The sequence below is a fragment of the Jaculus jaculus genome, chromosome 2, assembly GCF_020740685.1.
Source record: "Jaculus jaculus isolate mJacJac1 chromosome 2, mJacJac1.mat.Y.cur, whole genome shotgun sequence".
Lineage (NCBI taxonomy): Eukaryota > Metazoa > Chordata > Mammalia > Rodentia > Dipodidae > Jaculus > Jaculus jaculus.
Genome location: NC_059103.1, coordinates 191,965,462 through 192,037,550, shown reverse-complemented (window position 1 = coordinate 192,037,550; position 72,089 = coordinate 191,965,462). Strand labels below are relative to the sequence as shown.

Below are 72,089 nucleotides of genomic sequence, written 5' to 3'. Positions count from 1 at the left end.
TCACAGGCAAGCGCTTAACCGCTAAGCCATCTCTCCAGCCCAAGTGCATTTTTTTATTGTTACCAAATTTCAATTATTTTCTTCTTAAAACATACATTTTTATTGTTTAACTTTTATTTTATTTTTTCTAAAAACTAGAAGACTGATGACTTCTAACAGGGTCAGTCATTGTGGAGGTTTTGAGGTCACCAAAATTTCATCTGTAATAGTAAAATTAAAGTGACAGAGGTTGTTAAAAATATGTGGTTAGGGCTGGAGAGATGGTTCAGCAGTTAAAAGCACTTATTTGAGAAGCCTGTCAGCCCAGTTTCAGTTCTCCAGTACCCACATAAAGCCAGATGCACAAAATAGTGCATGCATCTGGAGTTCTTTTGCAGTGGCAAGAGACCCTGGCTTGCCCATTCCTTCTTCTCTTTCTCTACTTGCAAATAAATAAATAAAAATAGGATTGGAGAGATGGCTTAGTGGTTAAGCGCTTGCCTGTGAAGCCTCAGAACCCCGGTTCGAGGCTCGGTTCCCCAGGTCCCACGTTAGCCAGATGCACAAGGGGGCGCACGCGTCTGGAGTTCGTTTGCAGAGGCTGGAAGCCCTGGCACGCCCATTCTCTCTCTCTCCCTCTCTCTGTCTTTCTTTCTGTGTCTGTCACTCTCAAATAAATAAATAAATAAAATTAAAGAAAAAATTTAAAAAAAGAAAAAAAATATATTTTTGTTATAAATTCTCTCCCTTTCTTCATCTTTCATCTATCTATCATGTATCTATTTACATTCTGTATATATCAGAACCTATGTTATGTGTTAAAGATTAATCCAATTCTAGGACAGAAAACCAGGCCAGATTCTGTCTTTGCCATTAATGAACTCCATGTTCTTCATAGATAGGACACTCCTTCCTTCTTAAAGTTACAAGATTTTCAATAAATCCCACTCTTAAAGTAAAACACTGCTAATGACAGAACATTCTTTATGGAGATAACAGGAGATACTGAGGAGACTCAAAACTCGGGAAAACAGAAAATATGAGGCTGTCAAGAGCTCAACACTAAAAATGATTTCTAACATGCCCTCTAAGCCTCAGGGAACAATGCAGAAAGAGGGGCCAGAAAGAATGTAAGAGCCACAGGGTGGGAAGGCATACAGTGAGGCACCGTCCTCCCAACATAAACTCATTGGTACATTCATGACCCCATAGTGGTTGCTGACACCCCTCAGAAGACCAGCAGTCGTGAGCCTATAAATATCTCAGAGGACAAAAGGACTGAGGCAGTAAAACTAGAAAGGGTTACATTAACAGAGGAAGGTCTTCAGTGGAATGGGAGTGAGGGGTGAGGGGACGAAAGTGGATAAAGCAATTGACATCAGACCAAATTACAGTATGTTTATATATTAAAGTTCCTAATGTATTTGTCAGTAAGGCAGGCTACTAAGTACAGTATCTGGTCAGTCTCCGGTGTGACTGGTCTGACTCTTGTAGTGAGTGAGGAAAGGGAATTGTTGGTATTACATGACATAAATCCCAGCAGTTGCATGACTACAGCAGAAGAATTATTAATTTGATAGTCAGCTTGAGCTAGATAGTGAGACTATGTCTTAGAAAAACAAAGGCATTAGATCTCACTCAGTAGTAGATGCCTGGCCTCATACAGTCTGGTAAGACTAGAGACGTGCTCATACATCTAAGATATCAGTTCCTACAGAACAATTCTATATTATAAGGAGGAGTGAAAAACAATTATTTGGCTAAAATTCTTCCTGTGATTTAGGTAGACTTGGCGAATATTAATGTAGCAAATTCCATCCTTATTACTGTTAATAAATATTATTTTCCCAAATACCAAATTCTGCCATTTAACTAAATAAATTCTTAGAACTAGGATTTCTCTAATATAAAAAGGAACTGTATAGTGTCCCTTTGTATCTCTTAAGACACCTGATGCAAAGCCTTCAAATAATACATATTTAATCTACATTGACTAAATAAATTCATGAGTAAATTGGTGATTAGTTACCTCACATCTAATTAAATAACTGACCTAATGTACTGAGTTTGAATATAACCAGAAGAGCCAAACTGAATATATCTTACTTTCTTTCACAGGACAGCAATTGTTACAAATTAAATTTAAAAAAAAAATAATAAGCTTTGAAATACCAAACATTTGCTATAATCATTGTCAGTGTTCACTTGATCCTCCCAACCATCATCCTTTGTTTTTGTCATGTATGCTTGATGTGATGTGCACGGTATGCACATGTGTGCAGATACATGCACCTTATGCACTTGCTTGCAGAGGCCAGAGGAAAATGTTGGGTGCTCTCCTCTATGTGAGTCTCTCAATCAGCCTGGAGCTGCAGTTTTCTGTCAAGCTCTAATGATTCTCCTGCTCTGTCGACTACAGAGCTGGGGTTATAGATGTGCGTGGCTATGCTCAGCTTTTCAGTGAGTGCTGGAATCAGACTCAGGTAGTCTCAGGCCCTCTCATGCCTCCATGCTAGCTTAGCAAATACTCTTACCCACTGAACCATCTCCCCAAACCTATGTTACATTTAAAGATCTTGACCTCTTAATATGTTACAATACTAATTAAAGTTACAAGAGTTCTGAAGGGGACTTTAAAATGATAGCAAAATCAATGGCGAGTTTTATAAACTTTCAACATGGAATTCCTTATAATTTTGACAAGACCTGGGGAATATGATAGAGCGCATTTCTTCTGTTATATACTTACTGCTAGCACTGGTTCGACACTTTAAAAGGAATTTCTTTAGGAATTGAACATCACATCTACAGATCTCAAGTCTGTGAGACTTGACTGGCTTTTTACATCTTTGAATTCTGAGTACAATCTAAAAATATACAATACTGGGATTCCCAGTATTGGAATAGGAAGAAGAATAGGAGATATTAAACACCATCACAGTGATGGAGGGGCAAGATCACATTCTTTGGGAACCTTGTCTTCTTTCAACCCGTGAATGTTTTCAGCAGCGCCAATAATCATGGCTACTATTCATTTCACACTTACCAAAGCCTGACAAGGATTACTTTATTTCCTCTCTACAATAGGCTTCTAGATCTTATATTTCTATATCCATTTTAGATAGAGAAATTGAGGCTCAACCAGTTTGAGCGACTTTCCCAAGACCACACAGACAGTGAGCATAGCACCATGAAAAAGCGGGAAGCTGAAGTCTAGAGCCCTCATTGTCTGACACTTGCTATTGACTCCCAAGTGATAGTTATCGCTGGATTAGCATGCCAGCAGGTAACCTACTGATTGCATAAACCCCATGGAGTATATGACAAACTCAAGACTGCTAAGGAGAAAGCCTTTGGAACTCACAATAGCATTTAAAATTAAAAAAAAAAGGGGCATTGTTACTCCACTGATGCCCAGTGTTAACAGCAAACACTAATTACAAAGAGCTATGCATCAAAAGCACAACAGTATTTGAGAACTTAGTGCTTTTACCTCCAACACCACTGTAGACTAAGTTCTCAAGCATCGCAGTGCCCACGAATTACCAGGACCTGATACTGTGAATTCTGATGAATTAGTTAGATCTGAGGCTTGAACGCAACCTCTATATTTTAAAAGCAGCCAGACAATTGCAGTGGAGACCACCCTGTGACCACTTTGAAAAACACAGGTTTACATTTCGTTTTACCTTTGATTCTAAAAGCCAGCTGCCTTTTCAAAACACATCAGCTACTTCTTAAACTGCTTAGTTAGAAGTCTGACAAATTATGTGTGAATCAACAACAGGTGGTGTTGTAACAAATGAGCTAGGATCAAAAGTCCCCCCCCCCCACAAATACTGTTGTTTTTTCTTCAATATTATATATACATGTGTCCATGCTAAGGTCTTGGGACAATACTGATCTGGCTTGAACTTTGAATGTTAAAATGCTAGAACAGGGGCTGGAGAGATGGCTTAGCATTAAAGGCACTTGCTTGCAATGCCTGATAGCCAGGGTTCTATTTCCTATTACCCAGATGCACGAAGTGGCACATGCATCTGTAGTTTATTTGCAGTGGCAAGAGGTACTGGGGGTCCATTATCTCTCTTTCTTTCTGTCTTCCTCCCTCCCTCTCATTTTATGCTTGTAAATAAATTAATTAATTAAATATTTCAAAATAAATAAAGTAAAAAGCTAGAAATGACAATTACATGGAAGAGACTTTTTTTCTTTCTTTCTTTCTTTTCTTTTCTTTAATATTTTATTTATTTGCAAGGATAGAGCAAGAAAGAGAAAGAATGACCACTCCAGGGCCTCCTGCTACTGCAAACAAACTCCAGACGTATGTGCTACTTTGTGCATCTGGCTTTAAACGGGTACTGGGTAATCGAACCCGAGCAGTCAGGCTTTGCAAAGAAGAGCCTTTAACCACTTAACCACCTCTCCAGCCTGGATTCGACTTTCTATAGTTCAGGGGAATGTACTCTCTTTTTTAAGCATCATAGTGGCTTCACTTCATCAAACTATCCTGATGGTCAGGTGAAGGGTCGTCATGCGGGAGTCACACTCCTCAATGGCACCTGCAGCGGTGATTGCATCAATACAAACCCCTGCGGGCGGGCGTGTCATTGGGATGTAAATACATTAACTGGGGGTTGGAGCATTCTCTTCCCTTGCATAAAGGTAGAACTTCTCACTTTACTGAGTAGACTTAGACTTTTCTGTCCAAAATTTCAGCTTCCTGCCTTTACAGGTAGGTTGTTTTTTTTTTTTTTTCCTTAATATATTTTATTTATTTGAGAGAAAGTAAGAGGAGAATAGAGAGGGAAAATGGGCGCCACCTTGTGCATCAGGCTTACATTGGTCCTGGGGAACCAAACCTGGGTCCTTTGGCTTTGTAGGCCAGTGCCTTAACCTCTAAACCATCCCTTCAGCCCTGATCTTCATGTCCTCTGAAAGATATAAAATTTGCTGGTGTGGCACACCTTTAATCCCAGCTCCTTTGAGGAGGCAGAGGTAAACCTTGTTACAGAGTAGTCTGAGAGGAAAGGGCAGGCAGACAAGGATTTCTGGGTTCATGTGCCCAGGAACAAAGACTTGCACCAAGGACCCACTGCAAGGTAACTGAAATAGAGGCAGTTTATTAGGAAGTAGAAGGGCATTCCTGAGAACAGGAGTGGGCTGGTGAACTTGAAAAGGCATACTCATTCAAAACTCCTGGGTCATGAGTCTCAAAACCCTTTGTAGGTCATTTGCATAGAAGCACCTCTCTCTAATTTGTGTATTACAGGCCTTTCCTGTCCATACTCTGTTGTTACATTTATCCCAGGGAAGGAATGGTTCCCAGTCCTTCATCGAATGACTTCTTTCATGAACTGGTAATCTCAATACCTCTCTCTCCAAGTTCCTTTCCTCCTCCCACAGTGTCTTTAGATTTTTCTCCTACCTTCTTTTTGAAATACTTAAGTATACGTTGTGGTTTCTGAATAATTGGAGAGAATTAGTATTTCATGGTCTTCTAAAAACTGTACACTATTTTTCTTGGAAAGGGAAGTTTTTTTAATTTGTCTGAACAGGTTTAGAGGAAAACATGCTATGAGGCTGCTGAAATTACATGAAAATGTTTGACTACATACTGATTATGTTAGAAACACAGGTTTTTATGCAATTAATCATAATGATGTATTTGCCTAGGTAAGTATAACAAATATATTCTCCACTAAGAAATAAACTCATGTCCAGAATTTAAGCACAAGGTTAAGTTTATTATGAGTAAGAGATGAGATGGCAAATCATTTCTTTTTTGATAAAATATTTTATTTTATTTATGAGAGAAAGGAGAGGGGGGTGAAGGGAAAGAGAATGGGCGCCCTAGAGCCTCTAGCAATTGCAAATGAACTGCAGATGTAGGCGTTTCCTTGTGCATATGGTTTTACGTGGGTACTGGGTAATCAAACCCCAAGTCCTTAGGATTTGCAGGCAATCAGTTTAACTGCTGAGCCATCTCTCCAGCCCCAAGATGTTACATCTTTTCTAAAGTAGGTATTTCTTTCTTTTTAATTTAATCTTTGTATTACATACTGAAAGCCATGATTGCAAATATTTATAGGGTAAAAGTGTTGTTAAACTTATTTTGGTGTGTGTGTAGGTATGTGCAGTGCATGTGTTTGATACATGTGTGTGGTATATGCATGTGTGTGGTGAGATGCAGGCCCACGGCACGTGCACGTGGAGGCTGGAGGAAGAGGTTGGATGTCCCCCTCAGTAACTCTTCTGCTTTATTTCCCTGAGACAGAGTCTCTTACAGAAGCTGGAGCTCTCTGCTTTTCTATTAGGCTTCATGACCAGGGATTTCCAGTTAGTTATCCTCGTGTTCCTGCCCCTCTCAGTGCTGGGGTTCGAGGATGTATCATCATGTATGTTTTTTCTATTCTGGATGCCAGTTATTGAACTCAGTTCTTACGCTTTTGTGGCAGGCACTCTTACCTGCCAATACCTCGGCACTCTTTACTACCATGTTCCCAGGCCATATCAAGCCAGTTTTTGCTCCTTCAACCTCTGGTTTTCCAGGACAGCATCAAGGTCTCCCCTGTCAATGAAAACATCTTGTATTCAGCTCTTAGCAACAACAGGGAAGACTATTTATATATTGTGACACTTACCTGTTTCAACAATCAAATCTAGTTTGAGTACTTGTGAACATGCATGCACATTTCAAAATCTCCCCCTCAGTTATCACAATTAAGATCATTTAAAAAAGAATTATATTGCAAAGTCCCCTTCAGGAGGGCTATTTGCTTTGCATTATGTCTGGTACAAAATCTCATTGACTGAAGTTGTTGACAGATTGTTTTGTCCTTTTCTGTAGTCTGCATTTGAAAAGTAAATGAAAAAAAAGGTGTCATTTAGGCTATGTATGGTAACTTCTAATTTGAACACGCAAATCTGGAATTCTTAGCACTTAAATAGTCTATAATATAAAAATAAAGTCCACATCTATAATTACTCAGTAATTTTAGGTAACATAGCAACCTACAAGGGCTATTTTTTAAAAATATTTTACCTATTTATTTGAAAGAGAGAGGGAGGGAAAGAGAGAGATAGAAGGAGAGTGAGAGAGAGAGAGAGAGAAAGAGGCATATAGAAAGAGAATGGGCACATAAGAGCCTCCAGCCACTACATACAAACTTCAGACGCGTGTGCCACCTTGTGCATCTGGCTTATGTGGGAACTGGGGAATGACACTTGGTTCCTTAGGCTTCTCAAGTAACCGCCTTAGCCATTAAGCCACCTCTCCAGCCCCAAGTGTTACTTTTTATTTCCCAAATTTGGGGATTTTTGTTGTGAACAAAAATTGTAATCTTATCATTTATCTGCCTGATCTCTCCCTCTCTCTAACCCCCCTCCGTGTGTGTGTGTGTGTGTGTGTGTGTGTGTGTGTGTGTGTGTGTGTGTTGTGTGTTGGTGTTTTGAGTCAGAGTCTTACTGTAGCCTAGGCTGACCTGGAACTTGTGATTCCACTTGCCTTAGCCTCCTGGGATTCACAATCTTCAAGTCTCATCCACTTCAATGCTGAAATTGCAGATGTCTGCCACCATGCCCAGCATGAGTAACCTACATTTTAGGGTTTGGCCCAAGCCACATAATGCTGTAAAGCTAGTTTCTTCACCTGTGGAAAGGACTAATGAAATATGATTATTGTGTCTTTTGGATTTTCCCCTTTAGTTTCATTTTAAAAATCCCTTTTTTAGAAAAGCTCAAATAATATTCAGAATCTAATTTAAAATGCTCAAAAATTGGTAAATTATTACTCTGATACAGAAGAATCTTCCAAACTAATAAAAAATAATACCCTTCTTTACTACGTATATCCATCAACATGTATTTTGAAAATCTCTTCTAAATTGTTCTAATTACTTCTTTTCCTCCTCCTTCTTTTTCTTTTTGAGGGAGGGTATCATTCTAGCCCAGGCTGACTTCCAACTTTGTGGCCCAGGCTGGCCTCAAACTCACAGCAATCTACTTATTTCAGCTTCCTGAGTATTGGGATGAAATGTGTAAGCTACCAAAAAAAACCCAAAAAACAAACAAACAAACAAAAAAAACAAAAACCACCAACTCTGGATAAAGCACTACAAGCTACCATTTTCATTAAATTTTAACCCTCTTGTTTGTAGCTACTAAATATTCTGCTTGGAGTGGGGCATACACAGGAAGCACTTATGCTGTCATGAAATTATTAGCCATCAGGAGTCACTAGCTTTTTTTTGTGATTGGATTCTTGACTAAACTGCCCACTTTGCCCTTGGAAGGTAACTTACTTGAATGACCAACTAACAGACAAATTTTTAGTCAGGTTTGGGTATTTGGAAGATTTTCTTTTTCTTCTTTCGAGACAGTGTCTTACTGTATAGTCCAGACCGGCCTTGAACTGAAGATCCTGCCTTAGCCTCCCAAGTGCTGACCTTGCAGGTAGGACATAATGTATCCAGTTTTACTTTTCCTTTAGTTGCATCAAGCAAACTTGACGCTGCAATGAAGGAACTGAGAGGATCCGCTGCTAACAAAAATCCCAATTCCTAGAGAAAACACAATGTTTTTGCATAATTCTTTTTAAATATTTTATTTTTATTTATTTATTTTAAGGAGAGAAAGAGACAGAAAGAGAGGGAGGGAGGGAGGGAGGGAGAGAGAGAGGGAGAGAGAGGGAGGAAGAGGGAAAGAGAGAGAGAGAGAGAGAGGGAGGAAGAGGGAGAGAGAGAGAGAGGGAGGAAGAGGGAGAGAGAGAGAGAGGGAGGAAGAGGAAGAGAGAGAGAGAGAGAATGGGTGCACCAGGGCCTCCAGCCACTGCAAATGAACTCCAGATGCCTGTGCCCCCTTGTGCATCTGGCTTACATGGGTCCTGGGGAACTGAATCAAGGTCCTTTGGCTTTGTAGACAAGTGCTTTAACTGCTTAACCATCCCTCTAGCCCGAGAAAACACAAATTTTGAGAAATTTGTACTTACCATGATGGATATGACAGCTTCCAATATTTGAAGACTTAGTGAGTGAGATTGATGGTGATGTTACATTGATTTGATTTTTAATATTGAAAATAAAATGTATCAATAGACAGTATGAATAATAGCAAACTTTTTGTTGTTATTTACACATGATATAACAAACTTATGAATGGCTCCAGAAGATTTGTTTTTGAGTTGGGGGGGCTCTTGCCAAATTGCCCAAATTGGCTGGAATTCATGGTTATTCTGCCTCTGTCTCTCCATTGCTGGAATTATAGTCATGAAACAGGACCCACTAAAATACACATTTAAAACATGACATCAACAGAGAACCAAAAGTTCATTCATTGCTTTAGATTCAACAATGAAACTTTCCAACTGGTGATATAGTATCTAGGATGACTATCTACAAAGTTTATTAAAATATTAACCCATTTTCAATTGCATATCTGCATAAGAACAGAATTTTATTCATATCTGTCAATCTAAGCAACAATAGAATGGAATACAGTTATCTTCTATAAAGCTAAACAAGAGACTTGAAAACAATAGAAATTAAAGCTACTTTTCTGAGTTTTTTTTTTTTTTTTTTTTTCATTTGTCCTCTATAAAAGGAAGGACCAAAGAGGTGACATACTCTTCCAGGATTCCATGAAAACTAAACATCAAAGATGGGACTTAAATTTAATGACTGTCATTGTGGATGGATCCCTTTTGCCTAGAGAAACTTTATCCTCTGGTCTTCCATTGTGCTAGCCTTTTGCCCTCTTGCCTTAGTGGGGGACAGAAATACAGGTATGTATAATCAACTTTTCTACCTGCCCACAGCTGGAGGGCATGCTATTGTTTCTTTAGGAGTAAAGAATTACAAGGGAAGAAACAACAAATAGGTTTTTGGTTTTCTCTCTTTCTTTCTTTTAAAATTTTTATTTTTTAAAGTGGAGTCTCTAGCTCAGGATGACCTGGAATTCACTATGTAGTCTCAGGCTGGCATGGCACTCCTGGAGATTCTCCTACCTCTGCCTCCCTCGTGCTAGGATTAAAGGCATGTGGCACCAGGCTGGGCTTGTTTCCCTTTAATAAACAAACCCTGTTTTATTAGATGTTGTCATTTCTTGAACTATTAAGATAGGAGTTCACGTAGAGACAGGACCTGTCCCTCTGCAGGTCATAGTCATAGGGATTTGGCTCTGAATCTGTTTAATTTTCACACTAGATAGGTAGGTCATGGTAAAGAAGTTGGGTAATATATTTTTTAATGATGATTTATCATTCAAATACTATAGAAACCGAAAAAAATAAGGAAGCTCTAGTCTGATTAAGCAAGATGAAATTGTGAGCTGAAATTTAAGCTGGTCTCTCCCCAGTTGAACCACTTCAGTCAGAGTTCTAACACAAGCTGAATCCAAGGTCTACCCAAAGCAGTGTGAAGCCATCTGCTAAGGTAATGTTTCCCAGAGGTGAAACCGCTGTGTGGGTGTGTGTTGGGGGAAGGGGAGGTGGGGAAATGCGCGGTGATTTGCAGGTCTGGCCCTAGGGGATGGGTTGGCCAACTACCTGGTTATTGCAATAAAATTCTTAACCCCTGTTCACATTACCCAGCACCGCACTCCGCCTCACGCGCTGAAAGCATCATCCTCGCTTTATTTCACTTTCCTGTTTCCGTTTCGGTCTGACTTGACACTCTTGCTGCAATTTATATCCGGTCCTTATCATGAGCCAATAACACAGTAATCAAGATTTGGTCGAATTCGAACGAAATCACACCTCAGAAAACAGAGGAAAGAGAGGGTGACAGGGAGAGACAGAGGCAGTAAAAAAGGAGCGGAGAGAGGGAGAGAGGAAAAAGAGGAGGAAGGAGGGAGAGAGAGAGAAAAGAGTTTGTAACCATTACAATTCCAGTATTCTCCACACCAAGTTAATTCGTACTCATTCTCATTTTTTCCTAAACAGTGCCACCTACTGTCTATTTTAAGTCATTAGAAATTTTTTGTGTGTGTTTGAGGGGGCAGGGCGGGGGAGGTGGCGAACAAAACCCCAAAGAGAAAGAAAACGGGGCTAACAACGGGGGTGGGGGGTGGGGGACAAGGACTAGAGCTTTACCCAGCCCTGGAGGCATCGGGAGGAATATGAAAATAAAAATTATTTTAGATTCCTTATCTTCATAGAAGGCTCTCACGAAACAAGTCACCTACGTCGCCGGTCTTTGGAGATGGTGTGCTTTTGAGAGCGCGCTATCATATCCTGCAGGGTTGTATTATGTTAAGTTTCACTTTTTTTTTTTTTTAATGCGGGGCGATTGCGTGTTTTCACGTCTTGGGGTCATGATGAGCAAAAAGAAAAGACAATTGTTTTTTCTTTCTTTCTTTCTTTCTTCTTCTTTTTTTTTTTCCCCCAGCCCACCCACGGCGGAAAACTTCGGCCCTTCGAGAGTGACTTTGATGCTTGACGTCAGCCTAGGAAGTTTGGAGTTGGCGGAAAGAAAGGGTTAACAAGTGGCCGAGCAGCCGCCGACTTTCCAGAGTCCCGGGAGGTTTCCGAAGGCTCTGGGTGACACACACACACACGCACACGCGCGCACACACACACACACACACACACGCACGCACACGCACACGCACACTGACGGTCCCCATCCCGGCGCAGTGACTTCGCTCAAGGGCACCGTTAAACTATAAAACAAACGACTTGGACGCCGCGGGGAGCCCGTCGCGTCCTGGGCGTCCTTTAACTCTGGTGGGGTTTCGGCGATGCCTGCGAAGCGGGGCTCCTCGGAGGCCGGGGAGCCCGGAGGCGGCCCGCTGGTGCGCACCGCGTTTCTTTGCACACCTTAGCAATCAAAGTTAATTGAATTCATTGGAGTTTCGAGCGGGCCAGGAGCCCTGGGAGGACTTTGAATGGCCAATTTCTCCCTCTCCCTCCACTCCTCCCCGCCTCCCGCCCGCCCCGTCCCTCCCCTCCGGGTTCCCCCAGTCCACACCTCCCTCCTCCACTCCCCTCACCCCCACTCCCTCCTCCGCCCTATTAAAACACCCACCGGCTGGCTTGTTAAGACCCCCTTAAGTTGGAGGAGGCAGAAAGGCAGCAACAGCGCGGAAGGAGAAGTCTGGAAAGAATTACCTAGTCCTGGCTTCGAGCAGCCCATTGAACCGGGGACTTGAACCAGCTCTCGCCAAAGCCCCTCTCTCCACTCTGCGCTTCCTGGGTTCGACCGAGGCTTCACCGGGCTTTGTTGGTTGATGCGAGGGAGAGAAAGAGACATATCGGAGGGAGGGGGATCGGAGGAAATAGCAAAAAGAAAAAAAAAAAAAAGAACAAAAAGTTAATTTATTTTTTAAGCACAGGTTTTTTAAAAATAAAGAATTAGGAAACTGAAGCACAACAAAAATAATAAAAAGAATATTGGTTTTTTTTTTTTCTAAAAGAAGGGAGAACCCGGCATTAAAGTCTCCCCCATCCTTTTTTAAATGTTGTTTTTAAATTTCTTATTTTTTTTGGCCGGTCGTCTCAAATTCATCTGATCTCTTATTACCTCAATTTTGGAAACTGCCTTCTACCGACCCTCCGGGACCACACAGACAGGCTGAGGACGACTTTATGACCGAGAGCTGAACAAGGTATGTTACCCAGGCGCGTTTGCGTACACTATGAACGTCCTCAAGTAAGTGAGGGGCAGGAAGGAAATATCCACATAGATTTTTCTTGTTAAAAGCTCAGCTTCTATAGAAACGTTCGAGGGCTGAGATATTCTTTTTCCTCAGTCGGCTGAACATCAGAGACTATTTCCCTTTCCAAGCAACCTCTCCGCGCCCGGTCTTTTGTCACCTCTGCGCTCTCACCAGGGATCCTCTCTCTGGATGCACAGGTTACTTGCCTGGCTGGGGCAAGTCGTTTCCTCCCTGGATGTACTTTTCCATTCTGCATATTCCACCGCCTCAGAGGGGCTCAGAGTCAAGAAACAAGAATTTCCACTGTGCAAGGAAAATGCATTCCTCACTGCCCTCACCTTCCCACTCCTTCGCCTTTTATTTTTTTCATCCGCACACTCTGTGTGGGTAGGAAAGAACCCTGGCACAGTCCTGCGCGTTTTACTTTGAAGGAAGGAGTTGGCTTTTTGCTTGCAATGAAAGGGTTAAGCGATCCGGGCTCCAGCTCGGTGGATCTGAGACCCCAGAGAAGTAGGGTCCTGCGCCACCTCTCCCGCCGGCTACCGGCCGTGCCATTCGGCCACTCCCCCTGCCCCCTCCCCCTTGTTTCTGGGCCTCCCCTCCTTTGCACTTTCCAAACCCCACTAAAGTGTCAAGCTGGGTCTGTCGGAACTCGGAAGCCTTACAGAGGCGCGGGGTCCCGGTGGAGGCGCTCGCGGCGGGGCGCGCCAGCATCCCTGGGCCAGGCGTGCGCGGAGACCGCGCGCTGCGCTCCTGCAGCTGCGTCGTCCCGGGAGCCAAATCCGACGTGGCACCGAGCACGCTGGCGCTTGTTCCCTCCGCTGCAGCTGGGGGCACCGCCGGATGGGGGACTCCGGGACTCAGGCTTGAGCTCCCTGGCCCGGGTTAGGGTGAGGGGCCCGCGGGGAGCCTGGGTGGAGGTGGGAGGGGAGCCAGAGGCCGCGTCGGGATGGATAATCAACACCTTGGGCGGCATTCGTCACGCTGGTTCCCGCCCAGTGTGAGCCAGGGCTTGGAAATCGGTCCCTGGGACCCGGAGGGCGGGTCTGAAAGGAGGGTCTTGTGTACGGGCGAGAGCCGCGGGAGCCCGGGACGCTGCTTCCTCCCGTCCACGGGCAGGAGCCGTGAAAGCGTCATTACAGTTGTGAAGGGGCTGCGAGCCCAGAGGTGGAGTCTGGGGAGGAGGGCTTGGGAGACCCGGCCTGACAGCCGTGGGTGCCAGTTTCCGCCAGCCTCCCCCATGCCCTGACCGCCTGCACTGAGTACCTGGCCTCTCTAGTACCGCGTGCCGCTTCGGAGAAGCCGGCGGAGCCGGGCGGCGCGTCCCCGCCCAGGTCACCGCCCCCAGAGACCGCTAGCTGCCAAATGGGTCTCTAACGGCCGCACCGAACAGCTTTGCTCAACCCTCGTGGCTGGGCTGGGATTGCCTTTGACGTCACGCCCGGGAGGGGGGGTGTGATGCAATAGAGTCCGAGGTTCTGATTGGTCGTGAAGGGTTTCTCTCGAACTAGAGGGAGTATATAGACCCACTCAGGAGGGAGTTAGTAGACAGGCTTTGTAGAAAGCCCAAAGGAAGACAGCGTCTCAGCCCTTAGTAGGTTTCAAAAGCTTAGCCTGAGATCTCTCACTGCAACGAAGGCATATGACACCAAAATATGATTTCAGAATGAGGTTTTTAATAGCATGCACTGACCCTTGGGAAGTGAGGTTTGCAACTTAAAAACTTTAAAGTTAAAATATCAACAGTTATCATCTTAAATTTTACAAAATTGGGTTGAAAAAACTCTAAAAGTTTTGTTTCCAGTGTGTGCAAGTTGACCCACTGATAGTTTTTTCAAACTTTATTTATGTGTGTGTGTGTGTGTGTGTGTTTGCTGTTGCAAACAAAGGTCTGTCTGACTTTACACGGGTGGCTGGGAATTGAACCCAGGAAGGTAGACTTCCACAGTAAGTGCCTTTTACCACTGAGCCATCTCCCCAGCCCCCAAAGTTAGTTTTTATAACATGTTTTCTAGAGGGTTGATAAGATTTAAGTCATAGGTCTGGCTTTTGAACACTCACACTCTTCCTCCAGAGCTTTTCCTAATAGCCAACTCTGATATTTTCAATGAAAGTTTAATAGTATAAATACATATCGTGGCATGTTTGTGCATTCTTCGGCAATTCTGGGGTTAATAAATCTACATGCTTATTTCTGATTAAGCCTTGTGACTACAATATTAATCTTACTGTTCTGATTTCTTATATATTACTGGAATTAGATGAATAGGAAAAAAGAAGTGTTTTGAACGATGCATATTACCTGTGAACTGTACCTCCAATGGAATCCATATGTCACCAGAGAAAGATATGCAGCATATATAAATTCAATTTTAACTAATTGGTGACCAGAAGCAAATCTGAACATCACCCTTGGCAAAGTAGACATGGTCCATGCTCAGCGACTGTCCCAGAGAACAGGCCTGAGCAGCAAATGCATAAATGACCCAGCCTTACGGGAAAGAAAGTTGATGATGTTTTTTGCTAGTTCTATAGGAGGTCGTGTCACAAAGCTGAATTCCGTGTGGTGTCATTATCAATTAAGGTTTCTCCCTCCTCCCTGTTTCTTCCATTCTTTCTTTCAACAAATCCTGTGTAACCCAGCCCCCTCCTTCCATATGCTTATATAATGGGTGTACACCACCACACCTGGCTATAAGATTTCTTTAACGATTTTTTTCTTGAATTTTTTAGAAATTATTTTTGCATGTGCATGCACGTGGTGTGCATACGTTTATATGTGTGTGGGTACACATTGCTCAGGTGCATTTGCATGTGTGTGTGCACGCACATGTGTGGAGGACAGAGATTGGCATTGGGTGTCTTCCTTTGTTCTCTATCATAGGCACTGAGGCAGAGTCTCTCACTAGAATCCAGAACTCTGCTTTGGCTGGTCTAGTAAGCCAGCTTGCCCTGGAAATCCCCTCAAGTGATGGGATTACTTATGGGCTGTCACATCCCCCAGCATTTACATGGGTTCAAGAGATTCAAAAACTCCTGGTTGTTTCAGACTTGCTCAGTAAGCACCTTTCTCACTGTGCCATCTCCCTAGTCTATATTCTTGTATTTTTAGGCATGTGCCATGATGATTTTCTAAGTTTCATACTGTGGGAAAAGCCCTTGTCTAAAGGTTAAAGTGGAGATCCCCCTTGGCAAAGTTATATAATTACTCCACACTGTACCACTTCATCTTAAATCCTAGAACAAATAAAGAGGAGTTTTTTACCTATTCACTTCCTGGATCTTGCATGAGGTGCAATCCATCAATTAATGTGAGGAGAGACTAAAGCATAAACCTTTTCTTGAACTCTCCTTTTCACCCATGCGTACTCAAGCTGTGTTCCTTTAAGTGCCTTCAAGTACAGAGCTGCCAGCTTCAGCTGTGCCAGGGAAGTAGAGGTCAGCTCCTGGTACAGAAAACTCAGTTCCATGACCCGAGCTTGGCTTTAATCCACTCTCCTCAGACAGCAGTCTGTAAAGCCTCCTGCCACACATATCTTAGTTATTTAACAATAAGATTCCTGCCACACATATCTTAGTTATTTAGCAGTGAGATTTCACAGAGACTTGACATTTGTACTGCATTTAGCTACCTATGATTGTGACTTACAGAGATGAGTTTCCAAGATGCAAGTATAAGTGCACCCAGAAGGAAGATTTCATGTTAAGAAATTGTAATTCTCCACCCCTGCCACATGAATGTAGTGTAGGATAGTGAGGTCCAGGAACCACTAGCAGTTAGGAGGACTGACTGACATCCTTGAAGTACTTGATTGAAATTGATGGGGCAGAGAAAGAAATCTGAAACCTGAAGGTTTGGATAGAGCAACCCCCAGGGTGACAAAAGCTTTCAAAGGCTTAGATGCTAACCTTGCCAGCTTGGCTCCAGGGTCTTTGCTAGGATAACTACTTGGGTTTGGGGGAAAAAAAAAAAAGAAGGCAGATTTCAAGGAAGGAGGGAGAAATGGGAGAGGAGGAAGGGAGGGACTTAGAAAGAGAGAGAGAGAGAATGGGAAATCCCAGAGAAAGGGCAATCTTCATGCACTGTGTCCCAGAGATTCACATGCTCTAATATGAAGACTTGAGAAGTTTCAGTGGGGTACCTCTATCTCAGATGTCTAGTTTGGAACAGTAGCAGAGAGAATGTATATGAGGACTACATGCAGTATACATCTGTGCTAATGAGGGCATGAATTCTTTAACACAGTGGTGGTCAAACCTAATTTTGTTGCACATTAAAATCTTGTGATGGCCGGGTCACAACTTACATCAACTAACTTTGAATGTTGTTGGAGACCCATGCCAGTCACTTTTACATACTAGTAGGTAGGTTGGTTACACAGCAAAATTTTGGAACCATTATGTTTTAACTTGTTGATCACTATCCCAAATGACTATTAGCAGGAATAACTACCCCATAATTATCTCTTATTGTGAAGAAGCAAGTTTCCAGTCTCCTTTCTAGTGTCTAGTGCCTAGACCAGTATCACCAATGCTAGTGATTCTATAGTGGATTGAAGGTCTATGGGGGTAAATATAAACATTCATATTCATATCAGTGAAGAATGTGTTTTTTGTTCCAGAACCAGTTCTACTTAGTGATCTGAAATGATGCTTTTCATTAAGGAAAGGCCCTTAGATGTCTCTGTCATACTTCGTGCCTTAGTACAATTACTCCTTGGCTACAAGTTGAAGTCAGTGGATTTGAAAATATAACAAGGAGGAGAAAAAGCAGAAGTGTACTTCATAGCTTGTTGCTCTTCATTTGGATTAAAATATTGGCATCAACAGTGATCATGACTATAACAACCAACCATCAAATGCATACCATATTTCAAGTACTATGTCTTGTATATGCTATCTTTGGGGGAAATGGCATTGTTTACAAGTCATAGAAGAGAAAATGAAGTCTTAAGAGTGGATGGACACCAATAAAAATATTCTTTCTAGGGCTGGAGAGATGGCTTAGCGGTTAAGCGCTTGCCTGTGAAGCCTAAGGGCCCCGGTTCAAGGCTCAGTTCCCCAGGTCCCACGTTAGCCAGATGCACAAGGGGGCGCACGCGTCTGGAGTTCGTTTGCAGAGGCTGGAAGCCCTGGCACACCCATTCTCTCTCTCTCCCTCTATCTGTCTTTCTCTCTGTGTCTGTCACTCTCAAATAAATAAATAAAATTTTAAAAAAATATTCTTTCTACTCTCAGCAGATAAATAAGTGGGCCATGCCATGTAACCCATATTCATTCCTGATACTCAAATTAATGAATCTCAGCACTGCTGCTAAAAATTTAAAGTTTGAAGATAGTAAATGAATGGTCCAAGGTCACAAGACCTATTCATAGAAACTTGAAGTGTTTGTCTATAGTCAGATAGCTCCTCTGAGGTAGAGATCGGACCTAGTTCATTTGTTTCAATCCTAGTTGCCCTAAGCCTTTTATCATGCTACATTTATTACCTGTAAATTAAGAAATGACAGGATAAAGAGAAAAGGAGCCAAGGTGGTTGGGGTGTAATTGGAAGGAAACATCACAACATTCAAACATTGATTATATCTTTTTAGGTGTTTAAATGGGTTCCTCCTTTTAAATATTTTATTTATTTATTTATCTACTTATTTGAGTGAGAGATACAAATAGAGAATGGGTGGGATAGGGCCTCTAGCCACAGCAAATGAATCAGATGCATGCACCACCTTGTGCATCTGCAGTTGTGTGAATACTGGGGAATCTAACCTGAGTCCATTGTCTTTGCCTGAAGGCACCTTCACCACTAAGTCATCTATCTGGTCTGGGTTCCTTCTTTTAATCTCATAATCTGTTCTGTGAACCCATTTGTGAAACCCAGAATTCCAAATATTATGTACCAGATATCCAGATGATCTGACCACTGAAAGGAAGAATTGGGATCCTATCCCAACCCACTCTGGTTCCCCAGGTCAGATTCTCTAGAACACCAAAGGTGGGATTTGGACAGAGGTGTATCTGATTTCAAAACATTGGTTCATTTGGCTAATGCCACATATTTTCTCTAGTTGAAGAGAAAACACTCATGTCCACACAACCATAGGTTATTAGAACCAAAATATAAAACCATGTGCAGATTAATGGACAACACGAGACTGTGATGGATATATTTATGGTGCATAGAAGATGAATTTCTGGTAATCCATACCCCAAATTTTACCTCTTAATACATAAAATGGTTGGGATTGCAAGTGGCAATTGCTGTAAGGGCTCTTGGGGAGCATGTGCATTTTCTATCTTTATTATCCCAAGCTCCTCTAGAGCTAGTCAGGGACACTTCATAGCCATTCACTGTAGATATTGGGAGTCATCCGAGCTTATCTCAGGAGCTGCTCTCATATGCTTGTGAAACAAATCTACACTTCACCTTGCCCCAGATCAAAAGTGGAAGTCAGCAGGATAGGGTCTATGGGAACTCAGTTCTTATCATGGCATCGGGTGGTGAGAGCAGCTAATCTTCTCTTCATCCTACAGTTCACTATGTTGTAATATGAAAAGGTCGAGGAGGAGGAACAGGCTCAGATGCCCAGTGGCCCAGAGTCCCATGTGGGGTATATGAGTTAACAGCAAGGCTTTATGTCTGGCGCACAGGTGGAGGCAATAGAAACAGTAGGGCCTTTCTTATGGTGAGACAGAAGTCCAGCTGCTGGCGTTAGGAGGAGAATCGTGGTTGCATAGATGGGACCAGCAGCCTCTTTGGAAACAACCCCATTCTCTGTCCCTTTAGGCTGCACTCCTGTGGGAAAGTACACACACCCAGGAGTCTCTTAGCGTTGTTTGTCCTGGTGTCTGTCCTGTAGTGAGTGAGTATTCATTTTCTACTATTTTTTTTAACCAGGCATAAGTTTCAAAACTTCTTCCCATCTTTCCTCATACAACTTTATATTTTATTCAGAAGTAAAAAATGCTGCCTGTCTGGTCATGAGGATTCAAGTTTGTTCATCAAATATTTATTGGAAATTCTTAATCACCTGGCCCTAGGCCCCTGCACACGTTCCACTCCTAATTTATAATTTGAACTAGTTACTTTAATATTCATTATTTTCATTTTCTGGTCATGTGTATATGCTATGACATGAGATGAACAGTTTGTTTTACACATAGAGCCATTAAGATCAAATAAGATCATGCTACAAAATAAAAAAAAAAAAGAATCTACTGCCAAAAATCTAATATGTGGGTTGGAGAGATTGCTTAGTGGTTAAGGCTTTTGCCTACAAAGCCAAAGGACCCAGGTTCGATTGCCCAGGACCCACATTAGCCCAGATGCACAGGGGGACACACATGTCTGGAGCTCCTTTCCAGCAGCTGGAGGCCCTGGCATGCCCATTATCTCTCTCTCTCTTGCCCTCTTTCTCTGTCAAATAATAAATAAATAAATAAATAAATAAGTAAATTTAATAAGTGATGTACTGCCATCATAACAAGGATGGTGATGATATTTTTTTCATTCAACTTATAGTTATGAATTCCGGATATAAATGTGTTCTGTGTTCTTGAGAGACATTAATGAAAACAGACTGTATAAAGTGTTATCTGTATGTAACATCCACTGACTTGGTGGAGCTTACCATATTCAGCCATTCATTGACATTTTGTATCAGCTTAGAATTCTGTGGACACTAGAGCTATTGAAATAATTAGGATCAAGTCCACTAGCAATGTGAAAATCAAAAGGCCAAAATATGATGCTGGGCAAAATCTTTCCAAGCTGTATGTTTAAATATTTCTGCAATATAGATTTCTAAATCATTCCTCCTAGGATCTAGCATTGAACTAACCCTGATTCTCTAATTGAACATAAAACACACGGAGACCTATTCTTCTTTCAGTGGAAAATCTTGCTTATAAAACAGCATAAAAAATCATTTGAATTAGGGATTTTCTCAGAAAGTCTTACACATATGGTGCCCATATCTATGAAATTGCCTAGGGGATTTTTTAAAAGCACATCCTGTGTCTCATTCCCTGAGATCAATGTGTCTGTTCAGCAGAGCTGGCTCTAAAATGTGCCTGTTTTGCCCTTTGGCCTGCTCTGAGATGCTCTGTGTCTCACCAGGCAACACTGAGCTGTAGAAGAAATATAAAGGTTAAATTCTAGCCACGTCGTTACAGTTTGCTAGCAACTTTCCCAGGCTTCAAAAGGACATTCTGTAGACTCCTATGATGTAAGCGGGTGTTCCCACTTGAGCTGTGGCCAGCAGATGCTATGTGACCCCTTTCTCTGTCCACGTGTGCTGATAAAAGCAGGGAAAATGTGAATAACGGAACAGAATGGTGGGCTAGTCTGTTGCTGGTGATGGTGATCTTAAACACAAGCTAAACACACACTTAAGCTTCGCCCTGGCAAGTGGTTTAGTCCCTTTGAAATTTTTCACTCTTGTGAGAATGACTCATGTCTTGGAAATGACAAATGCCAAGTCTGGTGCTTGGAGCACCTTTAGGCATTGGTTAATGTACCCTCTGGGAATGTGCAGAATCCTGTCAGCTGTGCTAATTAACAAGATATGCTGTACTTGCTGGCCTTTCACTGAACAATCAGTGGCTTGCTCTTTTCCAGAAGAATCAACCGTGTGTCCTCTATATGTGCTAATAATGGGATGCAAATTTATATTTTATCTGTTTTTGAGCTTTCTTGCAAACTGATCATTGAAGCAACATTGTGCTTTTGGGTTTTATTTTATTTTATTTTTTGGAGTGTATAGATATGTGCACATGTATGTTTGAGTGGGTGTGAGTCTGAGAGTGCATGCATGCCTGTGTGTGTGTGTGTGTGTGTGTGTGTGTGTGTGTGTGTGCCTGTGGATGCCAGATGACAACCTCAGGTGTTGTTCCTTAGGAATGCTGTCACCAGGCCTGTATTTTTATGTGGATACTGGGTATCAAACCCAGGTCCTCATGCTTGCAAGGCAAGGACTTTACAAACCTAGTTATTTCCCCAACCCATGTCTCTGGCTTTGAGAAACACCTTGGCCAACTATTTCATTGTGTGACTCAGGACAGTACTCTGAAGTCATACCTGACTGGTATGACCACTTCCGTTTAACAAAGGAAAGTGATGTCTCCAAGCTAGGAAGCTAAGCATCTTGGCCTCTGGGTTACTGTGCATTACCTTAATTAGGCTAGTTAGGGGTAACAGAACCTTGAAATATATAGTGGTAAGTAAAAGTACAAACAAGAACCCAGAAATCATTTCTTGATGACATCAGACTCCCCATGTAGTTTTCTTGATTGGCGAGTGACTGCATTCCCTATGGCTATGCACTAACCAACCTCCTTCCTCATTTGGGAGCTCTTTGAACTCCTACAACCATGCTGACATGTGTTCCAAACTGGAGGATGGAGAAAGAAACTGGAGGAGTTTTGTATTTTGTTTTATTTATTAGAGAAAGTGAGAGAAAGAGGAGAGAGCGAGCGAGAGAGAGGGGGGGAGAGAGAGAGAGAGAGAGAATGAGAATAGGTGCACCAGGGCCTCCAGCCACTGCAAATGAACTCCAGATGCATGTGCCACCATGTGTGTTCTGGGGAATCAAACCTAGGCCCTTAGGCTTCACTGGCCAGCATCTTAGCCACTAAGCCACCTTTCCAGCCTGGTTTACCTTCTTTTAAAACCACCATCTCTCTTCTATTAGAAAAAGCACACCTTGAATTTCCAAATGTCAGCATTTCATAGCCCCGCCCTGTCTTCTGTGCTCAGGGAGATAACATGATTGTGCAAAAAGCACCACATTTCCCCAAAGTGCAGTGTGTACCCACACAGTACCACCTCAGTGTATGATTAAAGACAATGGAATATGAGTCCATCAGTGGTATTTTTCTAGATCTGTGCCAGGGGATGGCCATGCAGCTGTTAGTGGCTAAGATGATGTTGCATTCTATGGGGATTTTAAGTTTTGATGTGGAAACTACACACAAAGCATATTAAGGTAGAGTTTTGGTGAAGATAATTGCCTAGTCCAAGATTTCATTTAAAGTAAATTTATTGTTTTCAAAATTTAGTTATATTAAAGGAAAATAGAAAGTGTGATGATATGCAATAGGACAAATTCTCAATGTTTATGTGATGGACTGAAGATAGGGAACATTGCACTTATGCCCACATATCCCTTATTGTAGGTCACCCTTATGAAGAATAAAAATAAAACTTTAAGGGGAAAAACAAATACAAAATTACAAAACAATATTTAGATGCTAAGTATTGAAAATGCTTTAGGAAATACAAAAAAAAAGGCTCTTCTATCCTTAAGTTACTTAAAACTGTAACAGAATTTAGAGGTGAGTAAAAACTATTACTAAGAGCTGAAAGAGGTTTAAGATCTAATATACTCTGCTCTGTAATAGAATGGATATCTGCCTGTTGAAATTAAGCCTGATGTTACTTTTTTAATGTCTTCGTTATTGTACAAACATTTATTGTGTTCTAGGTTCCAGTACATTTCTTGATCCCCAGGATCTAATGGTCTGTTGGGGAAGGTTTACAGAAGAGACAGACAATAGGAGCATGATTTAGAACCACAGGGGCTTTGACAAATATTTATGCAGAATGTCTAGTGGGGATGATTTTTCAAAGTGAACAGGCATTGGATATAATCAAGTGTAAACTCCAGCATTTCACAGGTTTTATAAGACGAACTCATCTACAGACAAAACCACTGAGGCCCAGAGAGAGGTAAGGTGATCCACCCAAGGTCACAGACTTAGTTGATGAGTCAGTTATAGAATTCAGACATTCTAATCTCCAGTCTCAACCAGCTGTGTGGAAAGGCTCATCAGTATGAGGCTGAAGAAAGTGTTGGTATAGGAAGGAACATTGCTGTATGCTATAGGGAATTTTGGTTCCATGCCTGCCTGTAACACAGAAAGCAGTCTTAGATCGAGGACCTAATACACTGCAAATAGTGCAGCCAAGTAGTTGTTCAATATGCTGTGATATGCTCAAGCACGGCCCTCTCATGTGATTCCGGAAACAGGTTTGCGTATTGGGTACCCTCACTTTTCGATAAGCGAAGAGGTGTCAGTGCAGCAAATTAGCTGAGAAACTTACTGTTAATTCTTGAATGTTTAGTATATAAGTGCTCCTTCCCACCTATGAAACCATGTGTATAGCAAGCCTGAAACAAGAGTTGTTAACCAAGGACATTATTTGATTATATTTCAGATGCATTGTGAGAGGTTTCTATGCATCCTGAGAATAATTGGAACCACACTTTTTGGAGTCTCTCTCCTCCTTGGAATCACAGCTGCTTATATTGTTGGCTACCAGTTTATCCAAACGGATAATTACTATTTCTCTTTTGGACTGTACGGTGCCTTTTTAGCATCACACCTCATCATCCAAAGCCTGTTTGCCTTTTTGGAACACCGGAAAATGAAGAAATCCCTTGAAACCCCCATTAAATTGAACAAAACTGTGGCTCTTTGCATCGCTGCCTATCAGGAAGATCCAGACTACTTAAGGAAATGTTTGCAATCTGTGAAAAGGCTAACCTACCCGGGGATTAAAGTCGTCATGGTCATAGATGGGAACTCAGATGATGACCTCTATATGATGGACATCTTCAGTGAAGTCATGGGCAGGGACAAATCTGCCACTTACATCTGGAAGAACAACTTCCACGAAAAGGGGCCGGGAGAGACCGAGGAATCACATAAAGAAAGTTCCCAGCATGTGACCCAGTTGGTCTTGTCTAACAAAAGTATTTGCATCATGCAAAAGTGGGGTGGAAAAAGAGAAGTCATGTACACAGCCTTCAGAGCCCTGGGACGGAGTGTGGATTATGTACAGGTAGGTCTGCAGATGCCTGCCAGGGCAAACATACATTGAAATAAGGCCGCATTTGTAGCTCTCTAGTTTTATGCTATAGCCCATCCTTGTCCTTTCTCAACACAGTACTCCTTTCATTGCATCTGAAAACAGCGTGGCTGTTGAAAACACACTTTTCAAAAGACAGAAAAATAAATCTCATAAACTGTTCAGACTATATCTATGAAAATAATTAACTTATGTCATGCAGTTGGTGAAAAATCAAGATTATTTTGATAGGAGAACTTTCCATCCTTTTTCTCCTCCACCCTTACTTCTTCTCCATTCCCTTGGTTCTGCCAAGTTCAATTCAACTTCATTTTCCACACTCAAAAACATCTCTAGCTCAGTAAGAAAATAGTGTCTGCCCAAACAGAAGGGTCTTGAGAGTACAGGCTGAAGGGAAGACTATGAAATGGTTTGCACATAGACTAGCAAGCGGGGCGTGGAGTGTGAGAATGACGCTGTTTTAAAAGAGGAAGGAATTAGGGAATGAAAGTCAGAAAGAAAAGGAAAATGCAAAAAAAAAAAAAAATCTTAGAGCAAAACCAAAGTAATGTTTATTTCACTCCCCAAACAGCATTACCTCACCCATTGCAACTTGACCTTTGAAAGAGTTTGGGCTGATGTTTGTTTGCTTGCAGGAAAATTAGGCAGGCTGTGCTGTCCTTAATTCCCTGGTAGTTCACTACAGGGTCTCTCTTCTCCCAGGGCTCATCAGACTTTCATCTTTAGAATCTGAGTTTTCTCATTTGAATTTTCTGCAGATTCTTTAGTTAAATTTTGGTCACCATGATGTCAAGAAGGAAGAAATATACATGGTGTAAGAAAGGTACTGGAGGGGATGGAGAGATTATTCAGAGGTTAAAGCACTTGCCAGCAGAGCCTAATGGCCTCGGTTCAGTTCCCCAGTACTCATGTAAAGCCAGATGCACAAAGTGGCACATGTGTCTAGAGTTCATGCACAACAGTTGGAGGCTCTGAGGTGCCCGTTCTCTCTCTCACTTTCTGTCAGGAGTTGTGGTATATGTCTCCAGTCTCAGCACTTGGGAAGCCAAGGTAGGAGGGAGTTCAAGGCCAGCCTGAGAGTACATAGTGAATTTCAGGTCAGCCTGGGCTGTAGCGGAGCCCCTACCTCGAAAAAGAACAAAAACAAAATCAAAACAAAAAAAGCCTCTGGAGCACTTCTCCTCTCCTATTTGAAGTGAGATCCTAGTGTTTTCAGGATCCTTTATTGCTACAAAGTCATGTGCCCCAGGGCCAGGGTAATGAGATAGAAATGGTCAATAGCTCCACAGTCATTTAACAGTTCTCATCCCAGGCATCACTAGCTGCTGACAGAGCAAGTCAATCTCTCTGAATCTCAGTTTACCAGATAAAATAAACCAATTTCTCTCTCTCTAGAACTTTAAAATAATTATGTTTAATAATTCATTGTAAATGCTTAGCTAAAGTTGTTGATAGTATTGTCAATAAAATTAAAGAATTTTAGCCAGATATGGTGATACATGCCTGTAATCCCAGCACTGGGGAGGCAGAGGCAGGAGGATGGCTGTGAGCTCTAGGTCAGCCTGGGATTACAGAGTGAGTGCCAGGTTAGCTTGGCTAGAGTGATACCCTAACTCCAAACAACAAAAAAATCCCAAAATGAAAGATTTTATTATGAATATAATTTATGCCAGTAGACTCTAGTAAAAATACAGTGTCACTTGTACCTGCAGGGTCAGTTAATATCAGAGGCTTGTAAAGTGTTGTGTTGAGACCCATGTGCATATTAATCTCACTTCTGCAGATTTGGCAGCCCATTTCTCTCAAGTTTCTCTTAATTTTTTTATTGGCAGACCTTCCACAGTCAGGTGGGGTCTGCTTATTCAGGACTCTGTATTTACATGGTACAAATCTGGGCAGATGAGGAGACGGTAGGATGGGTATATTCAAAGGAAAGCCGGACAGAAAACTTCAGAGCACAAAGGATGGCATATTGTGCCTGAAATGAGAAGACATCTGTTTTGACAATTTTCTTTAGTTCTAGTTAAAACGCCAGCTACATTAGTCAGTTCTAATTAAGACTTCTTTGTGTGAGTTCTTTCTTTTTCTTGACTTATTCCTCCTCAACCCCTTTCTTCCATCATTCTTGTTTTGAATTTTGTTTGTATCCTTGACAACTTTATACTGTGCCTGCCCAGGAAAAAGTAATACACAATATGAAAGGTTAGAGAAGGCTTTTTGCTCAAGCCCTAAGCAAGCTGGAGAAGGTCCCTTCCTCTAGGCTGAAGCTTCCAGAAGATTGACCCCAGCAGCTGCTAGACATGAGATCCTAAGGTCTCTTGAGACTCTCACCCGCTCACAAACTCTCAAACAAGGGTAAACATCATTTAGCATTATGAAACTGGTCCGTCATACCTTCCTGTGCCATCCTCATCAAATCACTGGCAACGTGACCAAGCTTGACCTGTCACAAAGACCATTTCCCAAGCTTCAAAGTAAACACTAAGTATTCTCATCTTCTGTTCTGAGTGATCCAAACTTTGGGAACCGTGACGGCCACACAGCGAGACCAAAGGGACAGGAGTGTGAGGATGGTGTCCAGGGAGCAGCACTGGAGATTGAACTTGGTGTGTAGGGTCCTAAAAGAAAGGGGGAAGCAGATACAAGAGAGAATGGAGGGCCAAGTAGGAAACTGATGGCCTGTTTACATACTTGCTGGAGAACACTGTGTCACCTTTGACAGCTAGAACCAAAAAGATCCATTTCCAGTCACATCTGGATCCACAGGACTCATCAGTGCTCTTTTCATTAGATTTGGGATGTCTGTCTTATTGCTCTCATGACCCATTATTTCATATTTTCACCATGCTCCCAGCACCCTGTCCAAACTCCTCCCTGTTAACTACTAACAGATGACCATGCCTCATATGAAGGAGAAAACCAACAGCATTGGTTCTAAGTACACTGAACTCTGTGTGTATCCTGTTCCAATAGCACCCAGCCTGACTTCTGGGGTATGGCTCTGCTTCCTCCATGGACCTATAGACCTGCTTTCTCTCCTCTGCTCGGGAAGGAGGGTATTAATTCCCAATTCTCTCTCTCTCTCTCTCTCTCTCTTTCTCTCTCTCTCTCTCTCCCTTCCTCCTGCCATCTGCAGTCTCTATTGACTATTGTCCCCAACTCTAGTCATTTAAATATCTAACCTTGGGCTACAATATTGACAAAGTCCTAGTCCAGAACAAAAACAGAAGAGCAACAAATTATCTGAGGTATTGGTGGCTCCTCTCAGAAAATGATCAGGTTCAGAAAACAGAGGGGAAAAAAGTATAATGAGAATAGATAATAAAAAGTTTGTTAAAAATTTTAAAAATCTAATGGAAGATTTCAAACATTCTTTCCTAATTTATTTATTTAGAGAAACTTTGTCAAGAAAGGACAGATTCTGACCTGATTCCTTACAGCTTCCAGGAAGGGCAAAGGTCTTCTTTACCTTTCCCAAATAGTTCTTAGGTCAACCTTTTATTTATTTGGGTAAATCATTTTATAGTGTTATGCTTAAGCACATTAAAAAAGCACAAAGAGCAAAATTCAAATTATCTGCAAGAAATACATGATCAATGCATACTCTCTAATATATAGTCTTTATTTTTAAAATGTGAATTTATATTGACTTTTTTCATAGAATTTATATATGACATTATGAAAAGGTAAAACATACTTTGATATCTAGATTACATAATGGTCTTATTCATGTATTCTTTATCTTTGAATATGCAAATTGTAACTTAATTTGGATACTACTCTATAAGACAAACAGAAAAAACACCCAAGATCCTGTGATGTGTGTCAAGGATTTTGAGACAGGAACATTTTCTGCCCAGGAAAAGCATAAGAAGCAATTCTATCATTGAGTTCACCGGGTAGACATCCCTGGGCAGAATATCCTTTGGGTGGGGAAGTATGAGGCTATAAATCATAATACAAAGGTTGATTTGTATTACTCAAGGATTTTCTATTTGCACATTTGTCTGTTCATTGAAATTTACTTTTAACCCTCAATTTAGTATATGCTTTGGTGGTCACTTACAAACACAGACACAGTGCCAAAAAAATTGAGTCAGTCAATGCACCTGCTCCAGCTGGGGTCAAACAAGGTGACATCTTGCCTCCTTGCTTTGGCTTTTATACAATGAATTATTATCCGTGGGGGCTTTTTTTTGTTTGTTTGTTTTTTTGAGGTAGGATCTCACTTTGGTCCAGGCTGATCTGGAATTAACTCTGTCATCTCAGGGTGGCCTTGAACTCATGGCAATCCTCCTACCTCTGCCTCCTGAGTGCTGGGATTAAAGACGTGCGCCACCACGCCCGGCTTCCATGGGGGCTTTTTAACACCATGTGCTCCACGCTCTTACACTTTCATTGGTATTGTACCTGTCTAAGTTGGTTCTCAATTGCAGCAGTTTTGTCTAAAGTTTCTAAGCACATGAGATCTATCATGTCCTATGGGGGTGAAACTCCTTCTAGCATAAATAATTGGGCATAAATTCAATGTTAATGAATCAGCAATGTATATTAATTAAGACACATTTCAGCAGAGGCACAAATAAAACAAGACTATGGATTGATCCATAGAGAAAGGTTTTGTAAAGCCTAACCCTATATTATACTAGGAACAATTTTTCAGCAGTCATTTCTTCAGTACTCATGACAAACTTCTAGAACATAACTCCCAATCCTGGCCAACAGGTGGTAATGTTTTTCCAGGTCATGCTCTGTGTGGGAAGCCTTAACAACTGAAATATTCTGAAGACCAGTGTTGAGGGCATCGTTGATTTTACATCCCTGCTTTTGTAGGCCAAGACTGTGAAGTGAAACAGGAATGAGGAAGCCTGAACTGTGGACCCAGCTCTATTGTCATTTGTTAGGGACCTGCCTCCAGCTGAGCTGAGGACACAAGATCCTAAGAACCCTCCTAGATCAGGACTCACCCCAGTACCATCTTCGCATCCCTGGCCTTTTATTTCTGGCAAAATATTAAAGCTCTGCTTGAGGGAAATCAGGATAAAACAACTAGCTTCTCTGAATTTTCAAAGACCACTTATTATGGAGTTTCTATTTACACTCTTACTCTGTCCTGTTCTCTGAAGTCAAGTTCTTGAAGAGAATCTCTAGTTTAAAGGCCACCACATTTGACTTTCTTGTATTCCCTTCTGTTTTGGTCTGAAACTCATGATGCTTCTGCCTTGATCTCCCCAACACTAGGATGACAGGTGTACTGTACTGCACCCAGGCCCAGCTCTGGTTTCCTTTTTCACTATAAAAATTCCAAACATTTGCAATAAGAGTGTCACAAGGCTAAATCGTGAAGGTGCAAGCGTTTGGTTTTCCCTTTCCCAGCTGGCTTGCCACCTTCACTTCACCACTTCTATAACTTGTACTCACATCCAAGCTTTCCAATACAGACAAGGAGGACTACCCATGACTGCCTTCATCTTACTTAAAATGCTTAGCAGTGATTTTAATTTGACTGAAGGTAGACATTATAACAAGGAAGATTTCTATCTTCCTACTTCCTCTTAAGAAAAGTGACAGAGAAGCGCTGAGTAGCTTAGGTGTCTGTAATGTCGAGTTCTTCTGGTGGCTGGATCTGAGATCCTGCACTGTAAATTAAATTACACTTAGAGGACATTTTCCAGGTTACCACTCGTTTTCCCAGAATCATTATTGTTTTGAGTGCATTTTTGGAATAGTTTTGCATGTTCGTTTCAAAGGAGTTTTATTGCTCTAATATTTCTAGATTTTATAATTTTGTATTTTCTGCTTAGCTTGGGAGGCGCAACCCTTCTTATACATGAATGCTATTCCTTTTTAGTGCCTTTCCTCCCTTCTTCTTTCTCTCTCTCTTTTTTTGGGAGTGGTGGTGGAGTTAAGGAGTCTGGAGGCTGAGCTCAGCCTTGTGCTTGCTAGGTCTCAATGGACTCTACTCCGCTGATTCCAGTGGTTCAGGGATAGCAGCACCATCTGGTGTTTCTTAATCGTTAACTATTTGTGAAGCTATTCTGTCTATTGCTTTGTTTTGTTTTTGCTCAGTGCCTTACCCTCTTTCATTAGAGAAATGGTTGGGAATGCAGAACAGAATCTCCATTGACTGTATGGCTAAGCTGTCGCAAGGGCAAAGAGCAAATTCCACATACTTTAGAAATGGTCTCATTGGGTCAAGGTTAAGACGAAGGGTCAAGGTTAAGAAGAATTTCAATGAAGGTTAAGATGAAGGGTCAAGGTTAAGAAAGAGTTAACCTGATAAACAGGAAAGGGGTCAATCCAGTAGCAACAGAAGGGGCTTTGATTCATTTTCAACCTGTTTCCTCCAGGAAGGTAACCAGAGCAAATGAAGGTTTTCTCCTGCTGTGTTCGTTTTCAATGCACTTTGAAGAGAAATGAGAAGTAGAAGGGATCCCTCAGCTAGCCTGAAAGGAAAGACCTTTAAGTAAGATAAGAATGAAGCATAGAGACTTCACACTTTAGACTAGGATCTTAGAATTTGAAGGGGGATGGGTAGAACACTTATTTTCAGAAATTGTTATTTAGATTGCAAAGAAAGAGTTTAACTTTTAAGAACAGTGAGAGAGACTTTAGAATGACCAGGGATACTGTGATGTTTCCAGGTACATTATATTTTAGTTTGGTTAGGCGATAAGAGATTATTTTCTGTATGTAATTAACCTTGTGTTCCATATAGTGATTCAATTGAACCAATTAGATGTGACAATAATTACCATAAACATTTGGGTTCTCTTAAGTAATATAAAGATGTAAGGGTTCCTACTTTATACAAATGGCATACGTCTCTACAGTCCTTTTGAAACATACACACAGTGATTTTATATGCAATGTCTCATTAAAGTGGTGAATGGCTTGTTCCAGGTCTTACATGACTCAAGAATTTAAGATTCTTGATTCTGAGGGCACTTGTGCTTAAAAAAGGCAGTGACTAGACTGAACAAATATATTCATGTATATAGTTCATTAACATTTTGTGCTTTATGCAGCTACTACCTTTGTAACACATGGAGATGAGGCACCATTTTAAAAACTCATATAGAGTTCAAATTGGGATTTTAAACATTTAATGTCAATGTTGCTGTTATTTCTATGAAGGCTAAGCCCTTCCCCCATAAGCAAGGATTTTTGAACCCTTTTTTTTTTTTGACAGACTTTGCTTATAGGAGCTAGAGGTAAACATTAAGCTTTGCAACTGTTCATGTTTTTTCATTGTAGTATGAATGCAGACACAGATAGTATGTAAATGGATGAGCCTGACTGGATTTCATGTAATTCATGTATGCCTTATGAAATTGTTCTCTTTAATGTTTAGTGATATAAAACCATTCTTAGCCCCTAGGCTATAACAAAACAGCTTACACAGAGGCCTTTAGCCTTAGGCCTTAGTTTTCCAACCCCAGTTTTAGATAGAGAGGAAACATAGGGTGTTGACTCTGGCTGGAATAGTGACCCAGGAAGAGGGAGGTTCTTGGTGTTTATAGCTCATTCTCTGATTTAGCTGGATTGGATCATTCTTCCTAATAATGTCTTTTCCTCTTGAGTTGTGATTTTGTTTCATTTATGTTATTTCTCTATGAGAAATCTTATAACTAGTCATCATGTGATACCCTTAGTGTGGCAGAAATGACTGTTGGTTTATTTCCTGCCTCCTTGTATGCACATCATGTTCTGAAGCTTTTCCTGATGTGAGTTTTAGCTTTGCCTGAGCTGGTATACCTCCCGGATTCTAACGCTGAGCTGGCTAACCAACACTCATGGAATTGTATTTATAATTCGTTGGTGAGGAGAAAACGCAATACTCTGTCCTACTGGATGGACTTGAAGGGCTAAATTTGTATCCTTCACGTCTTACTAAGTAAGTGTCCCTAAATACACATGCTTTTCCTGACTGGCAAAGACTAGATTTCTTGTTGGCATTCGGTCAGCAAAACATCTAGAAACTGAAATTCTTTAAGGCTCTTAAATCCTATAATAACAAACCCCTTCCCAAGAGATTTCTGAGAACTTTTCCTACTGATAGAGCTAAAGTCCCCGGGGCTAACAGTCTCTCTCACAGAACTTCTGGCAGTTAGCTTTTGGAAAATGGGAGGAGCCTGGGCCAATTTAAATATGTAGAAACTGAGAAATTTGGTTCAAATTTAGTCATTTCAAAGTGGCCGTTCCTCTGGCCTGCTTGTACTCAGAAACAGGCGGGGCTATTTGAACATTAATTCTGGATTGCTCCCTTCCTGTTGTTTTTAAGCTTATTTTAGCTTTCTGGTTTTACCTTTCCCAGCTTAAGTCAATAGAGGTGTGGGTGTGGCCATGCATTTGGGATGCTGGATACTGAAGGTGGGTTGGAGTTCGGCTTCACTCCTGTCCACAGTTATTACAGGCGACTTGGCCAGCTTGTAGCCACACACAAACTTGTGATAGGCAAGACATGGAGAGGCAAAGTTGCTCTCCCATGACTCTGTAGCTTCCAGAGGCTTAGGATGTTTATATTTAAAACTTCAGTGTCCTGAAATTATAAACATCTACCTTCCTTCTGCCTATCTTAACATTTTAATATAAATGAGATTGTTCTGAAAGTAAATGTAATGTCAGAAAAAAAAACTCAATTTTTTTTAATTCAGAAAATGAGTGTTTCTAAATAACTAAAATGAAAATCTAAGAAACCAGAGCCCCCACAGTACTTCAATTAGCTAAGTCTAAAGAAGTAATGTTTACTTTTAGCTGGGCATAGTGGTACCCACCTTTAATCCTAGTACTTGGGAGGCAGAGGTAGGAGGGTTACCACCATGAGTTCAAGGCCAGTCTGAGACTAAATAGTAAATTCCAGGTCAGCCTGGGTTAGAGTGAAACCCTACCTCAAAAAACAACAACAACAAAATAGATAAATAAAATAAAATAAAAATAAAGAAAGAAAGAAGTAATGTTTACTTTTAATAATTGGATGCCCTGTATGTTCCTTGTCATTAAGTTCCAACAGTGCATTTAAATAGCGATTTTTACCAGTACTTTTCATTAATATGAAATCCTTTCAGAAAACCCATGAATAAAGTTGAAAGTGATAATTTTTTTAAATGTTGTGATTACTTAGAAATTAATGGGAGGGACTCATGTTACAGGTGTTTAATGTTCCCTTTAATTCTAGAGACTCCATGCTTCAATAATTGATTCATTTTTTTCTTCAAGTCTTCATCATTTTCAAAGAAGAATTTGAAGGATTATTTACTTGTTACTTTTGAGCTGATACTTTGGAAAGATAGTTAACCCGGGAAAGTGCTCTCTATGCAAACAGAAGGACCTGAGTGTGGAGCCCTAACACCCACGTCATAGCCAGGCATGGTGGCGAGGATCCGTAACCTGTTTTGGACAGGCTGACGCAGGAAAGTCACTGGAGCTTGCTGACCAGCCAGTGTGGCTGAATCAGTGAGTCCAAGTTCAATGAGCGATCCTGTCCTAAAACATGAGCTAGAAAGTAATTGAGGAAGGCACCCCATGTCCACCTCTGTCCTCTACATCCACATAGATGCATGTGTACTGCACGCACAAGCTCATACATGTGCATGCGGTGGATATGCATACAAACACACATACCACACAGAAAACTGTTACCTTTCATTATAAATGACATATACTTCTTCATGATGGCAGTATCCTCTGAGGAATGCATTCTTAGGTGCTTGTATCATTGTGTGAACATCACAGAGTGTACTTATACAAATTCAAATGTCTACATGGCCACCACCAAGATGATCTAATCTCCAGGGACCAACATCAAATTTGTGGTTTATCTTTGAACAGTGTGGTATTATGTGGCCTGTGATCGTAAATAAGCAACATCTTTGTTCAATGAAGCTGGTTATAGGCAGGCTTGAAGGTAGAATAATGCAGGGTGGTTTAAAATATATGCCAATCATATTCTTCAATGTCTGGGTGAGGGTGTGAATTTGTTACTTTTATTGTCAGATGACCACCTATCTAACAAGAAGCTATTTAGAGGACGAAGGATGTGTTTTGGTTTATGACTTGAAGGAGTATAAACCTGCATGGTGGGGAAGTATGGCTACAGGATGCTTGTGGTCACAAGGGCTTGAAGTAGCTATTGGAAGCAGAAAGGACAGTAAATAGGGCCAGGATAAAAACCTCAAAACCTGTTCACCAGAGATCCACTGCTTCTTGTGAGGTTCCATCTCTCAAGGGTGCTCCAAGCTCTCCATTCAGTGCCACCAGCTAGGGCCCAAATCCTCAAACACTGGAGTCCTTGGAGGACATTTCACCTTCAAGTCGTTACAGGCTGTCATACTAGTTCATCACCTGTCAACTCTGATCAAATTATATTGGTTAGGACCTTGCTGAATTCAGCAGAAAAGCATACTATGCCCTGTTAATAAGTGCTATAACCATTAGATCATTTCTTTTGCTATAATATAATACCCGAGACTGGATAACTTATAAAGAAGTTCACTGTTCACTGTTCTAGAGGTGGGAAAGTCTGCGTGTATCTGTCAGGGGCTTGCATAGTGCATTACAACATAGTGGAGAAACATTAGGCCAAGAAGTGGAGTGTACGAAGGAGACGAAACAGGAGAAGAAACCTCGTGGTGCTTCATGGAGCAACAGCCTGCTCTCATTGGCTGTAATCCAGGTCTGCAAGAGCAAGAGCTCACTGGCTCCCTTGAGAATTAACCAAGTCCTTAGAAAGCAGCATTGGTCCTTTCATAAGGGATCTACGTTTTCAAGATCTCACCATCTCTCAACGCAGTGCTCTATTGGAAATCCAGCTTCACCACGAATGTGGGAGAGAAACACCATTTCAAACAGTGGAAGCCAGGGAGATAGGGCAGCTTTGTTCTTAGGTCTGATGGTCTCTGATCATGTGGGGACAGCTCTGTTCACAGGTAGAAACCACCTGGATTTTGCCTGTGCCATACTACAGAGAAAAGTGATGATTTAATCAAATTGATGAGTATGGAAGGAATTATGAGTAAGCCAGGTCTTCTCTCTGATTTTAGCTGGTTGTTCACCCCCCTCACCCATCAGAAACAAGCATCAGTCATAAGCTTTAAATGTCTGGAACTAAGTGCAAGACTGGGTAACAGAATTAGGAAACCCACTTTGCCATAGATATAAGCACTATTCTTTCTTTTTTTTTAATAATTTTTTTTAATTTATTTATTTGAGAGTGACAGACACAGAGAGAAAGACAGATAGAGGGAGAGAGAGAGAATGGGCGCGCCAGGGCTTCTAGCCTGCAAACGAACTCCAGGCGCGTGCACCCCCTTGTGCATCTGGCTAACGTGGGACCTGGGGAACCGAGCCTCGAACCGGGGTCCTTAGGCTTCACAGACAAGCGCTTAACCGCTAAGCCATCTCTCCAGCCCTTTTTCTTTTTTTAAAATAAAAATATTTATTTATTTATTTGCAAGCAGAGAGAGATAGAGAGAAGAGAGACAGATAGAAAATGGGCATGCTAGGACCTCTAGCCATTGCAAATGGACTCCAGACACATGTGCCCCTTGTGCATCTGACTTCCATGGGTCCTGGGGAATTGAAACTGGGTTCTTCAGCTTCACAGGCAAATGCTCTTAACCAGTAAACCACCTCTCTAGCCTGATATAAGCACTATTCTTAATACTAGCTTTATAAACTTACAGGTGAGGTAATTTTTTTCCTCATCTGTTTTTTTTCTTCTGATTAACATTTCTATTGATTCAGAAATCTGGCTGAAAAGAAAATATCATTTACAAGCAGTCACCTGGAGGAGAAGTGCCCTCCATGGTCTTTACCATATTAATATGGGGGGAAGGAATGGGGCAGATTTCGTGATATCTCTTCCTTCCTATAACATTACAGAATGATTTTTATTATTTAAGCATTTGAGTTGAATGCTTAAAAGCCTTATGTATGAGGAAACTTAAAACAAAACAAAATGGAAGAAAATTTAAAAAAAAAAATCAAAACCAGCCAATTAAACCAACATCTAACCACTAGGGTAGCAACTGACTCAGTTTTCCAGCATGCAGATGCTGCCTGAGAGTTGATAAAATGTGGACCTTCGCTGGTAAACTGAGCAAACTGATAAATCCCATAGATCACACCCAACGCACTACTGGAGCTATTTTACCAGCTAGTGCCATTAACTTAAGCTCCGAGCTGTTAAAAATGAAACTATTGGGCTGGAGAGATGGCTCGGCAGTTAACTTGCTTGCCTGTAAAGCCTAATGACCCAGGTTCAGTTCCTCAGTACCCATGTAAAGTCCAATGCACAAGGTGGCCCATGCATCTGGAATCTGTTTTTAGTGGCTACAGTCCCTGGTGGGCCCATTCTCCCCCTCCCTCTCTTCTCACTGTGCTTGCAAATAAATAAATAATAAATATTTAAAAAGTTAAAGTATCTGTACTTGGCATGATGTAAAAAATGCTTTGTCGGGCTGAAGAGATGGCTTAGTGGTTAACTTTGTTGCCTGTGAAGCCTGAGGATCCATGTTTGACCCTCCAGGTCCCACATAAGCCAGACGCACAAGATGCACAAGACGCACAAGGTGACGCAAGCATGCAAGACCGCACATGTGCACAAGGTGGTGCATGCATCTGGAGTTTGAATTCTCCCTCTCTCTCTCTCATTAAAAACCAAAACAAAAACAAAACAATTTGTGAAAATTGTGCTACCTGACGAGGTCTTCTGATAAGATTGAGAGTACAATTCACATGCTCAATTTTGACTATTTGATAATTGCTGCTAGTGCTTTTCCCTTTAAAATACTTGTCTGCTTTCTTTTTGGCAGGTATGTGATTCAGACACTATGCTTGACCCTGCCTCATCTGTGGAGATGGTGAAAGTGTTGGAAGAAGACCCTATGGTTGGAGGTGTTGGGGGCGATGTCCAGGTATATATGTCTTCATTTGATTGTATGGGGTAGTTTTAAAAACATACTTATTCATTGATTCTTCAAATATATATTCATAGCACACCAACTCAGACAGGCTTGCACTGTGTGTTTGTAACTGAAGACAAAGGAAAATGTGCCTTGCACCCACATTACTACCAGTTTTACTATCTGAGTTGCAATAACAAGATTTCTTAGCTTAGAGCTGAGCTATAATCTGTGTCTAGAATGGCTGATGATAGCCATGTAACAACCCACATGGATGCATACATATTCAATGTTTCCCACCATGTTCCCTTGGGCCATAATATACTATTCAATGTTCTGTTAACATTTGATGTTGGAGTCATTTAGTAATAAGAGTAGTTAAGTAAGAAGTGTGATAGAGACTAGATTATATACTGAATGCTTCTGCATTTAAAAGAAGCTGGCAAACATGTAGCTGTTTAAAAGTGCATTCTGAAAAACAAATGAGGAAATAAGAAACAGAAATTCAAAGTTACGGGCTGAAGAGGTGGCTCAGCAGTTAAGGCACTTGCCTGCAAAGCCAAAGGACACAGGTTCAATAACCCAGTTCCCATGTAAAGCTAGATGCACAAGGTGGCACATGCATCTGGAAGTTCATTTGCAGTGGCTGGAGGCCCTAGTGTTACAATCTTCTTTTTCTCTATTTGCTTCTTTCTGTCACTCAAACAAATAAATAAACTAATTTAAAAAAAAATGAAATTCAAAGTGATACTAGTTAGTAAGGCAAAAACATAATTAATAAGAGGGTTTTCCAATATGGCCCATCATTTATCTTTAGTGGAGAAACAATGAAATATGCATTAAATTAAACATATCCTTGAAGCTGGTGGTGTGAAAATAATAAGTATTGAAAATATGTAAAGATTAATGAAGGGATGGAGAGGTGGATCAGCAGTTAAGACATTTGCCTGCAAAGCCTAATGACCTGGGTTCAATTCTTCAGTACCCATGTAAAGCAAGATTCACAGTAGTGTATGCATCAGGAGTTCATTTATTTGCAGTTACTGGAGGCCCTGGGTGCACACATTCTCTTTTTCTATCTCTTTTCTGTCTACCTCTCTCTGCTTGCAAATAAATAAATAAAAATATTTTAAAACCATTGACGTAGAGGGGCTGGTGAGATTGCTCAGTGGTTAAAGGCACCTGCTCACCAGGCCTGCTGATGCAAGTTTGAACCTCCCCAAAAAGTGGCACATGAATCTGTGACCCCAGCCCACCTATAGGAGGAGGAGCCGGGACAATCCAAAGCTCATGGATCAGTGACACTGACATTAGCTTGCAGTGATGAGGGACCTTGTCTCAAAGAAGACGGAAGAGAAACAGGCACCTTGAGCATGTTCCTTGACCTCTACATATATGTCATCACATGTACCCATGCATACACATGCATGCACACACACAAATGAATAAATAATTTAAAAAATCTACAAAGAATGCTTTAAACCCAAGAGCACAGGTTTTAGGAAATTCTCACACCACACATAGAAAGTGAACTTTACAATTTAGATTTCATGCTGCTATATAATCTTTGCCTACGCTTATTAATAGCGAAGGCAAAGAAATCACATTAAGAAGAAGAAAGAAATAGTCTGATGGCACACAAAGAAAACAGGCAAAATTCAGATGAAAGTCAGGCGTGGTGATACATGGCCTCTAATCCCAGCACTCCAGCACTCGGGAGGCAGAGGTAGGAGGGTCACTGTGCATTCCAAGCCACCCTGAGACTACATAGTTAATTCCAGATCAGCCTGGACTATAGTGAGACTCTACCTCAAAAAGCCAAAAACAAACAAACAAAATCAGACAAAAACTGAATAAAAGAGAGAGGTAGGAGAGAATTTAGACATATTGCCAATAAATTGCTTGTGCTATTCAACGTTCTTTATTAAAAGCATTATTTCAGTGTTAAAATTCTGGAAGGCAGACAAACTTGTTTATCACTGGAATAACAACAACAACAAAAAAGACTAAAAGCAGAAGGAAGATCACAGGTCAAAAGAACTGGATATATTGGAAATTAGCCAACACATGGAAAGGCACAGGGCTTCAACACCTTCAAGCCGTAGATTTTCAAAGGTGCATCTGGGAAATTTTAATAACTGAGAACCAAAGCTCATAAGAGAACCCCTAGGCTGGGGAGATGGCGCAGTGGAAGACGTGCTCTCTGCACAAGTGTGAGCACATGAGTTCAGATCCCCACAGCCCCTTGAAAGCCAGAAGCTATAGCACCAGCGTCTATAATTCCAGCGTGTCTGGGGCAAGAAAGGTGGCAGGGACAGGAGAATTTCTTGAAAGTTCACATTCCAGCTAGCTTGGAGAAGCAGTAGTGAATGAGAGACCTTGCCTCAAACAAGGCAGAAGAGGCCACCTGACACCCAAAGTTGTACCCTGACATCCACATGTGTGCCATGGTGTGTACATGCCTGTACTCAGAAACATGAACGCAAGCAACCACATAAGGTACCATACATACATATGTGTGTGTATATGTACATATATGTGTATACATATATATATATGTATATATGTGTATATATACATATATATGTGTGTGTGTATATATGTAAAATCCCATATATATAATTATATATATAAGATCCCTCAACATTATAGCATAACAACAAGAACATCAAATACAGCTCAAGGAGGACAAGCATAATGAAATAGGAAAAAAAAAAAGTATTCAACACCAAAGATTGGCAGCACGTATTTCCAACTAGTCAAAATAATCTAATGATAGAGAATCCTAGAAAAAAACAACATATAGGCATATCAAAAGAAAAAAAAATGCTAAAAGAGAGGCATAAAATCTCAGAATAGTCGAGGCTTCTTGGTGTTACTTAGATAAAGCTTACTTTTCGACTGGTTCAAGGGGCTTACTTGCAAAAGCCTGCCAGACCTGGGGTTGGATTCCTCAGTACCTACATAAAGCAAGAAACACAAAGTGGTGCATGCATGAGGAGTTTGCAGTGGCAAGAGATAGATAGATAGATAGATAGATAGATAGATAGATAGATAGATAGATAGATAGATAACAAATAATAAATAAATGCAAAGCTTACTTTTATTTATCTACTTTTTCTTTCTTTCTTTCAGATTCTAAACAAATACGATTCTTGGATCTCGTTCCTCAGCAGCGTGAGGTACTGGATGGCTTTTAATATAGAGAGGGCCTGCCAGTCTTATTTTGGGTGTGTCCAGTGCATTAGCGGACCTCTGGGGATGTACAGAAACTCCTTGCTGCACGAGTTCGTGGAAGATTGGTACAATCAGGAATTCATGGGCAACCAGTGCAGCTTCGGCGATGACAGGCATCTGACGAACAGGGTGCTGAGTCTGGGCTACGCGACAAAATACACAGCTCGATCCAAGTGCCTTACCGAAACTCCCATCGAGTACCTGCGATGGCTGAACCAGCAGACCCGTTGGAGCAAGTCCTACTTCCGCGAGTGGCTCTACAACGCCATGTGGTTTCACAAGCACCACTTGTGGATGACCTACGAGGCGGTCATCACTGGATTCTTTCCTTTCTTCCTCATCGCCACGGTGATCCAGCTCTTCTACCGGGGCAAGATTTGGAACATCCTTCTCTTCTTACTGACTGTCCAGCTAGTAGGTCTGATCAAATCGTCTTTTGCCAGCTGCCTTCGAGGGAACATCGTCATGGTCTTCATGTCCCTCTACTCAGTGCTGTACATGTCCAGTTTACTTCCGGCCAAGATGTTTGCCATCGCAACCATAAACAAGGCTGGGTGGGGCACGTCGGGAAGGAAAACCATCGTGGTTAACTTCATAGGACTCATTCCAGTTTCCGTGTGGTTTACAATTCTCCTAGGTGGTGTGATCTTCACCATTTATAAGGAATCTAAAAAGCCATTTTCAGAATCCAAACAGACAGTTCTCATTGTTGGGACCTTGATCTATGCATGTTACTGGGTCATGCTCTTGACTCTATACCTGGTTCTCATCAATAAGTGTGGCAGGCGGAAGAAGGGACAACAGTATGACATGGTGCTTGACGTATGACGTGACATCGGTGTTTGCAGGTGCACACAACACCTTAGTCCCTCCAGGGGCTGTACAGTATTGTGGCATCAGACACTGCCACCTAAGGAGACATATCACTGCTGCTGCGACTTGAACAGAAATATTTTTGGGGTTTATCTTGATTCTGCCAAAGTAATATGATAGCGTCAATAAGAAGAAACGCAGACGTAACCTGTGATTTCTATGAAAGTGGGATGAGTTCTTAGGCACTTTTTCCTGACTGTGCGTCTGCCCGACACGTTTTGCCCTATATACCTCACTAGCCATGCTTTATGTGGGTGACCATGGAAGAAAAGGGTTTTGGAAACTCAAGGAAAAGTTCTTGCAACTTATACAACCTAACTTATAGACTGTTTTGATAACTTTTTTTTTTTTTTTAGGGAGGATTTTTTTTTCTTTAACTCTACCAAATAAAACACCAAAGGAAATCATAAAAAGCCGTAGGCTATGCTGTATTTTGATAAATGTACTGTGTTTTTGAATTTTGTACGCCAATTTTAAGACAAATTTCACATCATATTCTGTATTTTACTTCTCTGCCAAAATACACCTGTTCTTCCCTTTTTTTAAATAATAAAATAGGTTCTAAAAATATTCATACTAAAAAAAAAAAACCCTGCCCAAAATGTGAAACTTGGTTGACTGATGTTCATGATTTAAAGAATAAAATGTTTCTCTCTTTCTCTACTTTTTACAATTGAATAATCTATTTCTGTGAAAAATATTTAAACTTTCAATATTCTAACCTTTTTTCATTTCTTTTAGAAAAGGCCAACATATTTGTCATTTTTTGAATAACAAAACATACTTATGATTGTATAGAAACAAATCATTAAAATCAAGGCCAAAGGGGTATAAAAGTGCAATTTTTTCCTAAGATTTTAATAAAGGGAATGCTAGTCTTTGAAATCAAAAACACTAGGCCTCCAGCACTGGACAAAACTTGAGCATAAAAGATGAATAATTCTCAGAGATGGCAGAAATGTTTTTAATTATGTAGTGATTTTGTACACATGTATCATGGAAAGTTGGAGGAAATTTATCTGCATAATTTGGACAAAGACAATTCACTTCATCAAAAGTTTCACCCCATGGCTGGAATTTACCAGTTCCTAATGTGTTCACATTTGGCATGTCTCACCTGTTTAGTTTTCTAACTTGCCAATTAGCACTGCACATTAGTGATGTCTACGTGGGTAGATCACATAACTTAATGAATACACCATGTCATTCAGAATTGGCACCATGTAAGCTCCAAGTACCCACCTTTACTTTCTAGGAAGGATGTTTTTCTGAATACTACAGATAATTGCTTCATCTTTCCTGAGCTCAGCTTCCCTAAAAAGTCCATGCAGTTCAAAAAGATATAAAGGTTTAATAAGTATATGGATAATTGCAACATAAAGAGGTGATGAGCTAGGCATTCTGGACTTAACTACTTTAGTTATATGGGCTATCAACTGTTCAATTGGATTTACATAACTGATCTTGCCTGTGGCCGGTGCTGTGTACGCCTATGTTTGACGCACAATCAAAATACATAAGTAATTGAACAAAAAGTGTGGTGAAGCAGAGACATGAGAGAGTATCAAACAGTGAGTGTCCTACCTTTCTGCTTCCTTCTTACCATACAGATATCTATGGGACACAGATCCTAAGGAAAAGATGCACGTTCCCCCGGTGAGCACACACAGGTCCATTCACATTCAGAAGAATGCAGCCTCTTGCTGATTGAAGGGCTTTTGGAAAGCAAACACACATGACAATATACGAGACTAAAACTTGAGTTTGCCTTTTTAACTATTTATGTTCTAAGTTAAGCTTTGATAACATTCAAATGTCAAATTTTCCCATTCTTATAAAAAGTTGAATTAATTGCCTGTATTTATTTTAGCAATTATTCAATGTATTTCCAGTATAGGATGTATAGTATAATTGATTTTTTTTGTAAATAAAATATTTTTGATAAGATTATTGCCTTTTTATTCTAAAGGGGAGGGGGAGTTTTGTTTTCCTGATTTTGTAATGAGATGAATTTAAAAATGGGGTATGTAAAAAATAATTCACAACTAGTCAAAATACTGTCAGTTAACTGAAAAACCTGAGATAGCAACACAGAACAATGGCAAGCAAGAATACCTTGGCTCTGAACTTCTCTATGTGCCTTGAAAGTTGCACAAATTAGAGAAAAAAGTCACAGTAGTTTATCATAGCAAGAAAAAAATACACAGACATACAGACATGAGTAAAAATAAGCATGTCTGTTTATTACTATATTACTTACACATAATAACACATTAAAATAACCTAAAATTGAACAATGGAATAATTAAATGCATTGTGATATATTTAAAAAAGGAAACACTGCTAGCTGTTAAACACACTTATCTCAGAGAACATTGAGGGTATTGGAGAACTGCTTTGGCTGGAGAAATGGCTTAGCACATACATATATATATATATATATATATATATATATATATATATATATACCATATACGCATATATGTACACATATACACATATTTTGTACAGTAACATCCAAAATTTGTAAAGGCAAAATGTTTAAATGTGAGTATCTCTGATGGAAATATGCCTGATTTATATCCTGTATACATTTTTGTATTCTTCAAATACCATATATGTGTATTGTTTCATGATTAGAAAAAGAGTAATAAATATTGTTTTTTAAAAGTAGGTTGGGGCATCAAATAGCATTTCCTAGTATGAGGAAGTTTCTTGGTTAATTATTCCACTCTACCACTAATCCCAGAAATTCATTTATATTTTCATTTTTTATTATTTGGTTTCTAGAAATCCTCCATTACTTGCCTACAGTGGAACCTATAGAGACCACATGAGCATTATTGCCTTAGGAGACAATAGAAATATTCATGTTCTCATCCCAGTAATTCACTGATAAAGTCACTTGGTGCTGTATTAAGGATGGGCAATCTTGCAGTGTAAAGACAGTGTTCATTTTAGGTTCTCCTTGTGGGGTCTTAGGAATCCTTGCCTCTGCTATCATAGTACAGATTTATCTACAGGTGTGGCTGGGTTCCAGCAACCTTTTATTTAGAGCAGGAATTTTAAAATAATTTTCATGTTATAAAATATTCTCCTTGGAATATCTTTCAAGTAAAAAGGTAAAAACTAAGAAAAGAATAAAAATACTTACTCTTAGTTTCATTAATATTACCAAAAACAGTCACTGAGCTTGGTTTCTCATGTAAAGTCAGTGATCCCCACTAAGGGGGACCCTGTTGATGTTTGTCTGTCTTGTGGAATGGGCCGCTGTTTGATTTTTGAGTATGTACAATAGCTAGATATTTTGAGGAGCACGTTTCATAGATCAAAGATATTGGTTGCCGTATCTGTTCCAAAGTGCTCCCTATTATTGTCATTTTCAGGGGAAGCTGGTTCACCTTAAAATAATTTGCTAGGTTAGGTCATAAATTTAGTAAGTTTTTTTTTTTTTTTTTTTTTTTTTTTGCTGTTGTTGTTGTTTGTTTTGGTTGTGGTTTTTCAATGTAGGGTCTCCCTCTAGCTTTGGCTGACCTGGCTATGTGCTATGTAATCTCAGGCTGGCCTCAGACTCACAGCGATCCTACTACCTCAACCTCCGAAGGGCTGGGATTAAAGCTGTGTGCTGCCACACCAGACAAATAAGGTAAGGTGTATGGTGGAATCTTGTGTGCAGCCATCCTGGCATCAGGCTTATCCCTTAAGCCCGTACTACGCCCTGTGTTCTCCACGGGTGATCCAGCAATGTCAACAGCGCCCGAGGACCTATTGTACACACGAGGGCAGAGACCTATACCACGTTACTGAATCGAGATCCATGTCCAATGGCAGTCCCTGACCCAGATCTTTAGTAAGATCTCTAGTTGGCTTCACACACGTTAAAGTTGAGGAACCCTTGCCGCCCGCAGAAATCTCACATTGCTCACTTCAGACTACAGTTTCTAAGGTAGTTTTCCATTTAAAATATTTCTATTCCATTTAGTTTTTGTTGCAGTCCGGTTTGTATTGCTGTTAGAAATCACCCAACCAAGAGTAGCTTCTGGGAAAAAGAGATTTATTTTGGCTTACAGGCTTGAGGGGAAGCTTCACGATGGCAGGGGAAAACGATGGCATGAGCCGAGGGTGGACATCACCCCCTGGCCAACAGAAGGTGGACCACAGCAACAGGAGGGTGTGCCAAACACGGGCATGGGGAAACTGGCTATAAAGCCCATAAGCCCACCTCCAACAATACACTCCCTCCAGGAGGCATTAATTCCAAAATATCCATCAGCTGGGGAGCTAGCATTCAGAACACCTAAGTTTATGGGGGACACCTGAATCAAACCACCACATTCCGCCCCTGGCCCCCATAAACTGATATCCATACATGATGTAAAATACAATGCATTCAGTCTGACTTTAAAAGTCCCCATAGTTTTTAATCAATCCCAATGATGTTCATACATCCCCATAGTTTAAGATCTTTTAACTGAGCCATAATACCAGAAAATAACCTCAAAAAACCCATAATGGCACAGAATAAATATTCACACTGCAAAAGATGGTATTGGGCATAGCAAAGAAACATTCAACCAATACAAGATTTAAAACAACCAGGGCAAACATCAAACTCTGTAGCTTCAAGTCCAGCAACTCTAGCCAGTGACAGATCTTCAAGTCTGATAATTCTAACCAGCAACAAGTCTCTGGCATTCCAATTCCGCCCCTCCAGCTAGGCTACCACAGTCCTGGGAAACTTCATCGGGGCTGGCAGCTCCTCGGCAGCCATCTCACGGTCCTGGCATCTCCACTGGGTCTCCACTGCAAGCCATGGTTCATCCTCATGGCCCCATGGGGTCTCTATGCAGGCAATAGCAAACCTGCTTCACACTGCCCATGGCCATTTCCAAAACACAAGACTGTGTTGCAAACTCAATGACCCTCTTTCCAGCATTTCTTATACTCCACGATACCAGGTAGGGTGCCAATTTGTTAATCCAGGGGGGAATAAAGCAGACTTTGAAGAACAGGACTCCTTGAGCACTCAGGCCCCGTCAAAAGAGTCTACATTATTCTTGTTGCCCCAGCGCAGGTCAGTTAGCCCAGTCTCATAGGTTGTAATCTCTCAGTTGCAGCTGAACGGGCAACAGTTCACCCAAAGATTTTTCTTTCTGTGCCATATCCCTCTGCTCACACCAGTTCATTTCTACGCAAAGCAACCCTGCACAACTTCTCAGGACATGGGCACAAGAGCAAGCTTCTCACACAAACTGCTAGCCCAGTCCAAGCAAAGCTCTTTCTCACCCTCATAAGCCAAACCTCACAGTCCATAGTTCTTACTGCCTTCAGGTCTTTCAGCTCTGACCAGAATTGTCCATCAAGCTGTACTTACAGCACTGCAAGGCATCTCTTAGGCCAAGGTTTCAAGTCCTCCCACATTCCTCTTGAAAATCAGCTCCAAAAGGCCAAAGCTACACAGTCAGGTGTCTAGCAGCAACCCCACTCCTCGGTACCACTTTACTGTTGCAGTTCGGTTTGTATTGCTGTTAGAAATCACCCAACCAAGAGTAGCTTCTGGGAAAAAGAGATTTATTTTGGCTTACAGGCTCGAGGGGAAGCTTCACGATGGCAGGGGAAAACGATGGCATGAGCAGAGGGTGGACATCACCCCCTGGCCAACATAAGGTAGACCACAGCAACAGGAGGGTGTGCCAAACACTGGCATGGGGAAACTGGCTATAAAGCCCATAAGCCCGCCCCCAACAATACACTCCCTCCAGGAGGCGTTAATTCCCAAATATCTATCAGCTGGGAACCTAGTATTCAGAACACCTAAGTTTATGGGGGACACCTGAATCAAACCACCACTTTTACTTTTTTTTTTTTTTCACTTTTACTTTTACTAACATCTATGGCTGTGGGCATCTTGTATTTATTGAGAATATTAAATATGGGGCTGGAGAAATGGCTTAGTGGTTAAGGTGTGTTTGCCTGCATGGTCTAAGGACCCAGATTTGATTCCCCAGTACCCATGGAAGGCAGATGCACAAGGTGGTGCATGTGTCTGGAGTTCATTTGCGGTGGCTAGAGGCCCTGGTATTCTCATTCTCTCTCTCTCCCTCTCTCATAAATAAATAAATAGGGCTGGAGAGATGGCGTAGTGGTTAAGCGCTTGCCTGTGAAGCCTAAGGACCCCAGTTCGAGGCTCGGTTCCCCAGGTCCCACGTTAGCCAGATGCACAAGGGGGCGCACGCGTCTGGAGTTCGTTTGCAGAGGCTGGAAGCCCTGGCGCGCCCATTCTCTCTCTCTCCCTCTACCTGTCTTTCTCTCTGTGTCTGTCGCTCTCAAATAAATAAATAAATAAAAATTTAAAAAAATAAATAAATAAATAAAATTTAAAAAGAATATTATGTATGAATTTTAAAGAAAATAAAGAGGTGTACATCATGTCTTTACACAAATAGCTCATAATTGAGCTAGAGGACTATGATAAACTACAGAAAGATTTGGTGTTAAATAAGATAATGCTGGTATAAATAATGTCTCAGGGGATACAGGAAGAAGTAATGAACATGGGTAGCTATCTCTGTAAAGGTAGGCTTTAAGTTAGTGTGGCATTTTAGTTGAACCATTAAAAATGTGAAAATATAGATAGGAACTAAGAACTCTTAGTGAAAAAGACATGATTAAAATGGTCAAGATTCAATGTCAACAGGTGGTTCATCAAGCAGTAATAACATAGTTTTCAAAGCTTTGCAATGTTCTTTATTGTATTTACACTGTGAAGGTGAAACCCATCACGGCAGATGAACGTAGAGGAACATGGATCCATGCATCACACCACACGAAGAAGTAGAGAAAGAGCACGGACTCCTGACTGCTCATCTTGCTCTCTCTCCTCTTTCAGTGGAACAGAAACCCATAAAACAGCAGTGGTGGATCCTTTTACCTTGTAGCTAACTTCTCCTCTGGAACAAAACATTCAACCAGAAACAGTTTAAGAAAAGAACAGGTTTCCTTCACACTTACATTTTAAAAACATTTATTCGTGATGGAGAAAGCAGGTAACAGCAAGAGTGGGTTTGCAAGTAAACACCCAATAGGGTTGGACTAACAAACCTCAAAGGTATGCCCCCAGTCAAACGTTTCCTCCAGCAAGGCTTCATCCCTTAAACAGTCTGCCAGCTATGGTTTGATTATGTGGCTTAATACCAAACATACGAGGCTCAGGGGGACCCATTACATTCAAACTTCAACATTCTCCCCCTGGCCCCTCATGACCTGTGAATGATTCTAGGTGCATTGGCAAAGAATAAACACTCAAATTGCAAACAAAGACATAGCAAGGAGAGATTGGACCAATGCAACTTAGGAAACAAGCAAGGTAAATATCAAATCTTGGAGCTCCATCTTGCGAGAAAAATCCTCTGGCTCCAAATTTCACCACTCCAGGCTCGGACTCTTGCTTTCTAGGAAGGTTCAACTGAGATAGCACACACAGCATTTCTTGGCAGCCATCCCACAGGCCTGGCATCTCCAAAATCGTAGGGATTTCTTTGCAAACTCTTGTTCATCTTCAAGGCTCCACACCACGTTTCCATTGGATCTCCCCATAAGAACTTCAAATTACAGATTTAATTAATATATACGCTATATGTGATCATAAAGAAGGACAAAACTATAGGAATTAAATCTGAAGTTGTGGGGTGTGGTGACATATGCCTCTAATTCCAGCTCTTGGGAAGCAGAGGTAGGTGGATCGCCATGAATTTGAGGCCACCCTGATACTACATAGTAAAGTAGGTCAGCCTGGGCTATAGAGCAATACCCTTCCTCAAAAAAAAAAAAAAAAATATATCTGAAGGTAGATCATCACACAACTTGAAAAATGTAAGAATGGTGCTTATATTCTTATGTTGTGATGATTTGGGTTTGAACATCCCATAAATATATTTATGGTCTGGTCAGAATATATTTATGATAAATTGGTATTGCCTTCCAACTTACCTGACACTATTTGTTAAATACTTTCCCATGGTGCCTTTTGATCCATGTTTACAGTGAACCAATGGCGTCGCCTCTGACATATTACCCAGTCACTTTCTTCAGCTTCTCTCCTTCCCATCTTTCCTTCCTTCCTTCCTTCCCTTCTTCCCTCCTATCCTCCTTCTTTTTATCCTACCTTGTGCCAGGGGATTAAATCCATTGCCTCAAACATGCTAGGCAAGCTCTCAATCACTGAGCTATGTCCCCAGCCCCCCTTCAGTTTCTTTTTTATGAGAAGCCCATGGCCAGCAGGTTATCACTATTAAACACTTAATCCTACCTCAACTCATTTCTGTTCCTTTCATTACTGAAAACACTTCTTACCTATCCCTTTCTCCTTATTTCTGTTTTCTTCTATGGATTCTTTATATTTCTGTCAAAATTAATCTTTCTTCACCCTAGCTGTGAGTACAAAGGCTTTACTTCTCCTCATTGTCAACAAGATAAGGCTTGAAACCTCAAATCCATCAAGTCTGAAAAGTATCTGTATGCCTTCTCTTACAGGCCTTGCCTCCGGCTCTCCAGAGGCCGAGACTGGGGGGCGGGGGAATGCCCCTCACTCCCTCCGCTTGCCTCTCGCCCTTATCTTAGCTTGCCCTTTGCTCTTAAGCTGGAGTGGATTGTCTCCTCTGCAGCCCTTGTGTGTAGGTTTTAGGAATTCCCCTTGTTCCTGTTTTACTAGCCCATGCTTCTATAAGACCACAGTAGAAGGAGATTCCTCCCTTCTCTCCTGTGGCATTTCGCATCTGCCATGCAGCATCGACTATTTTCTGCCTTATGTTACCATGGGATCTGGCAACAACTAGGTAGATAAACAGTTGTTTTCTTTTTTTCACTAAGGCTATTTTTGAAAAATCATTTTTGAATCTTCCACAATACCCAGAATGGTCATGTGGTTTGATGAAGAAAAAGAAAAAACAGCAAATGAATACATGATAAAACAAATAAACAAGGAAGCCGTTGCAGTCCCGTTCACATTACTGGTAGAAATCACTCAACTATGAGCAGCATGCAGGAAAAAGAGGTTTATTTTGGCTTACAGGCTCGAGGGGAAGCTCCGCGATGGCAGGGGGAAACAATGACATGAGCAGAGAGTGGACATCAGCCCCTGGCCCACATAAGGTGGACCATAGCAACAGGAGAGTGTGCTAAACATTAGCAAGGGAAAACTGGCTATAACACACATAAGCTCACCCCCAACAATACAATCCCTCCAGGAGACATTAATTCCCAAATATCCATCAGCTGGGAACTTAGCATTCAAAGCACCTAAGTTTATGGGGTACACCTGAACCAAACCACCACATTCTGTCCCTGGCCCTCCATAAATTGATATGCATACATGGTGTAAAATACAATATATTCAGTCCAACTTTAAAAGTCCCTATAGTTTTTATCAATCCCAATGACATTCAAATATCCCTATAGTCCAAAAGCTTTTAACTGAGCCACAATACCAAACACCCCCCCCAAAACCCATAATGGCACAGAATAAACATTGACACTGCAAAAGATGGCATTGGGCATAGCAAAGACAAACAAATACAAGACTTAAATAGGGCAAATATCAAATCTGTACCTTCGAGTCCAACAACTCTAGCCAGTGACAAGTCTGTAAGTCTGATAATTCTAACCAGCATCACGTCTCTGGAGTTTCAATTCTGCCCCTCCAGCTAGGCTACTCACAATCCTGGAGAACTTCATCTGGGGGCAGCATCTCTCCCTGGCAGCCATCTCGTAGTCCCCACATCTCCACTGCAACCCACGGTTCATCCTCATGGTTCCATGGGGTCTCCATGAAGGCATCCAGCAAATCTGCTTCACACTGCCCATGGCCATTTCCAAAACACAAAACCATGTTACAAACTCAATGACCCTCTCTTTACTGCATTTCTTATACTCCATAATACCAGGTTGGGTGCCAATTTGTTAATCTAGGGGAGAATAAAGCAGACTTTGAAGAATAGGACACTCCTGAGCACTTAGCCCCCTTCAAAAGGGTCTACATTCCTCCTGTTGCCCCACGACAGGTCAGCTGGCCCAATCTCAATAGTTGCTATCTCTCAAATGATTTGCAGGTAAATGGGCAGCAGTTTAGGCCCAAGGATTTTTTTTTTTTTTTTTCCCTGTGCTATATCCCTCTGCTTACACCAGTTCATTTCTATGCAAAGCAACAGGGCACAATTTCTCACGGGCATAACAGCAAGCCTTTCACACAAACTACCTCTAGCCCAGTCCAGGCAAAGCTCTTTCTTACCCTCATAAGCCAAACCTCACAGTCTATAGTTCTTCCTGCATTCAGGTTTTTCAACTTTGACCAGAATAGTTCATCAAACTGTACTTACAGCACTGTAAGGCGTCTCTTAGGCCAAGGTTCCAAATCCTTTCACATTCCTCTTGAAAATCAGCTCCAAAAGGTCAAAGCCACACAGTCAGGTGTCTAGCAGCAATCCCACTCCTCAGTACTGCTGAACTGTTGCAATCAGGTTCTCATTGCTGGTAGAAATCACCCAACCAAGAGCAACTTGTGGGAAAAGAGGTTTATTTTGGCTTACAGGTTTGAGGGGAAGCTCCACAATGGCAGGGGAAAATGATGGCATGGGCAGAGGGTGGACATCACCCCCTGGCCAACATAAGGTGGACAATAGCAACAGGAGAGTCTGCAAAACACTGGCATGGGGAACCTGGTTATAACCCTCAAAGCCTATCTCCAACAATACACTCCCTGCAAATCTCCATCAGCTGGGAACCTAGCATTCAGAACACCTGAATTTGGGGGGGGGGCACCCGAATCAAACCACCACAGAAGAGTAGAGCCAGCTAATGAATGTTGGACTGATGCTTTTTTTTCCCCCAGAAAAATGAGAACTGTGGTATTATCTACCAAGTGGACACATTCATCTCACCAACAGGTTTTGAGAAGTAAGTATATGTTACTTTTTTTAGGATTTCAAAAATCAGAAATTCTATTTGTCTTTAAACACCTCTTTGAGTTTCTATAGCAAGCTATGCTCCTGTCCTCTTGTGGGAACTTCCAGAAGATCTACCTGATTCCATACCCTTCCTACCAATTCTGCCTTTGAGCCTCAACAGGGAGTTTACTCTTCACCTCCTCAGGGAAGCCTTCTGTGATCTCCTGGACAAGTTCTTTCCTCGAATGCCCCGATGTTTATGTTTTAGTTTCATGTCTATGACTCACCATTTAATATTTCTCCTTTCCACTGGAGGACAAGTTCCAAAGTGGAAGGAACTGTGTAAGACTGGATGATCACTGCATTCCCCAATCTTAGTAGATAGTATGTCATGGGCTAGGAACTCAACATAAGCTTGTAGATGACAACGTAAGTGGGGAATGAGCCAGCATAAAAGACACAAGCATGTAAAATTCCTAGATTTTTATTTATAAAAACTCCTTTACTCCAGGTTTATATCACTTGTGATTTGAAGGGAGATAACATGTTGAAGCAAGTTTTAAGAGTATAGGAAGTAAATCTATGCAAAGGATGCTGTTTTTTTATATATATTGTTACTTTTTGGTGTGTGTGTGTGTGTGTGTGTGTGTTCATGTGTGTGAGTGAAGGTGTATGTGTGCCACACCATGTGTGTGTGAAGGTCAGAGGACAACTTCAGGTATCAGTTCTTGCCTTCCACCTTGTGTGAAGGACTCTTATTGTTCAACAAGGAATGTGCCTGGCGAGGTGGCCTGTGCTAGAATCATCTAGGAGTTTCTTCTTTCTTTACCTGTCTTCTTGTTATAGGCGTGCTGGGATGACTGACATTAGTGCTACTGTATCCAGCTTGATATGGGATCCCAACTCACCTGTTCATACTCGTACAGCAAGCACCTAGTCTCCGGAGCCTTCTCCCCATCTTGAGGCTATTTTTAGTTTTTAAAAAGGTAAGATTGTGAAGTTCATTAGAATTCCTACATGATGATAAATAGACTTCTCAAAGCACTTATGTGTTTATATATATTTTTAAGTTTTTTTTGTTGTTTATTGTTATTTACGAACTCCAGACGTGTGTGCCCCCTTGTGCCTCTGGCTAACGTGGGCTCTGGGGAGTCGCGCCTCAAACCAGGGTCCTTAGGCTTCTCAGGCAAGTGCTTAACTACTAAGCCATCTCTCCAGCCCTGTTTATATTTTTGAAGTCAGTTGTATTTAGGTTCAGGGTTTGTATTTTTCTTGAACGTAAGTAAGTTGAATAAGTGGTGGAATGTGCTTCTGTGTTTTCTGTTTTCCTCCAACGTAAAGTTAGTTCTCTCATCAAAGGCATTTTGAACCATTTAACTTTTAAAATATAAAATCTGGGACTAGATAGATGGATTAGCAGTTAAGACACTTTGCCTGCAAAGCCTAAGGACTTGGGTTTGATCCCCCAGTACCCACATAAGCCAGATGTGCAAGGTGGCACATGCATCTAGAGTGTGTTTGCAGTGGTGAGAGGCCCTGGCATGCCCACCCTCTGTCTCTTTTTCTCTCAAATAAGTAAATGAATAAACAATTTCAAAATATAAAATATATTCAGGAACATACATATTTTTAACAATTGCAATTCCATACTGAAAAAAGTTCCTATATATATATCATATACATTTATGGAGCTCCCTTTTTACTTGTATAATTCTAAGTTGTCACTAAATTATGACTCCATTTGTATCACCTTCTTCAGAAATCTTCCCTGAGTCCCCAGATCCGCCTGTAGTCACGGCAGATCATATGTACTCCAGTCATCGTTTGTCTGCATCTAACATTGTATCACCTTGATCTTGTGCTGGATTCTAAAATTCCCAACGTTAGCGCAAGCCTCTCAAAGAACAGGGTAATCAAGTGAGGGGAGTGTTGTTAAATGTTACTGCAGAAGAGGAATGAAGCGCAGGTCTATGTACATAAATACAGATATTCATTTTGTGTGATGATGCTCATTCCTGCACTACCTGACTTTCAACCAGTATTGAATTCGGCATCTATTCTGTTCTAGATTTGTGACTGCAACAGAAATGTGGACACAGGGAGCTGCTTCGGTACTTGAGGATGACGAGAGATCATACATGAATTGAAGAAGTTCTATTTTGGAGCATGTTGAGGAAACATTAATTATACTGAAGAAATTCTCAGAACTTTAATGCACTGATTAGATTTATGAATCTGCCAAAAGGGATCACCACATATGAAAAACAAAAAAAAAAAAAAAACACTTGGATGACAATGGAAATTCTTTTGGATATTTAACATTAACAAAACATAGCTCAGGGCTGGGTGGGGTGTGGTGGCACATGCCTTTAATCCCAGCACTTGGGAGGCAGAGGTAGGAGCTTCGCCATGAGTTCAAAGCCACCCTGAGACTACATAGTGAATTCAAGGTCAGCCTGAGCTGGCCTGAGACCCTACCTCAAAAGACCAAAACCCAAACGAAACCAAATCAATACCAACCAGCAAACAAAAAACATAGCTCAGGCCATACTGGTTTGTGATGTCCAACATCTCAGGCTGGATTTGGTTTCATGTTAGCTCTAGAGACATTACTCACAGTTTAACCCCTTATGTCTCTTGAGTAACCAGCTCCAAGTGTGAAGACCACAGGGTAAGGGGAAGGGGCCATTTGGCACACTTGGCTTAGCCCCTCAGACACAGTATCGGGCTCTTCATAAAGAATTTGATTTTTGCTCCCTGCGTCCCCAGCTCTGGGCGGCCAGGGGCGGCCCGGCCACTGCTTGCAGGCCATGGGGGATGGGGGCGCTGTGGGGCGCCACTGGCCCTTCCCCGGGGTGCCACGGTGGCGCTGGTGGTGGCGGCAGCAGCAACAGCAGCGGCAGCGCTGGTGGCCGGGCCGCGAGGGCGCGGGGCGCACCGCCATGGGCCTGGCCGGGCTGCAGGAGAAGGTGTTTGCTGGGCAATCAAAGACCTATTCCTACATGAGCCCGAACAAGTGCTCTGGGATGCGTACTCCCGTTCAGGAAGAGAACTCAGTTGTACAGCACCAAGTCAAATGCCAAGGGAAACCATTAGCTGGGATCTACGGGAAAGGAGAAGAGAAAAAGAAATGCTGGGAACGCCATAAGAAACACCATGAAGTCTGAGGAACAGAAGAGCAAAGATGCCAGGAGAGGTCCCCTGGCACCTTTTCCAAACCAAAAATCGGAAGCAGCAGAACCTCCAAAAACTCCACCCCCATCATTTGATTCTACCAATGCAGTTGTCACCAAGCAAGCTCTGAAAAAGCCCCTCAAGGGCAAGCAGGCCCCCTGGAAAAAAAGCTCAGGGAAAAACGCAGCAGAATCGCAAACTCACAGATTTCTACCCGGTCCGAAGGAGCTCCAGGAAGAGCCAAGCTGAGCTGCAGCCTGAAGAATGGAAAAGAATAGACGAGCTGATCGAGAGTGGGAAGGAAGAAGGCATGAAGATTGACCTCATTGATGGCAAAGGCAGAGGCGTGATTGCCGCTAAGCAGTTCTGCAGGGGCGACTTGGTGTTGGAATACCGCGGGCACCTCATTGAGATCAGTGATGCCAACCAAGAAGCGGGAGGCTCTGTATGCACAAGACCCCCTGCTACATGTGCTATTTTCAGTATCTAAGCAAAACATACTGCGTGGATGCCACTCGAGAGACAAATCGCCTAGGGAGACTGATCAACCACAGCAAATGCGGGAAGTGCCAAACTAAACTGCATGACGTCGATGGCGTGCCTCACGTCTTCCTCATCGCCTGGCGTGACATCGCAGCGGGAGAGGACCGTGGCGACCGCAGCAAGGCCTCCACTGAAGCCCACCCGCGGCTGAAGCATTAGCCACGGTGGTGCCCACCCTCCACCTCCCCTTCTTCAAAGGACAAAGTGCTCTCAAAGGGAAATAACTTTTTTCACATACTTAATCTTAGCGAATTCAGATGTTTTTAAAAGTACAATAAGATGCCCTTTCACTGTTACAGGTCAGGTTTCCAAGGTGGAATTGAACAAATGGCCTTATATTACCAAAACTTTTGTATTCTAGTTGTTTTTGTACCTTTTTGCATACAAGTCGAACGTTCATGCTTCCCGTGCATGCAGTCAAAGACTCGGCACAGGTTTTACAGGAAAGAGTCAACCTTGAACTAGGAAGCCGGGCGAGGCTTTGCCCCGCGTTGAAAGCCAGAACTTACCCTGCACCCTAATGCCCCATGACGGGCAGCTGCGAGGGCACCGCTGCCCCCCCACACACGGCCTGGACGGGATGTCTCCAAGCTCCTGTTCTCATCGTCTCAACGGACGCGCATCAAAGTGAATGACTATTTTTTTAAAAAGCAGTGAGTTAGTCTTCCCCTCTGCTTTCTTGAACGCTTACCTGCCTGGGGTCTGGAGGCGCCAGCCAAGCGCAGGCCTTCTCTTCCGCAGCTCGCTGCTTTCCCAGGCACCTCGAAGCATCAGGGTGGGCATCAGACTAGAGGTATGCCGGGAAAAGCACTTTTCCCTGAAAGTGCACTCATTCTTTATAGAAATGTGAACACTGAATTTATTAAAAAAAAAAAAAAGAAAAAATCCACAGAAAACAACTTACATGTATATAGGTCTTGAAGTGAGTGAAGTGGCTGTGCTTTTCTTTTGGTATTCTTTTCCTTTTTATCTTTTTTTTTTTTTTTTTTAGAGGAGATTTACAATAGTATTCTACTCTAATCAAAAGAAAAGTTTTGTAGTGGGACCAGAAATTACTAAAACTGATCCCCTCCCCCTTTCACTCCCTCTTCTTCTGCCAAGACCTGTTTGTCACATTCCCTGGTGTCCTTAGGAGCCTGCCAGCCTAGACACCGGGTGTGTGTGGCAGCCAGCAGGGCTCAGGGGCAGGAAACCAGGAGGAGGCTCACATGGGACAGCAGGAGCAGCGGCTTCCTTCTCCCTCCCTGGGGGAGGACCTGGTTCTCACTCTTCACCTTCAATCCAAGGATGGGGCTCGGAGCCGGGTACATGTGAATGGATCCGGGTATGAGAACCTACCCTTGCCCTTGACCCCGGGCCTCATGACGGTGCTACCTGAGAAACTTCCCTGCAACCCCCAGCCCCCACCCCTGCTAGCCTGGTCACAGAATTGGAGGAGGATCCGACAGGAGCATCTAACTGTGAGATTAAATGTCTTGGTAGTACCTATTTTGTGATTTACCTTTCTATTTAAATAACAAACGAACAAAAAAGGAAATAAACTTGAAAATTATTTGTCATTATAAAAAAAAAGAATTTGATTCTTTGTATATGTTTATAAAGCAGTTAGATAACCTAAATGACTTACTTGCACTCTGCTGTAGGACTGCAGAAGCTTAATCCTGATGGTTTAGGAAAATGTACAGCCGAGTGGGTTTGAGATTCTTAGACATACCATTGATCTATATGCCAGCAACTGATGGAAAATACGAAGGATGGCTGCTTTATAAACCAAGGGAAATGTGTTTTATTTATCACTGAGCCAGTCAAACAGGTAAACAGTCTTTTTTATCAGGTCAGGCTAGAATCACTGGACATGTTTTTCTCTCACAGTAAACAGAGGCACTGGTGTGTCATAGAATGAATGGCTGCACCTCTGCAGACAGGACAGTATGTCTCTCCAGTTAAAGAAAAATGGGAGTTTTAAGGAAGAAGGGTGTTTAGGAGTCAAGGTTGAGTGGCTGTCTCATGATGCTATTAAAATCCTAGTAGAAAGGGAAATTGAGGCTCAGTTATTTGAGCTGGGCTGGTTCCAATTTTCACTGAAATGTGGAAAAGGAGGAAGGTAAGAGTTGAGGGAAGAAAGTTCTTTTCCTCACATGACTGCCCTGAGAGGAGCGCGATTTCTTTCTCTTGGTCAAGTTTTCTCGATGAGTCACATTCCCTGGGGTGAGCACCTGGGTCTCTCTTACCCAGATGATTGTGTCTGTCACCTGTAGTGGGAACATGGATAGGAAAACCTTAGTAATTATAGACAGAAGACAGAAAGTTGGGCATCTAATGTGTCTTGAATCCAGTAATGTGCTGATATAAGCTTTTCCAAAGGTCTTCCCAGAGTGAGTTCACCCAACAGGGTCTTAGCTGTCTCTTCTGCTTTTACTGAAGGCCAGACTGTACTAGGCATCAGGGGATCAGTCCCTCTAACAGTGTTCTCCAAGGCAAGCTGTGATTTTTCTGTCTAACCCAATGGGGAGACACAAAAATGTCTATAGGCTATCTTTAGTCCCTGTAGTACATATTAGTGGGTCTCAGATCAGAAAATCGAGGATCAAAAGAAACAAAAGGGGATGGAGAGATGGCTTAGCGGTCAAGCGCTTGCCTGTGAAGCCTAAGGACCCCGGTTCGAGGCTCGGTTCCCCAGGTCCCATGTTAGCCAGATGCACAAGGGGGCGCACGCATCTGGAGTTCATTTGCAGAGGCTGGAAGCCCTGGCGTGCCCATTCTCTCTCTCTCCCTCTATCTGTCTTTCTCTCTATGTCTGTCGCTCTCAAATAAATAAATAAAAAATGAACAAAAAAAAAATTAAAAAAAAAAAAAAACGAAACAAAAGTAGCCCAAGCCAGGAGAGCAGGGGTGAGCTTCTCCATGTTAATCACACAAACTAAACAACACAAATGAAAATTCTCACAACTGTGCTTCATAGGATTCGAAAAGAGCTACGAGGGTCCCTGGCAGCGGGAGAGGTAGCTCTGTCCTGCTGCTCTGGCTCACGTTCTGTCCTGAGTCTGCTCGCTCAAGTGAACTTGGGATCTTCACTTAAGCTGTAGACAATCATTTCAGAATGAGTCAGCTGGAAGCACACTTCAGATTTGTTAAGAAAATGGTAGTATATGCTTTAGATTAAAGTGCAGGCATCAAGAAAGAAAAAACTCCTTACATGTTTTAATAGCTAGCCATATGCCTTTTTAAAAAATATTTTATTTTTATTTATTTACTTGAGATTGAGAGAGAGAGAGAGAGAGAGATACAGAAATAGGCAGGTAGACAGAGAGAATGGGCGCGCCAGGGCCTCCAGCCACTGCAAACGAACTCCAGACGCGTGCGCCCCCTTGTGCATCTGGCTAACGTGGGACCTGGAGAATCGAGCCTTGAACCGGGGTCCTTAGGCTTCACAGGCAAGCGCTTAACTGCTAAACCATCTCTCCAGCCCTTGTTTTGTTTTTGAATGTATATATTCCAGTATATAACTTAAAACTAGGCTCAAAGAGTAAGTAAACCTGAAAAATTAGATATCTTATTTTATTTTTATTTTTTTTTAATTTTTATTTATTTATTTATTTGAGAGTGACAGACACAGAGAGAAAGACAGATAGAGGAAGAGAGAGAGAATGGGCGCGCCAGGGCTTCCAGCCTCTGCAAACGAACTCCAGACGCGTGCGCCCCCTTGTGCATCTGGCTAACGTGGGACCTGGGGAACCGAGCCTCGAACCGGGGTCCTTAGGCTTCACAGGCAAGCACTTAACCGCTAAGCCATCTCTCCTGCCCAGAAAATTAGATATTTTAAATGTAACACAAAACAAAAGCTGGTTTACATATTTTTTTAAAAGAATCATTTTTGAAAGTGGAATTATAAGGTGGCTTATTAGTTGCATTTTTTTTCAGATTTATAGACAAGACAGGAGTGCTGATCAGGTTAAAAGTCACAAACATTTTTGCCTTAGCATACTCCATTTGTAGTCCTAGCATTTTGGTTTGAGACAGCTCTCAGAAAAGGGAGTATTGTCTCTGTAGGCTATCATAACTATTTTTTTTTTTCATTTTTTCCTAGTTGTGTCAAAACTCTGGACTTTCAGCCAGAGAGAAAGGCAAAATAGAGTCCTTGAGGTGAGGGCCTTCTTTATGGCCCATGACCCCTTCTTTGCACGTGTGTGTGCATGAGGACGTGTGTGGGTGCCTGTGCACGTGCATGCATGTCCATGTGGAGATCAGCTGCCTTCCTCATTTGCTCTCCACCACATTTGTTTGAGACTAGGTAGGTGTATCCCTCTAGCCAGAACTCACTGATTGGCTACATTACCTACCCAGCAAGCTCAGGATTTATATGTCTCTGCCTCCGCAGCACTGGGATGGCAGGCACACACTCTACCTTATCTGGCTTTTATCTATAAACTCACATCTTCGTGCTTACTTAGTAAGCGCGTTACCAACTAACTGAACCATCTCTCCAGCCCCTGCTATGGTCCCTTAATTATTTGTGGCTCGCGAGCTAACTTACCTCATTGGAGCCTGTGTTTTTCCGTAGGAAGCTTCAGATTTGCTATCTCTAGACAGCTTTCCCACTTTCAAACCTGACATACAGAGGCTATGTTTAGATCTATCTCCCTTGAATGCAGTTGAAACTATAGGAAACTTCCAGAAACTTGCAGCCCCACTAAGAAGTAGCATGACACATCAACGGAGTCTAAAGGTTTTGCTTCAAGTCCAGTCGTGGTCACGTGTCAGAAATTGGACAAACTCATAGCTATGACTCCAGCTTTGGTTACACACTGCCTTGTACTCAGAGTCCTTCTCTGCTGCTTATCAGCTGTATAAACTGGAGAAAAGCACAACATTAAAAAAATCTTATGTTACTTACCTGAACAATGAAAAAAACTCGTCTTTCAATATAATCAAGACAAGTGACAGTTGTCTTAAGAAAAGAAAAAAGAACACTTGCCAAATAATAGGCATTTAATAGAAATTTTCTTTCTATTCCTTCTCTTATGCCACCTAAGCTCATGACTATTTCCTCCTTGTATAATTTCTTTCATTGGCCAAACTTTTCTTTCTCCTTACTCTCTTATACCAACGAAGTTCATGACTATTTCTTTCTTGTATAATTTGACTGGGGTATATAGATCTCCAGCACCAACCAAAGGATATATATATATATATATATATATATATATATATATATATATATATGTCCTCTCCAAAGTTTTAATTTACCTAATTGTTGGCTATGATGTCTCTTTAAGATTTCTCTAATAGGTAGTTACCTTCTCTTTCATATAGGGAACTAGTAAATTTTATCTCTTAATTTAATTTTAAGTTAAGCTATAGTCATTGTACCTATGGATGGAACCCAGCTTGCTATGCACTAATCAGATCAAGGTAATTGATGCTTCCATCCTTCCTTTCTCCTAGATCTATGTACAGGCTGTAATAGTCTATGATGAATGGTGTGAGTGTCTGGAATATGTTAATATCCAGAAAAACACAGTACTAAATACAGACAATTGTGTGTCTCACAAAATAAGAGTTTTGGAATGCCCCAAGGTGACGTCCACAGGAAGAGGAGCATGCCATTGGTATCTGATGGATTTGAATTCTAACTTTACTTCACCAGGTTCTGGCCCTTGGTAAATGCCTCCAATTTGTTCATTTGTAATAATATAAGGACACCCCTGACATCACTTCTGGGAGGATGCTGAGATTTTAAAATAGAAAAAATAGTAGGGAAAGAAGGCCACTTGACAATTAGGAAACCTCTTCAGATTTGAGTTGTGATTACTTCTGAGCATTAAAACAAAATATTAGTATTTTCACCCCGACAGAGGTCAGTTCAAGGCCTTGGGTTCCCCTGGACATTTCTCTTCTTAGATCAAGCTACTAGGATATGTTTTTTTTTTTCCTTTTCTGTTTTGTTTTTTAATCAGAAATGTCTGTGTTTCTTACACTTTTGCTATTCTATATTTATCCATGGAACAGCCAGTGTGAAAGCCTTCACATCTGCTGACATGTCCTTAAATGTCACTTCATCCAAGGATACTATGTTTCCTAAGATGAAACATGCTCTGCCTGTTTTATTTCTTTCCATGACCACCTGGTGAGCATGAATCTTACCTCCTTACTCCACTACAAACTGGCTCCTGCCTCCCCGCAATCACCAGTCATGAAAAGCTTGTTCTCTTTTCAGTGCCATTAATAGTTACTATTTATTTTGCATAAAGCATCTGTCTCTAAGAAGTTACAATGTTTGGGCTGGAGAGATGGCTTAGCGGTTAAGCGCTTGCCTGTGAAGCCTAAGGACCCCGGTTCGAGGCTCGGTTCCCCAGGTCCCACGTTAGCCAGATGCACAAGGGGGCGCACGCGTCTGGAGTTCGTTTGCAGAGGCTGGAAGCCCTGGCTCGCCCATTCTCTCTCTCTCCCTCTATCTGTCTTTCTCTCTGTGTCTGTCGCTCTCAAATAAAAAAATTTAAAAAAAAAAAAAAAAAAAAGAAGTTACAATGTTTGACTTCTTCTTGTCATGCAGATCACCTCCTCAAAGAGTCCTTTCCAGGCCATACTATCTAAAGAGCTATTCTAGCCTCTGGTGCTGTCTGTCACATTATCTGTTACTTTCCCCAAAACATTTATAATTATTGAAAAGAGATATTTATTTACTTAATTTCTACTTCTTTAAGTATAAAATTCACAAAACACAGACATGCTATGCACCTCAGAGCCCAGAACTATGCTTGGCATACAGAAAATTCTAAATAAAGTATGACTGAAGGAGTATTCACATACAACAGTGGGGCCAAATAACCTCCCACAACATTTTGTAAATTTTGGACCTGGTAGACCAAATTTGAAACTTAAGACAAGTCACAAGGGGTTCCAAAGTTAAAAGAATTGCTCATTTGCTATTCTAATGACAGAAAATAAGATTTTTTTCAATTGATTATTCATTCTTGTGAATCAAGAATTTATCCCTATAATTTAGATCCACGTAAATATGATAAAAATGTGGCTTGGTAAGTGCTAGATATTGTTCTTTTTAAAAAAATATTTTAATTCTATGTAAATATATATTTAAATTTCAAAATTATCTTAGTTATATGTTAGCATTTTTAATATCTAAATGTATAGATAATAATATAAGAAAGAAAAACATATTAATTCTTTATGTACCAGTGATTGCAGTTACTGATTGCCCAATGTTTAGCCCTACTTGAGACAAACACTCCACATAGCCAGGGATCTAGGCCTTGGGTGGTGGTTTGTGTCCAGCAATAACTTTCCCTAACTATATTTTTGGCAGAAGAAACAGAAATCAAGGAGTACAAAGAAAGTTGAGAACTTCTAGTGACCTTCCAGGTTGATGACTGAGGTGGTATGTGGACCACATCCTGTGGCCACCTTCCAAACTGCTAAAATTACTTCTGGGCATATAGAGATGATATCTCACTGTATGGACAGAAGCCCAGTCTGCAAAGCTCTGTTTAAGAAAGCATCTCCATGGGAATGATAGTATCTGGCCAGGGACAAATCCAATGATGTGATGGGTATTTCCCATATTCCCTCCTCCTGCTTGAGTCATTTCCTTCATAGACAAGATAAGGAGCTGTGCATAGAACTATGACTGGTAAATAAAGAACAAATTATTTCTCTTTAATTGATTTAACCCAGCTGAGCTTCCACAGTCAGATGACTATGGGTCCTTATTCATCATTCCCTTCTACGTCTGTGAGTAAGAACATAAAATGGACATTCTTTTTTTTTTTTTTTTAAGTCCATTGATAAAATGAATTCACTCATGCTTATCCTTAAGCTAAGTGGGTAGAATAAATGGAGTCATAAATTTGGAGTTAATGTTAATTAATAGCTGGTCACAGTAGTTCAACAAGTTTTTACTCATGGTACTTTGGTTAATGAACTTTTGTTGTTGTTGTTGTTTTGTTTATTTATTTATTTACTTATTTTTTGAGGTAGGGTCTCACTATAGCTCAGGCTGACCTGGAATTCACTATGTAGTCTCAGGGTGGCCTTGAACTCACAGTGATCCTCCTACCCTTGCCTCCAGAGTGCTGGGATTAAAGGCATGCAACACCACGCCTGGCTAATGAACTTTTTAAAGCTTTAGGCAGCTTATCCCATTTCTGTGTAACCTCTAGGCGAAGTATCATCATGTTCCACGAAGATGCTGTGGTAGTTAATAACACTACCCTTTCTTTCCAAAGGGCACTTTTATGTTCCATTAATAGTGAATTTAATGTTGCAGTAAATTATCTAATTTGAGTTTTCTCTAATAGATTTATGACCTGCTCAAGGAAGACTGACTAATTCATCTAAATAAACATATATCACCAATATCAAATGTGTCATTGTAGACTATGAGAAAATTATATTTGTTGCAGAAGTAAAGAATCTTGTATTTTTGATTCAGTAAAAATACAAAACATTTATTTGAGTGACAATATTCAATGATTGCCCACTCAAGGAGAAGCAGTTTAAATATGTAACTTAATTTACCCTAAACAAGAATCTAAATTAAATATGAATAACTCCCTTTGATAGGAGGGAATTGGTATTTAAAAAAATGGATTTCCACAAAATCTATTAACATATGAAGGAAAAATTCAAAACAAACTTATTTTCTCAACTTACCAATCTCTAATATAATGGTGTAATATATATTATATATGTGATCTTTTAAACATGTTAGCATGTTTAAAATTATGAAATCTATAATGCTCCTTTTTATTTATTTCTTTTATTTTATTCATTTATTTATTATTTTATTTATAAAAGTACATGGGCATATATATATACACACACACATATGTAAATATATATGTGTGTATATATATATGTATATGTATATATATCATGACATTCAGTTTAAGAAAGATTTATACATCTGGTATTAGGATGGTTCAAAGAAAAACTTCCAGGATAATGATGTGATCTAGAGCCATAACTAGGTGGTTTATAAGATGTAAGACCCTTGGCAGGTTACATATATACAGTTAGAGTTAAATTTCCAAATCTGGAGATAATGTATTGAACGTACTCATGAGCAGACACCAGAAAACCAGGCACTGGAAAAGGTGCATCTGGAGGGAAAAAGAAGAATTCTCGTTTTCAATCCTTATTGGCTCCCATACCAACTTTCCACAAGCATGGGACTCAGCTATGTTTCTGTCTTTGTGCAGCGCTGTACTCAACTCCCAAGTCAGATACAAGGCTGATTCTGATTGGTCCAGCCTAGGTCACATGTGTAACTTTTGTCTAAGGAAAGGCAGAGTTTCTCAGTAGCCATCACCATCAGGACTGTGTACAGTAGAGGAAGCAATTCTTCAAAAAGCAACTGTGAGGCTGGAGGGATGGCATAGTGTTTAAGGTACTTGCCTGCAAACCCTAAGGTTCCATGTTCGTCTCTCCAGATCCCACATAAGCCAGACCCATAAAGGTGAAGTCGCACTTGCCCACAATGGTGATCTGAACATCTGGAGTTTGATCTCAGTGGCTGAGGCCCTGGAGCGCCAATTCTCTCTCTTGCCATCTCTCTCTCATGCTCTCTCTAAAAGGAAAAAAAACAGAAAAAATGTTAAAAAAGAAAAGAAACTGGGATATTCTCATTAAAAAACCTTAGAATAAATAAATAAAATAAAAAACCCTTAGAAAACAAGAGTCCTTAAAACAACAAATGCTAATGGGACTCCTTTGTAGGGTTGAAATGATGATTAAGTGCATTTTTTAAATATATGATAGTGCTGAGATTATAGTCAACACTTAAAATTGTTATCGTCTTCTTCTTCTTCTTCTTTTTTTTTTTTTTTTAGCATTGCCAACAGAAGTTTCTTCATCTTAGAGTAATACTATAGTGTACTGTGGAGCAGAGTGCATCTGTTGGAAATTTGGTTGTCCTGTTAATCAGCGGGAACATTTTCTCTGCTTTACTTTCACCATTTGTTAAAAAACCAAAAAAAAAAAAAAAAAAAAAAAAAAAAAAAAAAACCCACTATCATAAAAGTGCTAATCTCAAAGGTTATAAAAGTTACTGACTTGGCTTTTGTGTGCAATATCCCATCCCCAACTCTAGTGGTTGAATGCAATAATAACAATTTGTTGTAGTTTATACTTTGAAATGCTGTGCTCATCTGGTTGGTACATCCCCTTCACATGGTATCTCTTGATCTATGTGTCCAGTATCTGAGTTGCTGTTTCTATAAAAATAAAGTCTAGTTAGCCAGTTGTGGTGTTGTCCATCTTTAGTCCCAAGCACTTGGGAGGCAGAGGTACGAGGATCCTGATTTTGAGGTCACCCTAAGACTGCATAGTAAGTTCCAGGTTGGCCTGGGCTAGAGTGAAACCCTACCTCAGAACAAAACCTAGTCCAACCTTGACCATGGTGATTTCTTAGGCAGTATCCTCACCATTTCTCTCTTTTCTCCTCACATAATCTCTGTACTTTTTCTAGCAGGGCAGCCAGATTTCTTCACATGGCTGCTTTGAAGGACTCTCAGCAATAGATGGATTCACTCACTCTTTTTTTTTTTAAATTTGTTCACTTTTTTAATTGATTCACAATTTTCATGCATGACTATGAGGTAATTTTCTCATCCTCTTCTCCTCATACCTTCTTCTGTTCTTCTACCCACCCTGCTTTCACTGAACTTCTTTCCTAATAGAATTTCTTCTACTTTGATCATCACCTTTCTGTTTTCTCCCTTCTTCATCACCCATATTCAAATGCTGATGAGCTCAATTTTGGGGGTTTTGTGGAGGTAGTGACAGCAGCTATGTAGTAATAATGTGACCATCACTTCACGTCAAGAAGATATCCATAGTATTCCTCCCTTCCCTCTGGCTCTTACATTCTGGCGGAACCTTGTCTTCCACCATGTTCTCTGAGCCTTGGAGGGTATGTTAAAAATGTCTCATGATTAGCAATGAGCCCTCAACCTTCACTCATTCTCAGAACGATGATAAGTTTTGAGTCTTGTCAGAAGTTGCTTCCATCTGCAAAGTGACGTTTCCTGACCAGAGTTCCTATCACTAATATAATATAAATATTTAGAAAGCACTTTGATAGACACAACATAGCCATTTAGTCAATCAACAGTACTGACTTCCCCCTAGAGTCTATGACCTTCATAGCCAGAGCCTTTAGACTAGGGTTTTAGTACTAGGCCTGAGTTCTCTCTCATGGAGTCGATCTCAAATCCAATCACAGAGCAGTTGGTTACTCCCATATCCGTCTTACCACTGTTGCACTGGTGGACACCTCTTGCCTGACAGGTTGGTTGCATAGCATAAGGAGTTTTGCCACAGTTGGACAATACCATTAATAAGTTGTCTCACCCAGCAGCCACAACTATGACAGGTAGCCAGGAGGTAGGAGACTTCTGGGCTGGAATTTTTTTTAAAGATTGTATTTTCATTTATTTATTTAGTAGAGACAGATGGAGGGAGAGAAAGAGAGAGAGGGAGGGAGAGAGAGAGAGAGGGAGATGGAGAATGGGCACACCAGGGCCTCTAGCCACTGCAAAAGAACTCCAGATGCATGTGCCACCATGTATATCTATTTTACATGGGACCTGGAGAATCAAACCTGGGTCCTTAGGCTTCATAAGCATGTGCCTTAACCATTAATCCATCTCTCTATGGGCTGGAATTTTTAATAAAAATTATGTTACATACATAATTATAAAGCCTTCCCTCATGCTTGATATTGCCTGATTAGCCAAATAAATTTATATGACCACATTCAGGCCCAGTGTGGAAGGAGCCTATAAATGCTGGAGAAGGTTCAGGATGTTTAAGTGCCTGGGGTGTTCAACAGTCTACCACTATGATTCATTGAGATAAAATACATAAACATTTAAACAGTTCACAGTAAATATTAGCTAATGGCCCAACTCTGTCCGTTTATAAAAGAGAAAAAATTATTATCATTGTCAGAAATTTCAAACAAAATTTCAGTCATCTTGATTATAGTGACTTATTGGCTGGTTTGCCTTATTCAATGTTTGCAGTCACACCACTCTCCCTGGCTAGTTAAGAAGGGATTCAGATGTTTTAGATACTGGACTTTTAAATGAAAGGTAAACATTTTAAAACAGCATATTACCTCAACAATTGTATTTCCATAAGACAAACTACAGGGCTTTCATTGTTGGCCAAGCATTTTTTAGTGTGCTTTAGTTCTTTTTTTTTTTTTTAATTTAATTTATTAGTCTTCTTTTCAGCAAATACAGGCAGTTTGGTACCATTGTGTAGGCTCATCTATAATCTACCCTCTCCCATTGGACCCTCCTTGTTGATGTAAATGGGTTGTGCATTGTGGAGTTAGCCCATAGTTATTGGTACGATAAATGTCTCTGCATATCATGATCCAACATGTGACTCTGACATTCTTTTTGCCCCCTCTTCTGCAAAATTTCCCTGAGCCATGTTGTGTTCATTTTTGGTCTGCTTCAGTGCTGAGGTGTTTGGGGCCTCTGAGGCTCTGGCTCTCTGATTTAAAGCACTTGAACGACAAAACCTCAAAATTTTTCATTGCAAAGAATGAGAAATGTATTTTGAGTCAGAAAGTCATAAGAGCAGGTGTTTGCCACCACTCACTTGGATAATGAGATGAATTCAGCAAGAAGTTTTAACAAAGATTGGAGATGCCTAATAAGTGAGAATGAAGAATCTGTAAATTTCCTTCCCTGTTGAGTTGGTATTGACTAGGAGTATTGGATATTATGCAGTTATCATGTCTTTTAAATAAGGCAAAGAAGGCTTTTTTCAGCATCAGATGTTGATATTATTTTGGATTATGTTTAACTAGCAAGTTCAATGTCTGGCACATAGTATTCCTCTGTGAATATTATGTTTCTTCTATACCTAGAACCTAATACTTTGGATCATGTTATAGGAAACAATGGATTAATTTATATAAAGAAATGGCTGATCTTCAGGACACTGAGTGTGAGCTTCCTTACTAACATGAGAGCCTGATGCTGTTCCTCTTGCAGAAAATACCCTTGGCTTGCCTCTTCAGCAGAGCATACCCCTAGGCCAACTAACTTTGCAAGACATACCCATGAAGGGCTCTGGTGATGTGGCCCAACTCTACTACTATCTTAACATCTCTTCTGTTGCTTTGCTTCCTGTAGCCATCATTCCACTGTCACACCTACAGTGACCCTACCCTGTGAAGTAGTATTTTACATCAGGATTACTTTTGTTATCTTTTTATTAACTCATTGATGTGGGTCACAAATCTGGATGATTTCAAGAGTCTTATCACCAGCACTGATGGTTTTTGGTATTGTTGATTCTTCCAGAGAATTTTTACCAGAGAAAAGCTTTTGCAATAATTTGGAATATTTATCTTATGTCTCATATTTAGTTTTCCAGGAAATATATCTTGAGGTACAGTTTTGCTTTGTATTTCCTGACGGTGCGGGGTAAAGTGTGTTATGACAAAGACCCATGACTTAGTGAGGGAAGCAGTAATCAACAGTGGGAAAATTTAAAAGAAGCTGTATTCTAACTGAAGCCTCAGCCTACTACTCAGGGGTTCTAGCAATGAAAAGACCTTCAAAATTGTCTTTGATTCAGACCAGGGTATATGTCATTATAATATCCTTTCCTGTATTAGCCAGTAATTAGATGAAGGGTGGCCTGAGGCTGTTGTGGGAGCAGGGCAACATATTCATCCTTCGGAAAGGTAATTCTCTATAGTACAGAGGAATTCCTGAGGAGTAACTCAGCTATCGTTCAACAGTAATCATCCCTTGGCAACTGGAAGAATGAGTAATTTTGGCATAAAATAGAGAAGTAGGCACTGTGTATCCTGCCCTGTGCCCATGAAGATGTTCCTGAGGATATGAAAGATTAGTCAAAGGAACCCATGTGGTCCTCAGGTATCATTCATCTCATCATTTGTAAGTTTTCTGTATTTTGGCAACAGTATTAGTAAGAACTATTGCAATACATAAAGTCAACTCCTCACATGGAAGAATCCTTCTCACAACACTATTCTTTTCCATACTCTGTTGGAATTTTCTTCATCTCATTACCAGATCTTCTCATTATGAGCTTTTTCAGGCTGTTTCTGGCCACTAATACTGGAAAATTCATAACTACAAGGTCCATTTCATTGTTTTCTGAAATTGCTTCACAAGCTGCAATTTTCTCTTTTCTCAAGAGATTATATTATGATAGCAATTTTTATTGTCTCCCAAAAACAACTAGTCTGGCGCTCCCAGACTTTCCATAATATTTGACATTTTGAATCTAAGCCTTTGAGGCAGATAGATCTCAAGGCCTTCTTAGGGTACTTTACTTACTACCAAGTTCTTAATAGAAAATTTGAGGGAGAGGCTGTCTCTGACCCTGCTCTGTGAAAATTTGCTTTATGACTCTGAAGCCGGGCACCTTGAATATAGGTTTTCTGAAAATAAATGCAAGAGTCTTACCACATGAGGTAGAAGTAGACAAAGGTATCTCAGGAGTATAGTGAACCAAACCCGAGCTTCAGGCTCATTCTAAGGCAAGAAAATCCCTTTTGGAGCAATATCAATGAACAATTCCCATCTCTCTTACTTCAGAAGAAAATTCAAGGGTTTTTCTCCAAACAAGATAAATCCTTTTTCTAAAGAGCAGAGGAATATAGAGTCAGTAGAATAACCAGTAAGCATTATTCACAAAATATTTATTTCCAAACTCAAAATTTATTACACTAAATTTCATATGTTTTACATTGTAGGATAGTAATAAACCAGATAGAGCCCTTATATTTAACCTATCTTCTCCCTTCTCCTAATGGTTAAATGTTGCTAAACAACAGTTCAACATCACACATGACAAACATATTAATATGATACTTCAATTTCATTTAGACAAGACAAGTTTTGCTTGGGCTTGTGTGTGTGTGTGTGTGTTGTGTGTGTATGTTTGTGTGTTTCTATATATGTGTAAATTCTCTGGAATTTTGCTCCATTTGTAATCTATGTGACTACCACCCCAGTCAAAGTATAACTCTATCCTAAGAATTTCTTGTATGGTCCTTTATGACCACATTACTGACCTCTCCTAAACATTCATAGCTGTGGAAAAATTGGCTGCTGTGCAGAGAACAGGGTGCAGAAGGACAAGTAAAGATGCAGGCTGACAAGTTAAGGAGCTGTTGAACATCTGACAGACAAGTAATGATGGCCAAATAGGAGGCTTAAGTCCATGGTGGGGGGATAGATTTTGAGCCTAACAATAGAATAAACAGTATATCCTGCGATGTTGGGTGAGGGTGGTGAGACAAAGAGGAAGATCAAGGATAATTTCAAATTTTTTTTCCATAAGTAACTTGAAGAATGGAGTTCCCTATCCATAAAGATGGAAAAAGATATGGATAGATTCTAATTTGGACTGTGCTGATTTTGATCCTTCCCCTGGATATCCATAAGGAATTGTAATGGACTGTTGAAGGTTAGCCTGAAGCTAGGAACACAAAGGTGAGAGTTCTCACCATATGGACTATAGTTAAAGATGCGGGGCTCTGAGATCACAACATCAATGAAAGCAGGCAGAGAAGAAAGGATTGAAGACAAGGACCCACAATGCTCCAGTATTCACAGGTCCTCAAACAACAAGTCTTAAATTAAGAGTTATTTGTCTTGATTTAATCACAAACCCAGTTATCCAGCTGATTATCTTTTATTTGCATGATCTATATCTATTTGTATATTTACTACTTGCTTCCTGCAAAAGACTGAAATTTAATTCAAAGAGAAGTGCTATGTTCTCCTTCATGTGGGGGAAATGTGTATCAGTCTCAGCCCCAGAAGAAACACTACACAGTAACTTGAATAGGAAGAGGCTGATAAAACTAATTATCAACTATAATTGGGGACTAAG

General features: G+C 41.0%; 1 protein-coding gene and 1 pseudogene across 1 annotated transcript; both read left to right on the top strand.

Moving 5' to 3' along the window:
- Positions 1-12,369: 12,369 nt before the first annotated feature.
- On the top strand, positions 12,370-43,464 carry Has2 (hyaluronan synthase 2). Its single transcript, XM_004661363.2, has 4 exons — positions 12,370-12,582; positions 23,849-24,475; positions 37,318-37,419; positions 40,543-43,464. The coding sequence occupies exons 2-4, from the start codon at positions 23,849-23,851 to the stop codon at positions 41,470-41,472; spliced, it is 1,659 nt and encodes a 552-aa protein (XP_004661420.1). The 5' UTR covers positions 12,370-12,582; the 3' UTR covers positions 41,473-43,464.
- Positions 43,465-55,267: 11,803 nt separating this feature from the next.
- Positions 55,268-56,333, top strand: LOC123458828 (annotated as a pseudogene).
- Positions 56,334-72,089: the final 15,756 nt, after the last annotated feature.

Coding starts and splice junctions, on each gene's coding strand:
- Has2 (XM_004661363.2), top strand. CDS start 23,849: ATGCATTGTGAGAGGTTTCTATGCATCCTGAGAATAATTGGAACCACA. Junction 24,476..37,317: donor GGAGTGTGGATTATGTACAG/GTAGGTCTGCAG, acceptor TCTTTTTGGCAG/GTATGTGATTCAGACACTAT. Junction 37,420..40,542: donor GTGTTGGGGGCGATGTCCAG/GTATATATGTCT, acceptor TCTTTCTTTCAG/ATTCTAAACAAATACGATTC.